We start from the raw sequence: 68,994 nt of genomic DNA, 5'->3' as shown, positions 1-68,994 counted from the left end.
AAGCTAAAATATGAATCTAAAACTTATAAAAATCATGAGATATCACTGAGCGCAAGCTGAGGCTGAGACGAGGACACGAGCTGGGCCTGAGAGCGTCAGACGCAAACGGGGAACGCCTAGGGTTAGGGTTCGTCGGGTTCGTCGGATGGTGAGCGCCTCTCGCAAACGGGCTGAGGCTGAACGTCTGATCGGGATCGAGAGCGGAGGCTGAGACGGACGTAAGACGCGATCGAGTTTAGGGTTCTACGCGATCTGAGTTGGAGCGGGACGCGTCTTCTTTCTATCGGGTTCGCGGGCGTCTGTTTTGGAACGCGAGCTGGCTGTGATGTCGAATGTGAAGCTGAGGACGTTCGGGATGAAAGCTGAGGACGTAAGAGATTGTCTGAGCTAAGATTGTATCAGGCTGAGACGGCAAAGCTTGCTGGAACGCAAGCAAGAACAATTTAGGGTTCTTCGGGATTAGGGTTCCACAAGACCAAGACGGCGCTGCATATTGTTTCTGCGAGTGTGGGCGCGTCTGAGATCGGATCGACAAACGGTTTGCGCTGATGGATTCGTCTCGTCAAGCGCTTTAATTTCATATGTGGCTCGTCATCTGGTTCCTCGGGGGTTTGAGAGATAGATCGATTTTAAGTTGCGCCTGATTTAGAGTTTATTTGTGACGGATTTTAGGTTAGGTTTTGTCTCAGGGTTTTGGAGTCTATTGTACTGATAACGTGTTGTAATTAGAGAGTTTTGAGACTGAATATTTCTATGTTATTATTAATGATCAAGAGGGTTCCTTTATATAAGGATTACAAGATGAAGATAAATGAAAAGTATCCAAAACCTAAACTCAGTAGGATTAGGAAAACTACTAATACATAATAATGAAAAGATTACATCTATTAGAAAAAAGAAAAGGTTTCTTTTTCTCCAAGCTTTGTGGCTGTCTCTTTCCTAAAGTCGTCTCTCTCTCTCCTCTCTCTAGGGCTTCGGCCGTCTCTCCATCTTCTAGGTATTGGGCTGGTCTTGGACCGGGCCTGGTTAATGGCAATCCACCCATGATTTATAACAACTATTACGTTATTTGATTATAACATAAGTGAATATTTATAATCTAATATTGGCACATACATATTTTTAAAAATGTTACTCCTATACAAGGTGTTCTTTTAGTACGGTGAGTAGACGAGACCACTACATTTTAGTTATATAACCCTCTATTCCAAACTTACGAGATGAACATGAATCTATATTGTCAGATGCCAAATCTCAGCAAAAATACACTTCGATCATCTATCTTTTTTTTTTTGAAAAAACACTTCGATTATCTATCATCTGACATGTCTCTTATCAAAGACATTTTTGGCAAAACGCATTAATTCTTTTTAAAGATTAAAGCTTTTAGATGCATGTTGTGTTGTCACAGTTCATTTTCAGCCTAATTTTATTCATTGAACAGCCAAGCAAATGGGCTAGCCAAATGAGAACCAAACCTACCAATATTTACTACTTTCTTAAGTCTTAAGTCTTATGTAAAATATCTAGGGCAATCTAAAATGTTATGGAAAGATATGTATATGTTATATGTAATACTAGGTAATAACCCGCGCCTTGCGCAAAATGTGATTATTAGTTTCGTTATTTTTTAATAAAGAGACATTAATCTATTTAATCTAGATATCTGTTCGGTTTTAGGTTGTTTTTTAGTTTTTAATCTCCTAAAATATAACTATCATTTTAAATCAATATTTATTTGGTTTGTTCGGTTAAAATGTTTGATGTTTTTTTTTTCTCTGTGATGATCAAAAATTACTATTATTTGTTTCTTTCATGTTATGAATCTTAGATAGTCGTGATGTCGAACCAATGGTTTCATATTATAGTTTCTGAACGAATAATAGTTAAAAAAAGAAAAGAAAATTATTAAGACAAATCATTTTACTACAATTTGGTCGATAGTGAAAGAAGTATAAAGAAAAAGAATATTTTAACTTCCAACAAAATTAGATATTTCAGTGGTGGTAAATACTTAGTTATAAGGTGCTCACGTCAATGTGCACATGTATGTGTATGTAAGAGTATATAAAGATGATTGATAAATATATAAAGATACTGTTAATTAAATATTAAATCACATTTTTTAAAAAATAATACATGAAAAATAAAATTCTTTAAATGACATTATTTAAAACAAAAATATTGTAAAATTTATATAAACTATAATATATAACTTATATATAATTCTTTAAATATGTGTATATATATATGCATATAACAAATCAAATTGGATATATGTTCCTATAAATATTGATATTTGTGATTTCCTTTTTTTTTACGGATATTGCATTTTAGTATTTGATTTGCTTCGTAAAATAACGGATATCCAGATTTTTTGGTTCGAATCAAAACGGATAACGAATCGAATCAAAATTTATGAATAATTTGTTCAGCTCTATTCGTAAACAGTAAAAATAACGTAAAGAAAAATCATGCATGTGAGTTTTATATTAGGTAAAGTACATAGTGTGAACATATTTATGTAGAGTTTTGCTGAGAAGCTCTCTACATGTAACATGTATCCATTTTAGTGTGAACGCATTTATTACAATGCTTCTATACGTTACATGTATCCAGTTTAGTGTGAACGCATTTATTACAATGTTTCTTCTTTAATATATAAGAGATATATTACCTGACAAAGCAAATAAGAGATAAGCTTTAAAAAAAAGTGTTGGGAGTAAGAAATATTTTTCAGCCATAAGATCCAATTTGATCTTCACTTTCTATTCAGAAGAAGCCATGTATATAAAGGGGGTCATGGGCAATGGCCTCATTTGTATCATGCAGAATGTGTAATTCTTGGCTTTCCTTCTTTAGAATAAATACAGAGATTTTATTTCCAAAACAAAACAAACTCTTTGGTCCTAAGAAAAAAAACACCAACTCTTCGGAATCCGTTTCTGCCATGAACGTCTCGGTTCTAACATTTTCTCCGCACCTTGAGAGAAGTTCATTGCCAATTCCTGATGACCTCGTTTTCGAGATATTCTCGAGGTTGCCGTCAAAGGCGATTGCGAGATGTTGTTGCATATCCAAGTTCTGGGCGTCTATGCTTCGCAGTCAAGATTTCACAGAGTTGTTTTTGACCAAATCTTTTGCTCACCCTCAGCTTCTATTCGTCTTCAAAGAGGACAGAGAGATTGTCTTTTTCTCGTCGCCTCAGCCTGAAAATCCAGAAGAGAACTCGTATGTTGTAGCCGCCAATCATCTTGCACGTTTCCCCGGAAGAGAATTTAGTTGCACCACTGGCTTCTTGTGTTATGGAGTTAACCTGATCCGGAATTGTGAGTTTGAAAAGGTGATATGTAACCCCAGCACGGGACAGGCCTTGACCTTGCCAAGATTAAACTCGAGGTTGAGGGTTGGAATGGACAGCTATCTTGGATATGACTCTATTGCGAAAGAATTTAAGCTATTGTCAATGAACAGCTCGCGTGTAACTGATCGTTGGATCTCTAAGGAGCACCAAGTTCTGACATTAGGAACCAAGAATTCGTCATGGAGGTTGGTCGAATGTTGCATACCACATTATACTTCTCGTAAGTGGTTATGCATCAGTGGTGTTCTATACTACGCAGCTTCAGTCAACAGTTCTTCCTTGAATTCTATGGTAGCTTGTTTTGATTTGAGGTCTGAGAAGTTCAGCTTTGTCAAGTTCATGGAAACTTTCAGTAGAACAATGCATCATTCGACAACCTTGGTAAACTACGATGGCAAACTAGGTTTGATTATGTCGAGGAGTTCTCGTCATGTTAGTCAAGCAAATAAAAGTCTTGAGCTGTGGGTTCTACGAGATGCTGCAAAACATGAGTGGTCCAAACATGTACATGTATTACCACCTTCGTGGAAGGATGTGGTTACAGAGACCATGCGCATTATTGGAATGGTTGGTACCAGTGAAATCGTCTTGTCCCCCAGCTTTCAATACGTGCCTACCTATATCATCTACTTCAATATCGAGAGCAAGAGGATCAGAAAAGTTGGAATCCAAGGACTGGAAGCGTTTCTGGGCAAAAGATCCTACACGTATCTCAACTATGTCGAGAATGTGAAGTTTATTTAAGCATTTTAGTGAGGAAAATGTAGTTTTCATCTAGTGTTTTTTTTTTAACGTCTTAGAGCAACATTATCAATGCTGATTCTTAACAAACATCTTAGAAGTATTTATTAATATTTTAAGTCTAAGAAGTTTTCTAAGATACTTAAGTAAAATACAACATTTTCAATGGATCTTTTAGGAGGTTCTTAGGTGTAAATTTTTTTTTTATTAATAAGTAGTAATTAAGATATATCCATTTATATTTAATACATTAAAAAGAAAAATATTTTATTTCATTAAATTAAAATTTCAAACATTTTATTACATTCCATACATAAATAAAAATCATAAATAAAAGCAAACACAAATTTTATTCAATTCATAGAAACTTAAAAATCATTGGTTATTTGGAAGATGTCCAAATTTAGCCCAAATATTTTCAATCAAATCGAATTTTAATTGTTCATGGGCTTGTCTGTTACGAACGCTCGATCGACGATCCATTGCAGTGCCGATATTTGAATTCGGAGTAACGGTGAATGTATCCTCTTCCTCGCTTTCTTGAAATTCTCTCACGTTATACTGAGTGTGTGTTGAGCCACGCACTTATAAGAACCTCGTCATCAGCTGGAGTCCATTGCCTTCTCTCCTTAGAGGCAACAGCTGGGTTTTCACGTTGAGCTGGAGGTTCTGGTGCTTGTGAACTAAATGCAGGTATCTCCGATCCTCCTCCAAAGTTTTGACTGGGAGGAAAACTTCCATACTGGAAGTTTTGACTATGGAGAAGGTAGCTATAACTAGGGGACTCACTATATGGATTCAAAGGATTCCTTGAATCCATACCGAGCAAAATGAGAGGATTTAAAAAACAGAAAGAGAAAGAAGAGAGAAATTACAGAGAAAGAGATTACTATGACAGCGTGGATAGGTACTACAGGTTATATAAAGATAAAAGAGGGAAAGAGATCATAAAGAGCTTTAAAGTTAGACCTAACCATCAACTACTATGGTCTAATCAATAGTTAATACAACATTTAAAAACAATTTTCATTCGGTTAGAAACAAAATACAATCAAGTTACAATAAGCTAACATTAAATTTATATAATAGTTACAGACTGGTTACAATTACCTAACAATAAAAACAGTCAAGTTAGAATGAGCTAAAACAAAAAATTTCCAAAAATTTGCACACTGCTGAATTCAATGATGAAGACAATGTAATTTAAACAACATATTATGCCAGCTATTACCCAATACAGTTCAGAAACATTCAGAAACTCTATACAACCTATACAAGTCGCCAATGAATTTACAATCAGACACACATCAGTTCACAAAAAAAATTCAGAGATATTCAGAAACTCTATATAACCTATACAAGTCGCCAATGAATTTACAATCAGACACACATCAGTTCACAAAAAATTTCAGAAACATTAAGAAACTCTATACAACCTATACAACTCGCCAACCAATCCATCACAACCTATACAGACAAACATTCAGAAACTGTATACAACTCGAACTATACAATTTCAGAAACATAAAGAAACTCTATACAGACGAACTATACAACCAAACATTCTGAAACAAACCAATCAATTTGAAAAACACAATCAATTCGAACAAACCTATCAATTCGAACAAACCTATCAATTAGAACTAACCAATCCATTCGAACAAACCTAGCAAATCGATTCCTCTAATTCGCAAACCTTAACATAGAGACAGAGGATTAAACGATATAGAAGACAAACCTGCTATCTTTTCGATTTTGAAGACGACGGCGAGATCCTTCTGGAATCGGTGAGAATAGACGATGGCGGCCGAAAACTACCGGAGAGAGAGAGAGAATTGTCAGACGATGCAAACCCATATCAAATACCACGCATGCAAAAGGAAATCGAACCAAAAAAAATTAGATCCACAAATCTAACCGATTATCGAAAAAAATAAGGCCAGACAAGGAAGACGAACCTGCTGGAGAATCGATGCCGCGGTTGCGCCTTCGATTGAACGGTGAATCCGTGTGGTTCGCGACGCTGCTTCAATGCTCTTGTAATCGCCTTCAACGGAGAGAGAGAGAGAAAGAGAGAAGAGGGAGACGCAGAGAATGAATCGAGACGGAATCACCACTTCCCTCTACCGCTTCGTACGCCCTATCACAACGAGACACGTGACACAAGCAACACCGATGAAAACTTCTTGCGTAAAAATCGCTTCCTCTAATTAACCTATTTTTTCATTTAATTTTGGGCCAACAGTATCGGTAAGAAACGGGTTAAGAAGCCCGATAATGTTGCTCTTAGTTTGAACAACCCATCTCTTGTCGAAGATTACACACGGGGACTATATAAAATATTATTTTCATATAACACAGAATATCTATGAGATTTATCTTTTATCTTTTTTTTAAATATGTTTTTTTTGTCTTTTTTGACTAAAATTCTTAAATGCTTATATTAGATTTATATGTCTTTTGACAAAAAAACATATTTTAATAAAAAGACAATTCTCATAGATATTCTGTTGTTATATGAAAATAATATTTTATATAGTATTTTATAAATATGTTTTTATTTTTAATAATTTTATTATATTAATTTACAATCAATGAGCTAATAGAACATATAAATCTAATATAACTAATATAAAATTTGTTTTTACTTATACAATAAATTATATAAAATTTTATTAAGGGTATCATTGACTTTAACCGCTCTAACTTTTAACATGATAGCTCGTATATGAAAAATCACTCCGTAAATAATATTATATAGGTTTTTTGCCCGCACATAGGGGCATAATTTCCGTACAAATAATTATTAGTTTGTAACTTATTAATTCAAACACTAACATAATAAGTTATTATTTATGTTTTCAAAATTTTTAAATCAAATATCAAATTATTTATATATGACAAAATTTTTTAATCAAAATATATATGCTTATTATTGGTTTAGATTTTAAAAAAATTCACATATTAGAAATAATTTTAGAAAATATCTTTATACAAATATTTTTGCTTGATTAATATTTAATTATAAATGGTTTTATATCTTACCTTTTTAAATTTTATAATAGAAAATGTTATTTCCAGATAACAATACAATACATATAAGAATCATCTTATTTTTTTAAGATATGTTTTTATTTTTGACACTTTTTAAAATAATATATATATATATATAGACAACTAAAATAAACAGAAACTAAATTTATAAATTTATATATAAAAATATTATGATAAACATGGACATAAATCCAATATAATGTAAAATAAAATTTATTTTCTAAAATTTAAATTTAATGAAATCTAAAATATAAAAGTTTGATAAGCCAAACAAAAAAAGTAATTCTAAAAATATTATACTATATACAAAATAAAACGTTATTTTATATGTTTTCTACTAGAAAAAATATCAGAGGCATTTAGGCAAAACCGAATAAAACATTGGCCTTAGTCTCTAAAATATTTCGTAGACTTTTTGCATAATGTCTCCATATTATGAAAAATTTATAAAAATTTTAGAAAAAAAAGATTTATAATCTTCAAATTCTTAGATCCAACTCTGTTTACGTGAAACTTTATGAAAATGGTTAGGACTTTGTAATTTGAGATTGTAAAAGAATCATAGCTTTTTAGTTAGCAGTTGTTTATGTTATTCAATCAACTATTTACTGGTTATTATAGGCTCCCCTGGAGGAAATGGTTGTTAAAGTATAAGTTTTAGCCTTTAGTCTCTTCATGAGTAAGTCACAAAGGGACTTGTGTTAGTGCAGCTCGGCGGTGGTTGCTGGTACGGTGGAATGCTGTAAGTGATCCAGCACTGAATCCGTGCTCGGCGGTGGTACCGTAGCTCTTTTTTTTTTTATCTTGTCTTTATCAATAAATTGGGTAGAATAAAAAACAATCAACGTTTTTAATAAAATTCAGGCCAGACTCATCATTTTAAATATTTTTTTTTTGAGCAACATAAATTGATTCACTAAATAAAAACAGGAGAGAGCTTTAGAGACCCAATCCGGATGGGTTCATACATAAACATGCCTTGGCCAAGGAATCTGCAGATCCATTGTGGCTTCTTGAAACAAAAGAAAATGAGACAGAAAGGAAATCGGAAGAAACGAACGAATCGACATCGGATAAAATACCGTAGAGCTCTATCGATTCGAATTGATGGCTTTGATAAGCCCTTGAGAATCTGAGCGAAGCCAGATGCGTTTGTAGGATTGAGCCGATGCATGCCGGAGCGCTTTTCTAATCGCCAGTGCCTCCGCCATGAGAGGAGAAGCAACCGCGCTTTGAAGGGAGGAGCCTCGAGACAACTCAATTGAGTCAGAGGTGGAGTAGATCCAGGCGAGACCCGCAACTTCTTGCTATTTGTTCCACGCGGTATGGCACACGATAGTATCGGTCGTCGGAGCTGGGAGGGATGGGTTTAGTGTTGATGGTTTAGGTATGATCCTTGAGCACTTTCCCATTCCTTACAAGATACTATTGCTCTATTGACAATTTGTTGTTGTGTCAGGGTTTTGGATTCGAAGATCAGTTGATTCCTGCTCAGCCAGAGACCCCAACAGATCCAGGGGAGGATGTTGGAGGTGATACCCACTGGTAGTAGGTTGACTTGGCGGGAGGAGGTTTGAAGTTGTTGTGTCAGGGTTTTGGATTCGAAGATCAGTTAAATATTGTGTAAACCCACAAAAGGCCCATATATTAATACTGCACTCTTTATATCTTCCCTTGGGGATAGTTCGAAACCCTAACTGCAATTTACGATTGTTCTAAAGGATCGGAAGAGAGAGTAACAAAGATCTTGGAGTAACGCATATATCTCAAGTTCTCAACCAACGATGATCCAGGAGCCTAAAACAATTTCTCCTCCTCCTATTGATGTTGCAAATACAGACACTCCCTCAAAGTTATTATCACAGGTTATATTTTTTGTTATTGATATATATCAACAGTATTTTAAGCCCCCCTCCTTGCTTTTTCTTCAGAATGTAGCCCCTCAACGTGTGTATGCTAATATTTTGATGGAAGACGAAAAAGTGGCAACTTTAGGCTTGCCTGATCAGCTCCCGTCACCTCAAGGACTGTTCCAGTCAACTCTGTCCCCGTTCTTTTCTATTAGCCAGGTACAGTTATCATTATATGAATATCGATCAAAGTTATTATATATATATGTCTGGTTCATACAGTTTCACTGTTATGATGATGGTCAGCAGCTGTCAGCAGCGCTTCCCAACATTGGAGATCATGTGGTTATCAATCAGAAATTAAGCGGATTTGCTACGCACTTTCCATTTCAGAGGTTTGTAACCAACTGGTGCAAATCTTTATGTTTCTAGCGCATTTAAGGTATTTTCTTCGACATTCTAAACTTTAATCCATTGTCAGAGTGGCATCACTTGCCATGGATAGAGCGATCAAAGAGATTGTGTCTGGTATTGTTCAGAGAAGTGTTTGCATTGCTTGCCAAACAACAAAAGAGCTTGTGCTGAAGGTTGGCCAATCTGAACTTGTCTACCCTTTTTTTTTTGCATCTCTTTTTCTTTGTATATTTTGTTGCATCTCTTTTTTTCTTTAAGTAGAGAGAATCTACAAGTTTTGATCCTGTATGTCTATCGTACATACATGTTTCGTCTTTGACTCCAGGATTATGCCTTGGAACCAGATGAGGCACGTATATATAGTGCAGCTCACATGATGGTAGCGAGTTTAGCTGGGAATTTTGCTCATGTGACGTGCAAGGTTTTTTTCCTGCTCGAAGCTCGAAGGCTTGGCTTCTTAATATTTTTTGTTTACATTCTTGCTATTGTATTCATCCTTTCTTGCTTTTTTTTATGCATTTATATGCAGGAACCCCTGCGCACGTCAATATCAGGTCATCTGCGGAATTCGCTCCAGGGTCTGAATATTAAAAATGAAGCTCTTGAACAAATTGTGCAAGTTGTGACTAATGACAACCTTGATATGGGTTGTGCCGCCATTGAGCAGGCGGCTACAGGGAAGGTTTGTGCTAAAAAAAATTATATCAAAATTTATGTTCCAGCTTTTAAGTTAATAAATTTAGAAATAACCAGAATAGATTTAGAGTGGATTGCAAGCACTTTGCTTGACGAGACCACCCTTTTTGCCCTTTTGTATAATTGAGCCACACGTATAATGTTCAGTGATATAAATATATCCATGTCCCTGCAGGCACTACAAACTATCGACGCGGACATTGCCCAGCAATTGTTGTTACGGAGAGATGGGGCTGGATCCTCCCTATCGCAGAATTCTGTCAGTTTTATACCAGAGTCCCTCCGCCGCAAACCGGGACAGCTGTCCCTGTCTCTACAGCGAGTTTATGAGGTGCTGTTTTTCTGACAGATAATAACCATTTGTATTTTTTTTGTGTTCGTATAACTAAGCGACGATACGTGTGCATTTTTCAGGAATTTTTTCAACTTCCTTGGCAAAAGCAGTCAACCCACACTTCACACGGTTTATCTGGTGAGGTTGGGCTTGGTAGTGGTTATGGTCCAGTATGAGGAAAAAGTGCTTCGGACTCTTTGTCTGGTGCTGAAATTGCTCCGATTGATATGGTCTCCCCGGCATCAGATCTTTCTGTGGAGGGTTTTGAATTCCAGTTTCACTTTTAAGGTGCTTTAGGTGATGATTGTTTTGTTAGATTTTAGGTTTTATTTTTTGGTATTGTTTTTTGGTTTTTGATTTTGCATTAGATTTTGGTTTTTTGAAAAATTTATTGGTGGTTTTACATTTTTGTTTTTAGTTTCTGATTTTTGCTTTTAAAAATAATAAAATTTAAAATATTATGAATAGTAAAATATCTATTATTAAAAAAAAACTATCATCAAGCATACATAAACTTATTAAAAATTATTTTAAAACAAAAAATAAAAATGTAAAATAAAAATTATCTTGAATCCCATAAAAATGCAGAAATTTGATCTCGAATGCCTTCCATATAGTGCACATGAGTGTTATTATGTTTTTTGTTTTCATTTGAATCAGAGTCTTTAGTTGGTACATTATCAGTTGAATAGTTCAAATCAATATTAACATCTCGTAAATTTGATAGTCCGATAAAATTATGTAGATTGAAACTGCAAACAACTTTCCTTTCCACACACCAAAAAGTCCTTTCCTTAAAACCTTCCATTTTCCTTCATTTCCACAGACCAAAAGTCCTTTCAATAACATATCGTAGCGAAGAATGTCGTTTTGTTAAACATTTCTTTATAACTACTGGACGGGCTAGCTCTATCGTATTGGCTAGGACCTCTATACAGAGTAAAAAATCCAGGTCGAAGAGGATAACCAGAATCTCCTAAATAATACTTTCCAAAAGGTGCAGTTGGAAATTGATGAGGCCCCTCCATTACTAGTGCTAAAATTTTTGCATCATGAGCTGATCCCGGTCCCGGAATACCTATATATGCATATGTAAACAACATGTTCATATTGCATATAGCTAAAACATTCATACTCGTGTCATTGGGCTCGTTCATAAAGATTTTTTCGTTTCATGTAGGCTTCTTTTATATTGTTATCATAACTAAAGGCAAGTCCCCGCGCAAGCGCGGTTGTGTACGTTGTTGTTGCATTGTCTCTAACTCTGTAAGAGAAACCGATGTTTGTGAAGTTATTGTGAAGTTGTTTTGCCGAGATTTGGTAAAAAGGATGTTTTATGCGTGTTTTGAACTGCGAGGTTCATTGTCTTATTGTTGTGGATGTTTGGTTTGGGGAAGAGCAGTTGAAATGGATAGTTTTTTTGGTGGTATTTATTTGGGATAAATTTGCATAATCCCAAGTCCCAACGATGGATTTTGTTTTGTTTTCTATGTTAATAGTCTTTAGTTAAGAGTTGAGTTTTTTTTTTTTTTTGTCTAGTTAATTATGCTATTACAAATTATGAGAAACATTACATAGACGATATTACAGTCGACAATTCTACCTGCATTTTGAGGATTCACGCCAGACTGCATCACCCTGAGTTGTCCTATGAGATCCATTCCTGACGGTATTCCTTGCGCCATGCTGAAGATCTCTTGTAAGCATTTTCTCTAATTTTTTGCATAATTCGCCTTTTCCGGTAATTGAAACCCAGACCTCTTCCTGTAGAAATTGCGTTGTCTGGGGTTCGAACCCCAGACCTGGGTGTAGAAGCCTTTAAACCTTGACCACTAGGCCACGGTGCTTCCACAAAAGGAAAAGTTGTTATATTGTCAAAGAAGGTAAAACGCAGAGCTGAGCGTCGAACTTATGATCTGTAGGGCAAGAGGTTAAGTTGGCATCCACTACACCAAGGTGAAATGTTCTAGTTAAGGGTTGAGTTTATAATTGGATACAGTTCGTTTAAAGTTTTGCTGGAAAATGTAATATTTGAAGTTCATTGCAGAGTATTATATTGTACTAGTAAGAATGAAATTGGGCCCATATCTTATATATTAGAGAAAATTACTAGAATGTATAAGAAAAGTTGGTTTATTACTAGAATGTTATACATCTTTTAAAAATTACTAGAGTGTTTGGGTACCCCTAGTAAATGACAATAAGGGCATTTGGTTAGTTTTTTTAATTGAAATTAGTTTTAAACATTAAATCCACATCACTAATTAAGTATCCACATCAGTGATAGAGAACAATCAATCATCTCTTTAATTACTTAACGTTGAAAAAAAAAACACAACAACACAACACAACTTCATCGAAGAACTAAAGGAACCCTAACCGTCTCTTCCCTAAAATCGTCATCGACATTGTGTTTACTCTGTCTTCCTCGAACTAACTCTCTCTTTGGTCTTCTCCGATATCGTCTTCCCTGAAATCGTCGTCTCCAATCGTTTTTACGAAATATTTTTTGCTGTAATCGCCCAAAATCATCTTCTCTGCTACGTTTTTCGAGTTTGTGTGGCTGAGTTTTAATTTATGTTGTGGCTGAGTTATTTTTCTTTCACGGCTGGTTTATATATGCAGTTTGGTTTATATATGCAGTTGTGGCTGAGTTACTTTCCGCCAATCTTCGAAAACCTAGCTATAAGAAGTGTGCATTCCGAGGAGAAAAGACAAATACATTCCAAAAAACACCCAGATCGACAATTGTGGGATATATTTAATTAAGTTTGTTTGTGATTTCATACCCATATTTGGATAATCTAATTTTTTTCAGATCTGAGTGAAAGAGAAAATTGAACCAAAAAAAAATGAAGGAGATGAAAAGAAGTGACGGATTCAGCAGAGACGACACAGAGAAATTCATTGAAGCTTGGATACATGGATGAATATCGGAATGGTGCACAAAACCTGTATTTTTGGGTTTCTATGTAAAAAACATAACTCACCCATGTATTGTGTGTTTGATTTATGCTATGTTTACACTACTCAGCAGTGTCGTTTATATATCTCAGCAGTGTCGTTTATATATCTCAGCCGTGTCATTTACATAACTCAGCCATACCTCAAACATACCCTAAAATAAAAAAAAAGTTTAGATAACTCAGCTGTATCGTTTATATAAATCAGCAATACCTCAAACATACCCTAAAATCGGAAAACGGAATTCAAGTACTTTAAGAAGTTATATTGAATATCATCTTATCAATATCAAGTGAATATAAATCAACTGAATGTGTATAGTTTCTTAAACTTCAAGTTGAGACTTTAACTTGATCTTGAGAAATATGTTCTCTTACTAGGGGTGGGCACTTTACCCGATATCCGAAGTGGCACCCGAATCCGATCGGAAAAACCCGAACCGAAATCCGAACAAAGTTCCTCTCCAACCAGTCGAGTTACTACGTTCCTTGGTTCACTTCAGTAAATTCATTAACACCGTATTTGATTCCATCTTGTTTTTCTGTGCTAGTTACTATCTGAAAGGGATATTAAATGAATGTCATTTATTTCTCTAGCTATTTTCTTACGAAGCTTTGTTATAGCGTCTATAACAGCCTCTGGTTTAGGTGGACAACCCGACAAATAGACATCTACAGGAATTAGCTTATCAACCCCTCGAACAGTACTATCCGGCATATAGACATCTACAGGAATTAGCTTATCAACCCCTCGAACAGTACTATAAGAATCGGTACTGAACATCCCCCCGTAATTGTACACGCTCCCATAGCAATAACATAAAGGATCTACCGCTGGATAGATACCTTTAGCAGCTAATCCTCTTGATAGTACGGTAGTCGCATCTAAATGTGCAAATGTGGTGGCAGGAGCAGGGTCAGTCAAATCGAAGTAGCAGAATATCCGAACGGGTATTGAATTAGGAGAGATTGGATATCCGAACCCGAACGGGTAATATCCGAACCCGAATGGATATCCGAAAATAACCGAACATATGTATAATTAACCTTATATTTCTAATTTACATCTCTCATTTTATATAAAATATTTATATTGATACTACACATATTTTAAGTTCATATGATATACATACAATTACGGAAAAAATGATTTGCAACTCACTTAAAAATGCATGTCAAATTTTTTATTTCAAGAATTAACAAACTAATACATCCAAACTTTTTTAAAAATAACCAAATTAATGTCTTTTTAGTTTCAAAATGTTATGTTCAGATCTATTGACCATTCAATCTATTAAAAATAAAAAAAATTAGTTAAGTTAAAGTTATATTTTTAAATACAAGAAATTTTAGAAATGAAAATTGAACTTTGTTTCTTCAAAATCTAAATATCCGAACCCGATCTGAAATAAACGAACCCGAACAAAAAATATCCGAACCCGGCCCAAAGTGCAGAAATACCCAAACGGGTTGTACACCTCTATACCTCTATACCCGAAAATCCGAAATACCCAACCCGAACCCGAACGGATACCCAAACGCCCACCCCTATCTCTTACAATCACTTATACAATTCTGACTTACAAGACTCTAACTTTAATCTTTTCTTAAATATAAACCTCAAATCATAAACTATAGAATTATAAAGTTATAAAATTTAAAGTTTATCATTGAACATCAAATCCAATATTTTTATTATTATTTAAAGTTTAAAGTTTAGCTTTAAAATTTACGTTTATAGTTTAGAGTTAAACTCAAATTTTAATCATTTAAAAATAATAATATTTAATTTCAAGTTCAATTTTAAATTTTTATTTAAACCCGTAACTACATTTTTAAAATTTAAACAATTTTTTAAAAAATTTGAAAAGGACAAAAATTACAAATTATATTGTTTTTTTCATGACCATTGATTGATTTTAGTCTAAGGGTTCAATATTTTCAATATAAAATTATTATATTTTATAATGTTTTAAAATTTAAACTACGATTATTAAATATAAAATTATAAAGTTATATATTTTCAAAACATTCTTTTAAACCATATCTATTTCGAACCTTTAACCCTAAACTCTGAACCACATACTTTGACCTATACCATAAAACATTAAATTTCAAACTTTTAAAAAAAATTAATTTATAACTATATTATTTTTTTAAATTAATTTATAACTATATTATTTTTTTAAAAACTATAAAATTAATTTAAAACTATATTATTTTTTTTTATTTAAAAATATAATCTTAAATCATAAATCGAAACCCAAAACACTATATACCAAACCCTAAACTCACTCATTTATATACCCTAAACTTTAAACTTCATATTTAAACCATACATCAAAAAATCAACATATAATCATAAAATCCAAGTTTTAAAATTTTAAGGTGTATCAAAAATACACTTTAATATAAAAAATAATTTTAACCATCAAAATAAAAACATTAATCATTGATTGTTTTAATCTAAGGGCTACAAATCCATCTAGTGGTTATCTTCTAACTTATTTCTCTTTAGTTAAATTTTTTATTACAAGGATTACAATTCTTGACTATTGATTAGTTTTGATCTAATGGTTTTAAAATGTATTTTTTCTTCACTTTCTCTCTTCTATTTGACGTCTCATTCTCCTCTTCTCTTTCCTTCGGGAGTTCTTTACAGTTCTAGATCTTTTTCATCTCTCTCACTTTCTGTCTTGTAAACAAGAGAGATTCATAAATTATCATTCATTTCTTATGCCTTAATATATTTGGTTTGTAAATCTAAGAAGTGAAAGAAGAAGAAACGTCAAAGAAGAAAAAAAGATTGTCGGAGAAAAAGAAAAAGTGTCGAAAAAGACTGGTTTTCGCCGTCGTCACGGATATTGAGCTCGTCGCCATCTATACTTGCCGACGTCGTCCTTTTTTCTGTTTCTCAGATCCATTTTTGTCGGTCTCCATCTTCACCGTAGTCGCCACTACCACCGCTTGTCACCACACTGGTCACCTCTCTCTCTTTCAATCTCTCTCACTCTTTTTCTGTGTTTTGAATTTGTTCTTGTTACTAGAAGGTGGATAAGGCAGATGAGCTTGATGGTGGAGGAGATAACAAAACCGTTGTGTGGCTTGAAGACGTCGGAGCTCTCGTGGTAACGAGACTGCGGTGGCCGTAACGTATGCATAACTCAGCTGTAAGTGTGCATAATTCAGCCGTAACGTATCTGAATGGTATAAGCCAGTTGTAATGTTCCTATAACTCAGCCATTAAGTGTAATATGTTTTGCGACGTTTCGTATTTTGGGCGGAAAAAAAATATTTTGGACGGGAAAAAAAATCATTCCTTCAACTCTGAACACAATATTAAAACTTTAATATTTTCTTAAATTTAAACCTCAAACCCTAAATTATAGAACTATAAAGTTATAAAAATTATAAAGTTTATCTTTTGAACACAATATTAAAACTTTAATCTTTTCTTAAATTTGAACCTCAACCCCAAAACTAAACTATAAAGTTATAAAATTATAAACTCAGTCGTAACGCATGCATAACTCAGCCGTAATTTGATTATAACTTACCCGTAACGTATGCATAACTCAGTTGTAAAGTATGCATAACTCAGCCATAACGTATTTGAATGGTATAAGCCAGCCGTCCTATAACTCAGCCGTCAAGTGTAATTTGTTTCGTGACGTTTCGTATTTTGGGCGGGAAAAAAATATTTTGGGCAGGAACAAACTCATTCCTTCAACTCTGAACACAATATTAAAACTTTAATATTTTCTTAAATTTGAACCTCAAACCTTAAACTATTGAACTATAAATTTATAAAAATTATAAAGTTAATCATTTGAAAAAAATATTAAAACTTTAATCTTTTCTTAAATTTGAACTTCAAACTCTAAAACTATAAAGTTATAAAAATTAAACTCAGTCGTAACATATGCATAACTCAGCCATAACGTAAGGATAATTCAGCCATAACGTATGTGTTGGAGACTTAATGTATGAACTAAAGTTATCATATTCATATGACGCACCATCTGAGTCATCAAACATATAAACTCAGCTTTCAAATTCATCTTCTTCTTCGTCTTCTCTCATTTTCTTATTTTTTTTGTTCAACTCTCTTCTTTTCTTACAATTTACGGGACTTAGCTTTTTCATCTCTCTCTTTGAGTCTTTTTCTTATGCAAGCCGACAAATCCAATGAGAGAGAGAGCATCATGATATAGGACCGCCATACATGAAACTGGAGGAGAGGAAGCTTCTTCTTTAACCGATCATCATCGAAAACGACGACGACTGTAGTAGACCTGTCTCAGATTTTCAATTTTAAAAAATCTATGTTTTCAGACCCAGTTGCGGAAACAATAATTACCAGAACCATAAGATCTCAGAGAAAGATAAATAATAAGTTGAAGAAGATAGATAAAGAAGATGAAGAATGAAGAATAACATAGACCCTTATTTTATTGTTGTAACATTAGTGATTACATGACAAATCCGAATTGATGACATGATGGATGACATGGAAACTCGGTTAGTCAGCCGCCAAACGAATATATAACTCAGTCTAAATAAATCAGCTCTCATGTACAATGTAAGTCAGCCGAAACGTGGATACTATTTCAGTAATTAATAATTCGCTAATAAATCAGCTGTAATTAGGATGAAAAATCTTAAGTCAGCCATATCGTCAAATAAATCAGCCGTCAAACAAATGATATTCTAGTAATTAATCTTTCGCTAATAAGTCAGCCGTAAATAAGTTGAGTTTACTATTAATCCATCCAATGACGGCTGATTAAATATAACTCAGCTGTAACAACATCTCATAAGTCGGCCGTAAATTCAATAACTCAGCCATTCAATGTTCATTAACTCAGCCGTGGAAACATAACTCAGCCGTGTCTTAACTACAACTCAACCAAATTTTACAAAAATCAAACCGCCGATGTATAAGTCAGCAGTAACTTGTGTACGTAAGTAAGCCGTTATCCCATAAATCAGCCAGATTTATGTAAATCAGCCGTAACTAATAGGTGATTTATGTTTTTAAGTAAGCCATTTTCTCTTAACTCAGCCGTGTTGTTTAATTCAGCCGCAACGTAGCAATAAATCAGCCGTAACGACGTATATATCTCTTTACGGCCGACTTAATGAAAACACAGAACCGAATTCCTACGTGGCGCCGAGTTTTTCATTACGTGGCATTAAAAAGTAATGGCATTCTTGTAAATACGTTTTTTCTCATAACATAAAAAAAGGCACGCTTGGTATTTAAAAAATGCCAGTAATAAAAAAAGATATGTATGGTTTTAGTCAATTGTCCTAAAATATTACTCCCTCCGTTTCTAAATGTAAGTAGTTTTAGCAAAAAGAGTTTTTTTTTTTTTTTTTTGTCGACAACATTACAGACTCATATTGACTCTGTAAACCACACCGAGAGATATTGATCCATGTGAATGACGAAAGACGTTCTAGCAAAAAGAGTTTGTTTCACAATATAAGTAGTTTACATATTTCAATGCATCTTTTTCATTTATTGGATATTGTGTGACCAATGAAATAATGTTAGGTTTTTAATAATTGGTTGAATTAATTGGTTAAATAATATATTCTCTTAAATAACAATTTTCTAAATATTCGTGCTTTTAAGAAAAACTACTTACAATTATAAACGGAGGGAGTATATATTTTTCCCTATATATTATAACAGAAGTCACAACCTTGATTCATGTGTGATTTTTTTTTAAAAATGGACTCAATGAACATATTCCTAAAAAGTCATGTTACATTTAGTCTCTAATATTATCATGTAAATTTTGGGTCCACCAGAAATTTTTATTAGGCTATCAATAGTTGGATTTAAAAAATAGATGATCCATTAGATTTATAGATAGTATAAATTAAATAGATATAATTTAATGTTATAATACTATACCTCCATATGTTAAATATTTAAATATTTATCGATGTAAACTTTTAAAATTATAAAGATTTTTTTTAAATAACAAAAATCATATTATCTAACAATGATTAATTTTTACTACCTTAAACCAATGAAAACAAATTTTAAACTATATAGTTATTTTAAAAATTAAACAAAAACTAAATGTTTAATTATTTACTCGATAATATAAATCTATGAAGCGAAAAGTTTAATTTTTTAAAAAATTTCTAAATTTGTGAAATGTTACAATATTTTTGAATATGACAATAAAACAATATTTTACTAATCTTTATTTATATAGTTACGTTTTTAATAATGAAATAATAATCCGAAAATATATATATACAAAAAGATACAAATACATGTGAAAGTTTGAAACAATCTATTCAATGAAAAAATATACCGTAAACTTATTATGTTTTAAAAATTGATAGACACATATATTATAATATATTATACTATTAAAGCATGATCCTATTGTCTTTTTTACCTTAACCTGTCATTTCTTTACTTACATTGCATGTTTCATTAAGGGCAATCAAGTAATATTAATAACACATCTATACTATTAAAGCATGATTTTATTGTCTTTTTTACCTTAACCTGCCATTTATTTTACTAACATTGGATGTTTTATTAAGGGCAATCAAGTAATATTAATAACACATCTATATTGGATCATTTTTTTCGGATCCAGCCCACTGTCCATATCAGATCTCTCTTGGGCCATTTGGGCCGATTAAGAAATCAGATCCAATTCTCACATTTTTTTTTTCCTTTGGGCCATTGAGTCCAAGTTCAAATATTTTTTTTTCAACCATTCTTAATTACTTTTCTTTTCTTTTCTTAATACTCCCTCTTTTTCAAAATACATGAAGTTTTAGTATTATGCACAACTATTAAGAAACTTATTTTTTATATTAAAATTATTATTAAAATACAAATTAAAAATTATTAAACCAATCACAAAACAAACTAAAAAATATCATTGGTTACACGGTTTTCGATAAAGTTAAAAAGTGTATTGATATATGAAAACATCATCTATTTTGAAACATCAAAAACTCCCCAAAACATCATCTATTTAGAAACAGAGGGAGTATAATTTAAGCATTTATAAAAAAAATTGAAATTTTTCATTGAAAAGTATAAATCTTTATTAAAAGTATATATATAATTTTTTTATTAAAAGTATTAACCACATAATAAAATTAATTATCAGAGTTATACCAACTTAATTCATTAAAAAAAATAAAGTTTAATTTTTAAACATAAATAGTCATTTAAAATGAAACACGATAGAAAAAGATAAAAAGTTTAAGTCTTTTATAAAATAAAACACAAATATATGAAATATGACATTTACTAATATTTGTCAATTGAAAAAAATAATAATAATAAACTCGCACTTTGAAAACGCGACTCAAAATCTAGTATATATTATAATATATACAAATTTAGAATTGAAAAACAAAATATTTATATAAAAATAAATGAAAACAAAAACCCGCACGGTTGAGATGTAGTTATTATTCTTAATATGGAAGGATTCGTCAACGCTGCCATTATTATTTATAAATAAAGTTACTCATCTCCAGAGGAAGTTTGTAGAAAATGCAAGACGCTACCAAAGTTCAAAATGAAAAAAAAAACATAGGAAAATAACAATAATAAAAGATATGAAAGCTAAGTGGGCGTTGACAGTTTGTATAAATAAATCCATTGGCTAAGTTAATAAGATTAGATAAACTATTGCACTACTTAAGTTTCTTCCAAACTTGACATGTTAATACCTAATCATGAGGAAAATGTTCTGCCCGACCACTATCAAAAACTAAAGAGGCTAACTCAAAGAACTTGCAGAATAGATGATTATTACCAAGAAATAGAGATGTTGATGATTAGAGCATACAACTCGGAGGTTTGAACCGTGAAGTCCAAGACTGACTAGGGTGAAATGCAACAGTATGTGGTGAATCACAAATTTTGTATGTAGGGTGAATTTTAAAGAAAATAAAATTTATTTATTTGCGGTATTTGTTTTTGAATTGTAATTTTTACATCACAATTTATTGAATGCTAAAATATTTGAACTAAGTTTGGTTTACGTAAAAATCCCTAAATTAAAAGTTTACAAGCAACATAGACAACACAGACGTATAATCAAATAGATTAAATAAAATCAGTTAAAAAAATTCACATTAATATATATAGTATATGGATTTTACCCAAAATAAACTTAATTAAAAAGTTTTAGCATTAAAATTGATTTGAGTTTAAATACTCAAAATATTAATATATTAACTGTGATTAATTATTTAATTAAATTTTATTTTATTATTTGGATATAAGTTTGAACCGTTTGTATGGAATACATTGCTAAATAAGTTTTCTAGTGTTTGTTACAAAGAAAAATAACCGTTAGAACTAAGAAAACATGAAGGTAAATTTAAGAATAAAAATAACGTTTACTTTAATCATGCAGACTCGGTTTTTTGTAGTATAAGAACAGATAGAAAGTCTATACAGAAGCTACCTTTCTTTTCTCTTTTCGTTACTACTCTTCCGTCTTTCTAAACCGAACGATACGAACTCAGCCATGACATCACGGCGCAATACACGATCGATGACGTCACTTCATCGAAACTCATTGCCGGTACCTGACGACTTGGCTATGGAGATATTCACGAGGCTGCCGTCGAAGGCGATAGCGAGATGTCGTTGCACATGCAAGCTCTGGTTCTCCATGCTTCGCCGTCAAGATTTCACAGAGCTGTTCTTGACCAAATCTTGCGCTCGCCCCCAGCTCCTTTTCGTCAGGGAAGATTACAGCGTCAGAGAGTTTGTCTTCATCACGTCGCCTCAGCCTGAAAATCCCGAAGAGAACTCGTACGTTGTAGCCGCCAATCATCTTGCGCGTTTCCCACGTTCCAATGGATTCTACGGCTGTACCAACGGCTTCTTCTGTTATGGAGCTGACCGGTTCTTTAAGGGGCTGAAAAAGCCAGTGCGTGTTCCGGTGATATGTAACCCTAGCACGGGACAGTCCTTGACCATGCCTAGGTTGAATTCGAAAAAGAAGTATGGAGTGGAAAGCTATCTTGGATATGATCCCATTGCGAAAGAGTTCAAGGTGTTGTCGATGAATAAGTCGCGTGTTAGTGAAGGTTGGATCTCAGTGGAGCCCCAAGTTCTGACATTAGGAACCAAGAAACTGTCATGGAGGTTGGTCGAGTGTTGCATCCCACATTTGCCTTCTTGTAAGTGGATATGTTTCAGCGGTGTTCTCTACTACGCAGCTAGAGCAGTCGGATCTTTAGTGGAATCTATGGTCGTTTGTTTTGATTTGAGGTCTGAGAAGTTCAGCTCTGTCAAGTTCGGTAAAGCAATGCCTGGTTCAACAACTCTGGTAAACTACAACGGCAAGTTAGGTTTGCTTATGTCTGGAGATTCTTATGCTGTTACTCGATCAAGTACAAGTTTTGAGCTGTGGGTTCTGCTTGACGCTGCACAACACGAGTGGTCCAATCATGTCTACGTATTACCACCTTCGTGGGAGGATGTGGTTTCAGAGACCATGTACATTGCTGGAATGGTTGGTACAAATGAAATCGTCTTCTCCCCGAGCTACCAAAGAGTGCCTTACTATGTCATCTACTTCAACGTGGAGAGAAAGACGATCACCAAAGTTGGAATCCAAGGACTGGAAGCGTTTCAGGGTACGAGTTTCAAAACCTATCTTAACTATATTGAGAATGTGAAGCTTCTTTAAGCAATTTTATAAGTGAGAGACAAGTGTAGTTTTCATTTTGTGTGCTTCGTTTTCTTCTAGCATCTTAGTTTTAAAATAGAGAAGTTTATAACGTGATTTTCAGTGTTGTGATAGAGAGAGTAAGAGTAAATGAGCAGAATGTTGCTAGTTTGTCCGGACCCTTGTAGATGATATGATAAATCACAAGTTGTACATTTGACGTCTTGTGCCGTTTTTGATTGTATCAAGCAGAATCTGAGTTACATTCTTCGAGTGTTTATCACAAGTCAAAACTCTGTATAGAGATCATCGAGAAAAGGTACAAATTAAGAAGTTGAAGGAAGAGCTATAGATGATGATTCAACTCTTAAGAAGCTTGATCCAAACTTAGATGTTCATTCTTGTTATCTAACTCTTCCAAGTAAACGTTCAAATAACTATGATTGAAAGTATAATGAATTCACTTTTAACCATTTTGCTGAAAGCACCTGAACAGAATATGATTATGGTTTCATGTACATGCACACATATTATTTTTTGACCAAAGGAATACATTTACATATATTAAGGCTATAATTTAATGCTATTTTTTTTAACAGAAGTCAAAACAAATTTTAAAAGTAAACTAGCTGCATCAAAAAAAAAACAGAGGTATGATGGAATATTAGGTTAGGACTTATCCGGAAAACGGAGGTAGGCTTAGCGGAAAGTTTGAACACATTTATCTAGAACCGAAGAACCAAACTGAACTAAAAAATAAGGTTTGGTCAGATTCAGATCCTATCAACTCTATAGAAGAGCTTACATCTCTAGAATTGAAAAATCGATACCGAATCGGAATCAAACCGAGAACTAAATGAGAACTCGAATTTCTATAATATAGTTTATATATTTATAAACATTAAATATATTTTATTTTAAAATAAATTAATATTTTAAAATACTATGTATAAACCAAATTATCCTAAAAATCGAATCACCGAATATTTTTCATTTGAAATATTTAAGTGAAATCGTTGGTACAAATGAAATCGTCTTCTCCCCGAGCTACCAAAGAGTGCCTTACTATGTCATCTACTACAATGTCAAGAGCATGACGATCAGAAAAGTTGGAATCCAAGGACTGGAAGCGTTTGAGGGTGAGAGGATAAACACCTATCTCAACTATGTTGAGAATGTGGAGCTTCTTTAAGCATTTCAAGTGAGATTAAGTGTAGTATTCATTTGGAGTGTGTTTCTTAGTAAAAAATGTAGAAGATTCAACAAGGGTACGACAGACAATCTTCTTGTTACAAAATGCTGTAATAGAGAGAGCACAAGTTTTCTTAAGCTAGCCAGAGAATGATGTTTGTCCACACCCTTGTAGATGATATGATAAATCACAAGTTGTACATCTAATTTTTTGAGCCGCTTTGATTACATCGATAGAATCTTGAGTTACATTCTTCGAATGTCTTTATCATAAGTCAAACTTCCTCATATAGAATCAAGAAAAGGTACAATTGAAAATATATAATTTTAAAAATGTTTCATATATTTTTATTTTTTAAAAAATTTCGCGGGTTGACTCAAATTCTATCGATCCGCACACCCCCGACTCAAATTCCCAGCCCTACTTGTGTGAGTGATGATCGGCGGTGGTACCTGGTAAGGTGGAATGTTGTAAGTCATCCACCACTGAATCGTGTCATAACTCCTTCCAGAATAAATAGCAAATAGCAAATAGCAAATCAAAGTTTTTGGTAAAAAAGAAAAAAAAGCAAATTAACGTTTTTAATAAAACTCAGGTCAGACCCTATCGTTAAACCCATCATTTTAAGTAAAGTCTAAACCCAGACAAGGCCCATATATTAATAATAGAGAAAAAGACAAAAATAGCACTAAATCAAGTTTATGTTCCAAACTAGCACTCAAGGTCAAAAGTCACAAAAATAGCACTTAATGTTTTATCAAAAGTCACAAACTTAGGGTTTAGAGTTAAAAGGTGGGATTTAGGATTTAGTGTTTAAGGTTTAGGGTTTAGAGTTTAGGGTTTAAGGTTTAGATTTTAGGGTTTGGAGTTTAGAGTTTAGGGTTTAGGGTTTAAAGTTGAGAAATGAAGTTTTGGGGATAAGATTTCAAATTTTGAAAAATAAAAAAATTAAATTTTTTAAAGGATAAACTTAAAAATATGTTATTTTTGGTCATTTTAGTTTTTGAGTGCTGGTTTAGAGATTTGCCCTTAATAATACTGCAGTCTCTTTTATCTTCCCCGACAGATGATTTTGGGGATAGTTCTAAACCCTAACTGCGATTTACGATTTACGATTGTTCTTACCTAGTGACAGTGAATTCGAGGTAAGATTTGCCTCATGTTCGTTCTTCTGCAATTTGTAAAATCGACTTTGATGAAGATTGTTGTTTTATTCTTTTCATCTCGATCGTTCATCTGGTGAAGATTAGTTTCTGGATGCAATCGAACTTTTGTTCTAAAACTGTATTTGAAGTTTAGTTTCTCTTTGTTCTTGACAGAGCGAAACTTCACTCCGCCATGAAGGGTGGTCTAACCATTTCCAGGCGCGTTACGCGATCGACGACAAGACTTGATAGAAACTCATTGACGCTTCCTGTTGAGGTCGTTATAGAGATATTCTTGAGGTTGCCGTTGAATTCTATAGCGAGATGCCGTTGCGTATGCAAGCTCTGGTCCTCCGTGCTCCGCAGTCAAGGTTTCACAGACTCCTTCTTGACCAAATCTTGCTCTCGCCCTCAGCTTCTTTTCGCCTGCTCTGACTACCGCCGCGAGATTCACTTCCTCTCGTCGCCTCAGCCTGAAAATCCGGAAGACAACTCGCATGTTGTAGCCGCCAATCACCTCGCGCGTTTCCCAACTTCCTATAGCTTATTTGGTTGTACCAATGGCTTCTTCTGTTATGGAGCTAACCAGGGCAAGAACAAACCAGTGCTTGTCACGGTGGTGTGCAACCCCAGCACAGGACAGTCCTTGACCTTACCAAGATTGAACTCAAAAGAGAGGTATAGAGTGGAAAGCTATCTTGGATACGACCCCGTTGCGAAAGAGTTCAAGGTATTGTCTGTGTGTGACGGTAAGGAGTTCCATGTTCTGACATTAGGAACCAAGAAACTGTCGTGGAGGGTGGTCGAATGTTGCATACCTCATTACTCTTCTCGTAAGTGGATATGCATCAGTGGAGTTTTGTACTATATAGCTACAGAACCTAGGTCTTCTTCAGGGGAATCTATGGTAGTTTGTTTTGATTTGGGGACTGAGAAGTTCAGCTCTGTGAATCTCTTGCGATTGAAACGAGCACTGCCTCAGTCGACAACCCTGGTGAACTACAATGACAGATTAGGTTTGCTTATGTCGTCGGAAGATACTTGTTATGTTTTTCGATCGTGTAAACGTTTTAAGCTGTGGGTTCTTCGAGATGCTACAGAACATGAGTGGTCCAAGCATGTATTCATATTACCACCACTGTGGAAGGATGTAGTTGTGGATAGAATGTGTATTGCTGGAATTGCTGGTGTAAATGAAATCGTTTTGGCCCCATGGTTCCAGTACGTGCCTTCCTATGTTATCTACTACAATGTGGAGAGCAAGACGATCAGAGAAGTCGAAATCCAAGGAATGGAGGCGCTTCAGGGTAGGAGATTAAACACCTATCTCAACTATGTTGAGAATGTGAAGCTTCTTTAAGCATTTCAAGTGAGATCAAGTGTAGTATTCATTTGGAGTGTGATTCTTTTTCTTTTCTCTAGCGTCTTAGTTTAAAAATCTACCTCTTGTAAAAGACTCAACAAGGGTATGATAGACAATCTTCTTGGTAAATAGTAAATCCAAGGAATGGAGGCGTTTCAGGGTAAGAGGCTAAACACCTATCTCAACTATGTTGAGAATGTGAAGTTTCTTTAAGCATTTCAAGCGTAGTTTTCATTTTGTTTGTTTCTTTTGTTTTTCTAGCATCTTAGTTTGAAAATCAAACTCTTGTATAAGATTCATCAAGGGGATGATAGACAATCTTCTTGTTACAAATGCTGTAAATGGTTAAATATTAATCCAAAACTGAGAAATTTTTGAATGTCATCTTTCAGTGCTGTGATAGAGAGAGTATGATTTTCTAGATCCAGGAAATGAGAAGAATTAGACATGGACATTGGGGTGCCGATGGGATTTCGGTTTTGTCTAATCGGGTTTTGGTTTTTTGGGTTTATCAAAATTAGTCTCATTCGGGTTATATGAAAGTTCGATTTGGGACGGGTTCGGGTTGGGATTTGTAAATCTTCGAAGAACTGGTACAACTTGATGTATTTTTGGATTCAGGTCCCAATTAGTTCTTCGGTTTAAAAATACATGATTTGTATCTATTTGTAACCAAAACATAAGTAAAATCGGCTATTTGGCTTTATAATACTCGATTTATACCTATTTTGTAACTAAAACATAAGTAAAATCGATTCAAAAATAAGAAAGGAACATCCAACGTGATCATTCAAAATCAAACGAAATATAAATATATAAAATGAGAAACATTATTCATCGAAAACAAAATTAAAATCTAAAAATCTTCAAGTTTCAACTCCACCTTCGACCATCAATCTTCATGTAATAAATAATTATTTTAGATGTTCAATAATATCTTATTTTATTTCAGATACATATTAGGAATTGAGATCATGTTTGATACAAACTTTTTTTTTTTAGATTTTGAATTTTTCGGGTTCTATCAGATATTTCTATTTAGGTTTGGGTTCGGTTCGGATAATACCAATAATCTGAAATACTATAAAACAAGCCCACAAAAGGCCCATATATTATTACAGCACCCTCTTTTAGCTTCCCCGACAAATGGTTTTGGGGATACTTACGATTGTTCTTACTGCAAATCCAGTCCAAAAATTCAACCTAGAGACAGTGAATTCGAGGTAAGAAATGCTGAAAACATTAATGTTCGTTCTTCTGCAATTTGTAAAATCGACACTGATGAAGTTTGTTGTTTCGCTCTTTTCATCTTGATCGTTCATCTGGTGAATCTGACATTTCGATTTAGTTTCATGTCTTTCTCTTTCTTCTTCACAGAGAGAAACTTCACACTCGTTAGGTGAACAAAACATACTCAAGTATCACGCTATGAAGCGGCAGAAGGGTGGTCTAACGATTTCTAGGCGCGTTACGCGATCGACGACCACGCTTGATCGAAACTCACTGACGCTTCCTGTGGAGGTTGTTACAGAGATACTCTCGAGGTTGCCGTTGAAGTCTATAGCGACATGTCGTTGCGTATGCAAGCTCTGGTCCTCCGTGCTTCGCAGTCAAGATTTCACAGACTCCTTCTTGACCAAATCTTGCGCTCGCCCTCGGCTTCTTTTCGCCTGCCATGATCACCGCCGCGAGATTCACTTCCTATTGTCATCTCAGCTTAATCATCCGAAACACAACTCGTATGTTGTAGCCACCAATCATATTACACGTTCCCCAGGTTACTATAAACTATTTGGTTGTACCAACGGCTTCTTCTGTTATGGAGCTAAGCAAGGCAGGAACAAACCAGTGCTTGTCACGGTGATATGCAACCCCAGCACAGGACAGTCCTTGACCTTACCAAGATTGAACTCAAAAGAGAAGTATAGAGTGGAAAGCTATCTTGGATATGACCCCATTGCGAAACAGTTCAAGGTATTGTCTCTATGTGATGATGGTAAGGAGCACCGTGTTCTGACATTAGGAACCAAGAAACAGTCATGGAGGTTGGTCGAATGTTGCATCCCACACTGTTCTTCAGGCAAGTGGATATGCATCAGTGGGGTTTTGTACTATATAGCTACAGAATCTGGGTCTTCTTCACGGGAATCTATGGTAGTTTGTTTTGATTTGAGCCGGTCTGAGAAGTTCAGCTCTGTGAAGCTCTTGGGAGATTTCAGTAAAGCACTGCCTCATTCAGCAACTATGATAAACTACAATGGCAGATTAGGTTTGCTTACGTCGTCGGAACATTCTTGGTATGTTAGTCGATCATGTAAAAGTTTTAAGCTGTGGGTTCTTCGAGATGCTGCAAAACATGAGTGGTCCAAGCGTGTATACGTATTACCACCTCTGTGGAAGGATGTAGTTGTCGGAGACATGTACATCGCTGGAATGGTTGGTACAAATGAAATCGTCTTCACCCCGAGCTACCAAAGAGTGCCTTACTATGTCATCTACTACAATGTCAAGAGCAAGATGATCAGAAAAGTTGGTATCCACGGAATGGAAGCGTTTGAGGGTGAGAGGATAAACACCTATCTCAACTATGTTGAGAATGTGGAGCTTCTTTAAGCATTTCAAGTGAGATTAAGTGTAGTATTCATTTGGAATGTGTTTCTTAGTAAAAAATGTAGAAGATTCAACAAGGGTACGACAGACAGTCTTCTTGTTACAAATTGCTGTAATAGAGAGAGCACAAGTTTTCATAAGCTTGCCAGAGAATGATGTTTGTCCAGACCCTTGTAGATGATATGATAAATCACAAGTTGTATATCTATTTCTTGTGCTGTTTTGGTTTGTGTTGAGTAGAATCTTGAGTTACATTCTTTGAGTGTCTTATCCATACGTCAAAACTTTGTAAGAGATCATCGAGAGAAGGTACAAAATTAAGAAGTTGAAGGAAGAGCTAGAGATGATGATGATGATGATTCAACTATTAAGAAGCTTGATCCAAACTGAGATGTTTATTCTTGTTATCTAGCTCTTTCAACTAAACGTTTAAAGCACCTTGTCAAATAAGGTATAGTTGAGTAGTCACAAAGGAAAAAAATAGATATTTTTAGGTAAACATAAGATGACCAAACAAGGAGAGTACTCTGGTTAAATGGTAAATTATCTCAAAAGAGTCAAAGAAATCTTGGAAGACCGGCTGCAAGATGATCCCAACTGTTTAATTGTTTGTACCTGATCATGAAGAAAATGTTCATACCCGAGCACTATCACCGTAGACTTAATCAAAAACTAAAGAGGCTGACGCAAGAACTTGCATAATAGGTGATTATTACCAAGAAATAGAGATGTTGTTGATTAGAGCATACAACTCGGAGGTTTGAACCGTGAGGTCCAAGACAGACCAGCTTGAAATGCAACCGTAAGTGAATCACAAATTTATAATAAGCATGTAATTTAGAAAAAAAAACTAAAATGTATTGTATGTAGGGTTAATTTTAAAGCAAATACAATTTATTTATTTGCGTTATTTGTTTGGAGTGCTAATTTTGAAAATTTTAAATGTAATGTTTACATCATATTTTATTGAATTTAAGGAATTTTAATACTATAAAATCTTTGAAAAAGTTTGGTTTATGTAAAAATCTTTAAACTAAAAATTTACAGGATTTGTTTTACGTAGACGTATAATCTAATCAATTAAATAAAATCAACTAAAAGTTTTCACGTTAAATATATAGTATATGAGAATTTTACCCAAATCAAACTTAATTGAAAGTTTAAGCATTAAAAATGATTTGAGTTTAAATACTCAAAAATATCAATATATTAACTGTGATTAATTATTTAATTAAATTTTACTACTTAGAAATAAGTTTGAACCGTTTGTATGAAAGACATTGCAAACAAGTTTTCTAGTTTTTGTTACAAAGAAAAATAACCGTTAGAACTGAGAAAACATGAAGATAAATTTAAGAATAAAAATAACCTTTACTTTCATCATGGACACTCTCTTTTTTAGGTATAAGAACAGCGAGAAACTTTATACCGAAAGCCCCTTTCTCTATTTCTTCGTAACTCTTCCGTCTTTCTAAAACGAACGATACGAACTCAGCCATGACATCACGGCGCGCTACACGATCGATGGCGTCACTTCATGGGAACTCATTGCCGGTTCCTGACGAGCTCGCTATGGAGATATTCTCGAGGCTGCCGTCGAAGGCGATGGCGAGATGTCGCTGCGCATGCAAGCTCTGGTCCTCCATGCTTCGCCGTCAAGATTTCACAGAGCTTTTCTTGACCAAATCTTGTGCTCGCCCTCAGCTCCTTTTCGCCTGCGAAGATCGCAGCGTCAGTAAGTATATCTTCATCTCGTCGCCTCAGCCTGAAAATCCGGAAGAGAACTCGTATGTTGTCGCCTCCGATCACCTTGCGTGTTTCCCACGTTCCTATGAGTTATTTGGTTGTACGAATGGCTTCTTGTGTTATGGAGCTAAGCCGATCTTGGAGGGGAGGATAAATCCAGCGTATGTCCCGGTGATATGTAACCCTAGCACGGGACAGTCTTTGATCTTACCAACATTGAAGTCGAGGATGAGGTTTGGAATCGAAAGCTATCTTGGATATGAGCCCATTGCGAAAGAGTTCAAGGCGTTGTCAATGGAAAGCTCGTATGTAAGTGGTCACTCTGTGAGGCACCAAGTTCTGACATTAGGAACCAAGAAACTGACATGGAGGTTGGTCGAGTGTTGCGTGCCACATTCTTCTTCTCGTAAGTGGATATGCATCAGAGGTGTTCTTTACTACACAGCGGCAGCAAACAGTTCGTCCGTGAAGTCTATGGTCGTTTGTTTTGACTTGAGGTCTGAGAAGTTCTGCTCTGTCATGTTCAGTAAAGCAATGCCTCGTTCAACAACTCTGGTAAACTACGATGGGAAACTAGGTTTGCTTATGTCTGGAGATTCTCATGATGACGTTACTCGAGCAACTACAAGTTTTGAGCTGTGGGTTCTGCTTGACGCTGGAAAACACGAGTGGAGCAATCATGTCTACGTATTACCACCTTCGTGGGAGGATGTAGTTTCCAGAAACATGCGCATTGCTGGAATGGTTGGTGTAAATGAAATCGTCTTGGCCCCCTGGTTCCAAAGAGTGCCTTCCTATGTCATCTACTTCAACGTGGAGAGAAAGACGATCACAAAAGTTGGAATCCAAGGACCAGAAGCGTTTATGGGTAAGATGTTCTACACCTATCTCAACCATGTTGAGAATGTGAAGCTTCTTTAAGTAAGAGATGAGTAGTTCGAAAATCCACCTCTTGTGGAAGTTTCAACAAGTGGTTGATAGATAATCTTCTTGTTACAAACTCTTTAAAAATGTATATACTAATCCAAAATAGAGAAGTTTAGAATGTGATCTTTCAGTGCTGTGATAGAGAGAGTAAGAGTAAATGAGCAGAATGTTACTAGTTTGCCCGGACCCTTGTAGAAGATATGATAAATCACAAGTTGTACATTTGACTTTTTGTGCCGTTTTGGATTGTATCAAGCAGAATGTGAGTTACATTCTTCGAGTGTTTATCACAAGCCAAAAATTTGCAAGAGAAAAGGTACAAAATTAAGAAGTTGAAGGAAGATCTATAGATAATGATGATGATTCAACTATTAAGAAGCTTGATCCAAACTTATATGTTTATTCTTGTTATATAACTCTTCCAAGTAAACGTTCAAATCACTATGATGGAGTTATGGAAAGCATAATGAATTTACTTGTAACCATTTTGCTGAAAGCAACGTAAAAGGAACAGAATATGATTATGGTTGCACGTTTAAGAAGCTTAAGAAGATTAGAAGACTTTTGAAAAACAAGGGCCGTTAGATGTATGCCCATGATAATGGTCCCCACGTCTGCTTTTGACAGTAGCTCAAACCAAAAGAAGAAACTTGAGTCGCACGTTTTTCTTCTATTCGAGAAGAAGAAGAAGATGATGACTTTCTGGCTGATGAGGTCTCCAAGTTTTATCTTTATCTCTTTAGGAATCCTGTCTTATAACAGCCTTTTTTTGTTCCGTGCCTTGACTTTTCCTCTTAAACAATTCGTTTCTTTGTAGGAAATTTTCCGTTTGTAGCTTATATTCCTCAGAGAACCTGAAGGTTGCTGAAATAGAGAGAAACATTATCACACTGTTGAACTGATTCTTGTCGTGGGTAAAGCTTTGTCTTTTTGTTCTTACTCTTTTACCTACCGGCTCTGTTTGGCTTCCTTGTTATCTTTGATGAAAGAGTTTTTCTTGTTCTACACGTCAAAACTGTAAACCTTACCTTGATTCATTTTTCTCTCTGGTTCTTGACTAGGTAAGATGATCAGTCACTGTTATTCTCATCCTCAATGCTGAAGAGACACTAGATTTAAAAAAAAAGAAAGAAAAGAGAGATGGTCCTATAGTTCAGACACAAACAATCTGAACTGTTAGTTTGATTGCCTTGTCTCCATGGGACTACGCATTGACAAATCCGTGGCTATAACGGTACTGATTGTAGCCACTCTGATGGTTCAAGTGAGATGCCAAAGGCCTCAAGTGATAAACCTCGGTGCTGTTTTCACTTTTGATTCCGTTATCGGAAGAGCTGCAAAAGTCGCTCTCGAGGCAGCTGTCTCTGATGTGAACGCTGACACAAGCCTTCTCCAAGAAACAGAGCTACGTCTTTTTGTGGAGGACTCTTCTTGCAATGTCTTTCATGGATCCTTCGCAGGTACCATGATTGTTCTTCTTCTTCAGAACACTTGTGCTCATCAGTTATGTTATGGCACATCAGTGCCGTTATGGGTTCAAACAGGGCCAGCTCAACAAGACGAGGGCCCTGGGACAATTTTTTTTTAGATCCAATAGTTAATAAATTTTAATAATATTGCTAAATTATTACTAAAAAAATATATAATTTTTAACAGATAACTAAAGTTATTAGTTTTGTTTATTAGTGTTTTAAATTTTTTAAATCTTAGATAATATTTTGCCTAAATTCAACACCGTAAATACTCATTTTGTTTCATAATATTTAATGTTATGACTAAAACACATAAATTAAGAAATTTACTTTTTCTTTTAAAGTTATCATTAAAAATATAAACTATAACCAATCATAAAAAGAACACTAAAATACCATTGGAACAATTTTCAATAAAATTAAAATGAGCATTAAAATGTCAAAACATCAAAAAAATTTGAAACATTAAAAACCTTCTAAAACATTATGTATTATGAAACGTACAAAGTATAAGAATCAAGCCCGACTCTGGCCTTGTGCTGAAGGTGCATTTGCACAAGATCCATTTCATATTTTGTTTTGGATCCTCATTAAAAATAAAAAATTTGTATGAACAAATGGGCCTAAATTTTTTTGTAGCACAGAGCTTAATTTATGTTTGAGACAGGCCTGATAAGAATGCAGGTGGGCCGTGGGTGGATGCATTGTTTGTCTTCCCCCTGAGCCAAACCTGGTTCGAAATGGGAATACTACACACAACATAATAAACCTCTTTCCTGGTTTTAAGTTCAAGTGGTTGTTAATTTGTTATATTGCAGCGTTTGAAGTGCTTGGGAAAGAAGTGGTGGCTATCATCGGTCCTATCTCATCGTCCATCGCTCATACATTATCAGACATTGCAAAAGGGCTCAAGTTCCCCCTCGTCTCATTCGCAGCAACTGATCCAACACTCTCCGCCCTCCAGTTCCCCTTCTTTCTCCGGACCACACCTGATGACGCCCACCAAATGTCCGCCCTTGTGGACCTCATCGATTTCCACGGATGGAAAGAGGTGATATCTGTTTACTCAGATGACGAGCTCGGAAGAAACGGAGTTTCTGCTCTTGATGATGAGCTTGACAAGAAAAGATTCAGGATCTCCTATAAAGTGCCGCTCTCGCTACACTCTGATGACAAATCCGCTACTGATGCTCTGAACAAATCCAAGTCCCTTGGTCCTAGAGTCTATATCCTTCATTTTGGTCCTGACCCTTTGCTCAGAATCTTTACCATAGCGCAGAAGCTGAAGATGATGACACGTGAGTACGTGTGGCTCGCCACAGACTGGCTCTCAGTTACCTTAGATTCCTCTTTGAGTGGGGAAGATACTTTTAAACGTCTTGAAGGAGTAGTGGGGCTTCGTCAATACATACCAGAATCCATAAAGATGCGCCAACTAAAGAGGAACAGGTCAATGAATGCCTACGCGTTCCATGCATATGATACGGTGTGGATGATTGCATACGGCATCGAGAAAATGCTGAATGAGGGAGTCAACATAACATTCTCTCACTCCAAGAAGTTAACTCACGCACAAGGACATAAACTTCACCTGGAGAAAGTCAAAATATTCAACAGAGGGGAGGTACTACTTGAGAAGCTTCTGAAGGTTAACTTCACCGGTTTGGCCGGTCAAGTTCGGTTTGGTTCTTCTGGTCGAAATGTCACTGGCTGTGACTACGAAATCATCAATGTGGACAGAACAGGCGTTCACACTGTGGGTTTCTGGTCGAAAAATGGTGGTTTTTCAGTTGGTAACATAACATGGCCTGGTGGTGGCAGTGAAAAGCCACGTGGATGGGTTATTGATTCCGCAAATCCACTGAAGATTGTTGTCCCTAAAAGAGTTAGTTTTGTCGAGTTTGTGACTGAAGACAGGAACACTAGTACCCATCATATCAAAGGCTTATGTATTGACATCTTCATTGAAGCATTGAAGTTACTCCCTTACAATGTTCCTTACAAGTTTGAGTCATTTGGGGATGGCCATTCAAGTCCTAATTACAGCAAGATTATTCAAATGGTATCGGATGGCGTAAGTATCCACTTAATAAAAATGTACAAAAGCTTCAGAGATCATTGAACATTTTTTAGAGTAACTTTCAGGTATACGATGCAGCAGTTGGGGATATTACAATAGTCCCAACCCGGTCCAAACTAGTAGATTTCTCGCAGCCATATGCTTCCACAGGCCTTGTGGTGGTGATTCCAAACGTCTACGATGGGACTTGGATCTTTCTGAGACCCTTCACCACTCAGCTATGGTGCGTTGTTCTAGCTTCATTTCTCTGTATTGGCGTTGTCATTTGGATCCTCGAACATCGCGTCAATGAAGATTTCAGAGGGCCACCACGAAGACAAATCATCACGATGATCTTGTAAGTTCAGCTCGTAGCATTCACTGAATTAGATAGTTCATTCTTGGAGTTTTCTCTGACATTTCTGCTCTGTTTTTTTCTTGCAGTTTCAGCTTTTCCACTCTCTTTAAGAGAAATCGTAAGTAGCCGCAGTCTCATCATACACAAAAGTTGATAGTGTTACATTTTCGGATCTGTCTGATACATACTTGATTACCCCTGGGTATTTTGAATATTTTCGGGTATTTTGGGTTTCACGTAGTTTGGGCAGGGATCTAGAAGATCCAATTAGTGTGTTAGCTATCTTTGGTTTGGTTCGGATATTGATTCTAATATCCGGAAAATATAAAAAAAAATCAGTTCCCATTTGGTTCCGGTTCGGTTATTTCCGATAATTCACGTAAATTAGTTAGCTATTTTAGATAAAATATTGAGTAATTAGGATGGTTACGATAGACAATTCAGATTATTTTGGATTTTTTAGATACAAATATCTTAATATTTTGGATAATTTCGGATAGTTCAGATATTTTTAATAATTATTTTTTTAAAGCACTTTCGGATACTTATAATAAAATTTTAAATTATATATATATATTATTCAGTTAAGTTATATGTATAAATAATTAATATTTTTATATATTTGAGTATCCTTTTTGTTCTTGGTGTCCTGGTAACAGTTCCTTTATTTTTTTGCTAGGGCTATACTTGACTCTAGTTTTATTGCGTTCTGTCAACAGATGAAGATACGATAAGCAATCTAGCGAGACTAGTGATGATTTTTTGGCTCTTCCTATTGATGGTTCTAATCGCGAGCTACAAAGCGGAAGTCAGCTCAATCCTCACAGTTCAACAGCTTCCCTCTGCCATTACCGGCATCGACAGCTTGCGAGCAAGTGAGTTGCCTATCGGTTACCAGTCTGGGACGTTCACTTTCGAGTACTTAACCTACAGTCTTGGCATGGCTCGGTCTAGACTGGTCCCACTTGACTCGATTGAGGAGTATGAAAGGGCTCTAAAGCTAGGGCCAAACGCTTTGGGAGGCGTAGCTGCTATTGTTGACGAGCTCCCTTACATTGAACTGTTCTTAGCGGAACGGACTGGTTTCAAAATTGTCGGAGAGCCGTTTATGAACCGCGGTTGGGGATTTGTGAGTACCATTTTGCGTGTTTTGTCTTGTTAATGAGAAGAGTTTGAGGTTTTGTTTCTTGTTTCTTGTTTTTAACAGGCGTTTAAGAGAGATTCTCCACTGGCTATAGACATGTCAACAGCGATCTTGAATCTCACTGAGACGAGAAAGCAGAAAAGGATTCTGAAGAAATGGCTATGCAAGAAGAGCTGCGGAGAGAAGTCAGATTGGAACCAACCAGAGCCAAACCAGTTTCATCTCAAGAGCTTCGAAGGGTTGTACCTTTTCTGCGTTGCGATCACTGTCTCTGCGTTCTTGGTGTTTGTTCTCAGGATGATACGCCAGTTCGTGCGGTACAGAAGGAGTGAGAGGACAAGCTTGACGCCACGAGCTTCTTTGTCGTCTTCTCCTACGACGACGCGTTTATGGGGATTTATGTTGGGTTTCGTGGAGTTTGTGGATGAGAAAGAAGAGGCCACTAGGAGTGATGATGACTCTAACAACAACCCATCTCAAGTTGTGGAACTTCAAGGTGATTCTGAGGTACGATAAAGTTGATGAGTAGACTCCACTTTGTAGAAAGGCAAGTTGTATTGTAATTACATATGAGCTAACATGTAAGCAAGATCACAAAAAAAAAGATCAATGAAATAAAACACACATAAACACTGAAATAAAACACACAAAAAACATCAGCGAAACAAAAACACATAAACAAAATCATCAAGACCACAAAAAAAAAGATCAAAAGCCATCAGAGAAAGTTCAAAAAAACATATTTGAAACACAAATAGAGAAAATGAGTTGATAAGGTTCCAACAATAACAATGAAACAAAAACACAAATAACAATGGTCTTAGCAAAAGTTCACAAGGAAGTAAAATTCAACAGAAAAACCCAGCATGGCTTCTTCTCAGGTTCTTCTTGACTCTTCCCACTGATTGACTCCTCTGCATCCCCTTTAAAGAAATAAAGAAAGTCACGTTGCAGGCATCAATGGTTTTAAGTTTCTTTACTGAAATGAGTTCAGTGATGCACCTTTCAAACTGTCTGCTGACTAAAGTAAGCTCTGATCTTATGCGCGGTTTTTAAAATCAGATTTTCAGTGGTTGCAAGAGAGCTAAAAGACAGCCTAGCCGAAGGATCTTTTTCAGCCAGAACCTGAAAGGCAGCACTCACGAGTGACCCTCCTTCTCTTCCAGGCTGAGCCGTACCATCAGGAAGAATAGCAAAACCCATTGGAAGTAGTGACACATTGCCAGGGTCACCTCCCATGAGAACATTCTCTGTCAATGTTACATCAAGAGGTGCATAGATCACAAATGAAGCGGTTGGGTCAGTAGAGGTCTCTTGGATCATCATCATCTTTTTCTGGCTAGTGTTTGGGGTCTGTATAACCAGAAACACATTAGTCACATATCAAAGACCAAACAGAATCAAAAATAAACTAAACAGAGAGTAACTTTTATACCCGGAGTAAAGATACACAGTTCCTACTGTCTCTCCCATTTCCAATCTGTGACATCAACTGCAAATCTTCCCCTCCAGTTGTGATAACATCCCACTGCAGATAACATTTCAAAACATGTTATATATATCAAGAAAGAAATCAAAACAAAGAGAAGTTATTGTTCCAAAAAAGGTACTAACATTGGTTCGATTCTTGGCATCTCTAAGGAAGTCAAAGACAGTCTTAGGAGGAACCGGTAGCCAAAACGAAGTAGATGCATAGAGAATGACCCCTACAGGCCTTCCTGGATCATTCAAGCTCTTTCGAGTCATCGCTCTGACAGTACTTCCTGCATTACCAGACAATCTAAACCATATATCTCCATTTGAAGTAGCCACTCCAGTGAGGAAACTTCTTGTCATCCTCTCAGCTATCTTCAGAAGGCTCTGCTTTGCATTGTTCGTTATCACTGCACCATTCCACAAAAAAACTCAGAAAATGGTTAAGGAAAAAAGAGAGAAAGAGTTTATCACTTAGAAGCAATGTTTGTGATTAGGTAAGATCATAGGGAGTAGAAAATACTTATTTGACCATCTGGTTCTATGGATGGAACGTTTTGAGTCATGATGTAGGCTAAACGCTCGCACTGGCGCTCCAATGTTTCAACCCAACGTTCAGCACTTAAAGCTTGACCAGAGCTGATTAAGGACTTATACAAGGGGTGTACTTCTCTGTCATCTACCTCCACATGCTCAACCCAAGTAACCTTTTTCAAAACCAAAATGATAACCATTTAAATTTGTTTACACACAAAACTAACTCTGCGGATTTCAACTGAGCCGAACAAAAAATTTCGGTTTTCAGTTTGGTTATGGTTTTGAGGTTGATTTAGTTTAAATCTTTTGAAAATACTTCAGTTTTTGGTTCAGTTTTAAGTTTGTTCGATTTTTTCTTAAAAATGAATTATCCAAAATTAACCAAAATAACCTAATTAAACTACCCGGAAAATATATAACCGAAATAACCAATATTAATATCCATTTAAAAAAAAATAAACTTAAATTTAACCGAGACAAAAAATTTGGTTTATTTTCGGTAAAATACTAAAATTTTGAAAACTAAAATTTACCAAAACCAAAATTTTTGGTTTAATTTGGTGAGATTGTGGCGAACCGGACTAACCGGTTTCGAAAAATATCTGACCCGAATAAACCAAAAGAAACAAAAAAACCGCATGGCTACACAAAACCATAACAAGACAATTAACCACAAAGTCTAGTAGTACCTTGCAGAATCCATTTTCAATTTGTTGAATCAGACATCCAGAGGGCCGTCTCCGACATTTAAGTTCAAGGTTTGGAAAGAGATGGTCGATGGAAACATCGACCACCGCCCATATACCGTCACCTTGCTGCTTACTGTAGCGGACGAAGTAGCATTCTCGGGTTGAGACTACTGGCGAAAGAACTTGGTATTCAGCAGTCATCTGTGTAGTGATAACAACAATAGTATTAGTTATGTTGATAGTATTTTTCTTATTTTAGAACTCTTCTTGAACTTGTACATATATTATATTGGAAAAAAATTGAAAGATCTACCAGATGGAACGCTCCGTCAAAGTTTCCTTGGACTCCAGTCAAGATAGCGTCATGACTCATGGCTCTAGCAACCATTCTAGCAAACATGTTCGACCAAAGATTCTGTGAAAATACACGTTAGTTAATAACAACACCTTGTAGACACTATTAATGTATGTATGTTGTTGACAAGGGAACATTTAATTAACTTACCACATCCATTAGACTTTGAACAATGTCTAGATGGTTCATGAACGCGATTGAGGTTGCCTTGGATGCCTCGATTCTAAGCCCATTCAGTATAGGCCCGAGTCCGTTCCGAACTATTCTTGTGTATTCATTCAAGTTTAAAGCTAAGCTCGTGCCATTAGCTCCTATGTTCCACAGCGGTTCATCCAGTCGAGCCATCGCCATTAGCTCCTCCATGGCTAACTCTGCTAACTCTATGATCAACGGCTTATCGACATCTTTCACTCTAAGTGCTGACCCCGGGAGGTTTCCGATACTTCCATATACTTCTCTTCTATTAGATGCTATCTCTTCCGAAGGTCGAGCTGGAACAGGAGGAGTAAGGGTATAGTTCATTACAGGCTTGCCTGTACACTTGGGCATCACCAAAGATAATTGACGGATCTAGCACCCCAAAAGACAAAAAAAAAAGTTGAAAATTAGATTTGAGTTGATTTTTATATGTATGAACTAATTACATAGCCTACTGATATGCTGTATGAATTGATTTTTAAATGTATGAACTTTCAAATCTATATATTGGCAACCAAAAAAATTGTATAAGAATCTATGAATTTCACCATGTTGATTTCAGTGGTACGTTGTGAAATGGTTATGAGACTAATCATATGTTAGTCTCCGGTGTATGCCTAGCATTTTAGGTTAAAAATACATTATAAAAAGGTGCATGGCTCACTTATTCATCTTCTAGTACACACAGTCCGTACGTACCTCTTCAGCTAACTTAGTATTTTCGAGGAGAAGATGATGTTCCTCGAAAGACATTTCACCAATTGCGGTTTTACCTCCACACCTATGACATATGGCCTTAGCAATAGATGCTCGACATTGGTGGTTTTCGGCTCTAAGCCTATCGTTCTCTGCCCGAAGTTGTGAGTTCTCATGGCGTTCTTGATGATTCTACCAAAAAAAGACCAAGCCGAGTGGTTATATATATATTTAGAATGGATGAGTAACAAAGACAACGAAGTTTTTGGTTTTTAAGTGAGTTAAGAATTAATTTAGTAAAAGAAGTAATTATGAATATTGATTGCGTTCGGGCAACCCTCACACCACCGTATAAGCGCGATTTATGTCACATTTGTGTGGCGCGCGCAATTAGACATTTAATTTGAAAAACCTTATGCATAATACATGTGTTGCATTTATATTCTCTCGCATTATGTCAACACTACATATGTATAGATAACCATCAATATATATTTATATACCATGAATCAGAACCAACTATAATTTTTGTCAAAATATTAAATATGTGATAACTGATGATACATTTTTTGACATACATATACCTTTATTTGGGTGCGTTTGTTCTGGAACCAGAATTTGATCTGATGATGGTCTAATCCCAGCTGACGGCTAAGCTCTTTCCTTTGCGTGTCATCTGGATGAGGACACTCTTTGAAGAAACTATTCAACAAAGAAACAAGACAAAAATGAAAGTTAAAGTTTTGTAGTTATATACAATAAGACAAAAATGAAAGTTAAGGAATAATTACTTTTCCATTTCCTGGATTTGATGTTTGGTGTGACGATGATAACGTTTTCTCTTACTAGGACGTGCTGGATCTTGATGATCGCTTCCATCTTCTTGATTCTCACTTGTATTAGCACTGTCTATTTCCTCATCCCCCAAAACAATACCACCATTCATGTCATTGTTGGTGGTGGTGGTGTTGTTTCCGTTGTTGTTGTTGTCACCGTCTCCAATATTGTTGTTCATCTCCACTGGTACCATGTTGGGCTGAGACATTTTTGCTATTTTTTCTTTGGATAATCTGGAAGATCTTTAGAGTTTCAAAAACTATCAGTACTAGAGATTAAACTCAAATAAGATAAATGATAATTTTAACTCATAATATCCAGAAATTAGGGTTTACTAGAAAAGTTAATTTCGTTTCCCTTAGTATCTAGACAACACTCTTGCCCACATACACTGAATTCGTTACAAGAAAAAGTTAGCTTCTCCAAGTCAACTACTTTTATTTCTCTCCTTTTTCTTCTTCTTAAAGATCTTATAAATAAAAGAGTAATATAAGAAATTCAGGATGACGGTATTTGTAACGAAAGGACCTACCAATTGAAATTAAGGACACAAAAACGCATAACACCGCAACCAGCATATTAACAAAGAATCAACATAAATTGACTTTCATAGACAAACAAATGAAACCAAATATATACTGAAAAAAAATTAAGATTATAAAAGGGATAAATCTTCTTAGAGACTGATTGAAAATAGTAGTATCAAGCCGATCAAAAGAATACTGAACATGTTTTGTTTTTACAGTAAATTTATTTTGAAGGTTCCTCAGTTTACAGAGATATAAATTGAAAAAGGAGAACATCTAAATAAAATAAAGAGAAAGAGAAAGGGAAAAGAATACAAAAGATAAGTGGTGGATTCTTTTCTCAAACAGTTAATGTAGGCAGCCAAATTAATAATGGTGTAGTTTAGAGTCTTTAGACCCTTTCCTAATCGATATAAATATTCTATTAATCTAGATTGATAATTAATTTATTTTATAAAATTTTAAATTATGGAAAAAAATCTTAATACAGATGTGACATCATACAATTAATTATTTATAGTTCAATTATATCAATAATAAAAACATTTTGTAAAAGTAAATCACTTATTAATTAATTTCAAAGATTATATTAATAGCGCGTGAAATTTGAAATGCTGGAAAAACAACATAGCACCAAATTTGAAATACTGAAAAAAACATTTTGTTCTTTTGTTTTGAAAATATGATTTACTTTTTTCAATAAATATATATAATTAATTACTAAGACCGGTACTAACATATGCTTTAATTATATATGTATATAATATCATATATTTATCTTATATCAATTACAATATAATAGAAACTATAGATTATTCGTAAACAAATCTAAACCTTCAGTCCAATCTGATTAGAAGCATACAAATTTTGAACAGAGTATTTTTTTTTTAATTAATCATGTATATATATTATGGATTAATTGGACGACCACTGAAAAAGATCTAACTATAACTATGTAAGAATTTAAAGAAATTGTATAATATTTAAAAATTTTCCGAATATATTTTTCATTAATTGTTTATGTATATGTAGTCAGATCTTTCCCGGTGGAGATCTAACTATGTAAGATACATAAATAATTTTACACACATACATAGTGTATATAAACGTCATGCATGAGAACATAAATTGAAAAGGATAAGTAAGACTATGAGAATCCAACGATACCTTTATGGTTCCTTTGTTAGCTTCGTTTCTCACTCCAGCTTTGTCTAATCACTCCCTTTCTATAAACGAGAAAAAAATACAAATCTATAAACAAATATGATACGGTCCAGATAGCAGTATAAATAAGAATCATGTCATCATTTGATGTATCATTTATGTATATGGACATGAAAGATAATTAAATAAGTTATTGATGATTAGGTACTTTGCCATAAAATGAATGGTTCAATAAATTTAACCAATGATTAATGAGAAAGTTAATGAATATGAATGGTTCAATAAATTTAACCATGCTTAATGAGAAGGTTAATGAATATTACAAATGTACGTTGTCGATGAAGAATAGGCAATGAGTTTGGTCGGAAAACCCGTTGGTGGTTTTACGATGCGGTTTAGAGGCGTACGTTCAAAGGAGAGAGTTAATAAAAGTGTTGGAGAGAGGATTAGTGAGTGTGCTATTGAATTTAATGGTGATATATATATTGTGAGAGGCAGAGACGCACTCTTAGTCTATTACACGCTCGACGAAAAGAAAACAGAAGAAAAGAGAGAGAGAAAGAGAAAGTATGACTTTTTCACTGTTTCTATCCTTGGCACAATATAGTAGACAACTAAATTTAGTTTCTTACCATTCGAAGAAAAATGTTATTAAGATAGTCTTCTTTACATTTTAATGTGTAATCTATTTTTGTTATTTAAACTTTTCATTTTAAGAAATAAAAAATTCATAAATCATTTATGGTAGGACCTAGGACTATGCATATATCTGTAAGAAAAAATCACATTATTTAAATTTGTTTCAAAATCTAAATTTTTTTTACCTAAAATACACAATCAATCTTATTTATAATACTAATACAAGAGATAAACTTTTCTCAAATGATTCTTTCAATAATATATACATTTTCTTAAATTTTAAATTACTTTTGCGATAGTTTGGTCTCAGATTAACTTACATATTCAAGATTGGTTCATTTATATATGTTACATATATATGTTATCATATATCTTGTTAATAACAAATTAAAATTTGGGTCAATGGTGGAATTTGTTTTATTAGTATTGACTGGACCATCATTTATTAATTAAATCAATAAAAATGATCGGAATAAGAAACAAAATGGAAAATATAAAACGATATTCTTACTAGTTTGATCGATTACAAAAATCTTATAAAAAAGTTATAGTCAATAAAAGAATACGAAATTATTTGATTGATTACCAATTTGATCATTTATTCAAAAAATAAAATGATCGGAATAAGAAACAAGATGGAAAATCTAAAACTGTATTCGTACTAATTTGATCGATCACAAATATATTTTTAAGTCAATAAAAGAAAAAAAATGTAACATTTATTCTTAAATTTTAAATTACTTTTGCGATTGTTTGGTCTCAGGTTAACTTACATATTCAAGATTGGTTCATTTATATATGTTACATATATATGTTATCATATATTTTGTTAATAACAAATTAAAATTTGGGTCAATGGTGGAAATTTTTTTTATTAGTATTGACTGGACCATAATTTATTAATTAAAAGAATAAAAATGATTGAAATAAGAAACAAAATGGAAAATATAAAACGATATTCTTACTAATTTGATCGATTACAAAAATCTTATCAAAAAGTTATAGTCAATAAAAGAATAGGGAATTATTTGATTGATTACCAATTTGATCATTTATTCAAAATATAAAATGATCGGAATAAGAAACAAGATGGAAAATCTAAATCGGTATTCTTACTAATTTGATCGATCTCAAATATCTTTTTTAAGTCAATAAAAGAAAAAAAATGTAATATTTATTTTGGAAACCTCGTCAAATATCATTACAAGTAGTCTTTAGTCAAATATTTTATTACCAAGTTACTAAATCAAATGAATTTGACCAGAATAATAATCATGTTTTAAAAAAAATAATGAAAATTATTGATTAACTAAATATACAATAAAATTTTAAGCGCTAGTGCCTAGTGTGTAAGAGGTTTAGTTTGTTTGCAGAAATTAGGTTTATATAATTAGCCGGCCCTGGCATCAAGCAAATGAAGCAATTGCTTGCGGCCATTTATTTTATGAATAAGATCCGGCCACATAATCAAAATATTCCCTTCTTCATAATCAAAATGCTCACTAAACTTGCCTTCTTCAGCTCATGGGTTCGACCATCAGTGGTTACAGATCCGACCACATATTGTTTTTTTGCTTCCGGTCTTAAATATTCTAGGACCGACTCTGTGTATAAACCATATTGTAAGTTAGTTTACTCCGAATTCAACATCCAGTTACAATATATTTGGGTTGTTTAAATATATGGTCGGAAAAAATTTCATTTACTTCAAATTGAATATCTGTTTTTTTACTAAAATCCTTACAAAAAGTTCTAAATCCCCAAAATCTCGAATCTGGCTCGAGTGTCAATATATTACTTATATGCTAAAATTGTTTCGAAGCCACGAAATAACTATGGATGTGAATGGCAATTGTTGTAGATGCTTTTCACATCCATAATTATATTTACAGTCCTAAATCTACACCAATCTTGATTTGTATTTTTTTAAAGCTCACAACAATTTTTTTTTAAATCCACAACATTTCTTTAAACTCATGTCTTTATAATTGTTCTACCGAGACAAATACCTATAACTCAAATTTAAAAACTTTTAAAAGTTAAAAATCTAGAGCCAAAGCAAAAAAAAAAATTACAGCAATATTTCTACAGCAAAAAATGAAATTACAGCTCTTACTAGTCAAACTCTATATCAAGCTCTTACCAATCAAATCTTATATCAAGCCGAGTCCAAGCCCATTTTGTGATTTAGATGAAACAATTATAGAGCTGAGCATAAAATCATTTTGTGAAACGCAACAAAACAACTATATATAGAGTCGAGTCTAAGCCCATTGTCTGATACACCCGGAACAATAATTTTTTTGGAGCACCTACGGCATTCAACTAGGCAGTACCCCTCAATTGATAACACCAAAATTGTTTCTTATAGTCTTCATTCTGTCTTTTAATTAAGGTCCAATTTCTATAATACCTACAAAAGAAAATTTGAAACTATTATATATATAAATCTATAAAATAAATTATATTTAACCTGATTTATGTTAATTTATATCATTTGAAGTCAATATATATTAGAAACTAACATAATTGCTGCATGCCTCTCTCCAAAGGTGACTGAAAGCTTATTAACCATTAGGAGTATGGTGAGCACGGATTGAATATCTGGATCTTTAAAGGTATTCATGATCCGATTTATTTGGTCAGAACAATCAATTATCCGATTCGATTCGATCCGTAACCAACCGGATATCCGAAAAATTTAAGATTTTTAATTGGATATCCACACGATCTGTACAAATAAAATTATTTTAATTTCAAAATAATATAAAATAATAATATTTTTTTACAAAAATAAAAAATAATTATTTACTTTTTAAAATTCTAATAAATATATAATAAATTTAATAATTAAAAATATTGTAAAAATTATATAAATTATAATATTTATATAAATTATATATAGAATCATTTAAATATATGCATATATATGTAACAAATCAGATCGGATATACGTTCATAAAAATATTAGTATTTGTGATTTGTTTCATTTTTATGAATACTGTATATTAGTATTTGATTTGTTTCTCTGAGTTATGGATGTGATATATTTCCTTAGATCCTTTTTTCCAAATTTGTACATTTTTCCTCTACAAAATATGATATATTTCCTTTATTTGAAAATATGATATATCTCACTTTTATATAATATTTTATTGCACTTTAATTTTCTTTTACATGTTTGCCCTTTTATCTCATTTATATGTTTTCTGCATTTATATTCCAGGCCGATTAGTCCAGTCACCAAGTCAAACAACAATTAGCAGATAATTATTGGGTTAAGGCAGAAGACCAGGCTCCGCCCAATCTAGATTATAGCCTAAAGCAAACACAAATTTGGTCACTCCCTGTGATTCGAACCGAAAGTCCTTAACTCAGTTAAGAAGCACACAACCACTAAGATACATGCATGTTTTGGGGTTTTTTATGCCCATAAATATATAGTCTAATTTGGCGCCTAAAGCAGAGCAGGTGCTTATTAGGTTAGGGTCAGTGGTACTGCAGAAGACTCAAGATTCTTCGGAAAAATGAACCGTTATCAATTGAGGGGGCCCCGGGTGATAACCATCACGAGTACAAACCTCACGAGGATAGTGATCTAAATGTCTTGCAAATGAAATTTAGAATAGCTAGATGATTAGTGAAGTGAATAGTGGAGTGTCACAACTGTCGGCTATATGTTATAGGATTGGGCTAATTGGTTACACTTGCATCATTATTTGTTTTTAGTTTGCCATAATCAGTTGATTTGCCAATGATCCAATGTTTTCACCTTATTAACCTTTTTAGTTACTTTAATTGTGTAGCCTTAATCCCCTATATATTAAAAGAGGAACATTACAACTTTTTAAGTAGCCACGTGTCATCACCACAATCATTTTTTAGAATCTTTAGAAAAATAGGTTGGTCAATCTAAGTATATAATAAGATTTTTATTAAACTAACCATAAATTAATTATTAATGTTTTCAATTATTTTCTTAAATAAAAACTACGAAATTTTCTAATGTGGTTAAAATATAAATGACAATTAATGCATTTAAATAATAAAAATTTGATACAAATTAGTGTATCCTCTATCATTTCTGTTTAACTTTAAATTATTAAAATATAAATTAAAAAATAAAATTAACCACATAATTAAAATTTATATTTTTTGGTATATATTATATTTAATTTTTTTTTTAAAGTCTCACATAAAAATTTGTTTGATCCATGGTTTAAGTTTTTTTATGACAAAAAAATGATTACAAAATTATATAAATAGAAAGTGTCATTTAATAAATATCGAGATTAATATATATATATATATATATATATCTTTTAAATTAAATTATATACCATAGAAAATACATAAACATTTTAATTTTGAAATTTGCTTTAAACAATTTTTTTTGATAAAAACTTTGAACAAATACTGACAACTTAATATTTAAATTTAAAAATTTGTATTGAATGTTTTTAAAAATTATAAATTACTAAAACATCACACAATGAAAATTGTGTTATCAGTTATTTAATTTTTTGTTATAAAAAGATACAAATCATCAAAAAACAAATGAGTAGTACGCATCATTTAACATATATCAATATTAAAAATATACTATATATCTTTTTTTTTGTCATCAATTACAGACTCATACTGACTCTGTGAACCACACCGGGAGATCCTGATCCATGTGAACGACGAAAGACGGTTGTTTCCTGACAATGCGTGCTAGACTATCCGCCTTTGAGTTTTGCGTCCTTGGTACATAGATGATCTCTGATCTAATGAAACTTTCTCTCAGGGTCTTGATATCTTCCAAATAATTTGCAAATGCTGGTCATTCTTCTGGTTCTGAAACCATCTTCACCAATTGAGAACAATCCGTTGCAAACGTAACGTGAAATTGACGTAAGTTTTTCATGCATTCCATTGCCCATAATAGAGTTTCTATCTCCGCATGCAGAGGAGTGAGACAAGTCCGGACATTCCTCGCCCCCAACAGCCCATTAAAACCTTCTAAAGTACTGAGCCAACCTTGTCCTGAGAAAGTATCATTCTCCTTCCAAGAGCCATCTGTGAAGCACCATCTTCCTGGGATCGATGGAAGGGTTGTAGGCTCGACCGGTAATACTATCATGTTTTCCTTTAGTACTTGTGTTTCAGCTTAGAAGGTTGACTCTGTTTCTGCCATTTTTTATAATTGAAAAGTCATTTATTTTCCTTCCTTTCCAGATATACCATGGTATCCACACAAACTGATGATCCTCCATCTGCGGAAAGACTCGCCAAAAGAAATGATCCACATTTGTGAAAAGAGAGCTTGTGGGGAAAATTGCTGGGTTTGATGGTATCTTAGAGAAAGTCCAAACCTGAAGTGCTGGAGGACTTTCAAAAAACACATGGCTGATCGATTCCTCATCCGCTCCACATCGTGCACAACATATATCCCCTTGTATCCCTTGCACTTTCAGATTCTTATTTACTGCTATACACCCTGTCACTAATTGCCATAGAAAATGTTTCATTTTTGGGGGGAACCGTATTTTCCAACAGAACGCCTTCAATTGCATCAACTGTAGGTCCAAACATTAAAGGTGGTATTTTCCTATCTGGGTAGACCCGTTCAATACTATATATCTATGTCTATATTTTTTAAATGTAATTATATACAATATAAAATAGAAAAGTAATTGCTTAGATTAATAAAATTTATTTATATATTCACACTAATTTAATTATATACGTAATAGTTACTAACTTCTTATATATCCAATATATATATATATTATTTTACAATAAAAAAATATATAATACATAAAATCTTAACCTAGTATTTATTGTTTTGTTAGTCTTTTTCATTGCTTATCGTGTTGTCTTGCTTTGTGTTATTTTATGTTTTAGCTTTAGTTCAACTAGTAAATTCATAACAAGTTTATTAATGTGAAAGGTGCCGTGCATCATTAAAGTAATGAACTAGATAAGTAACTCCTAAATGCAATTGGGTTGTGGACCGTATAAGACAAAATTTTTAAGGATTGTTTACCTTTCTGTTTTTTTTTGAATGAGTCTGTTTGTTGAAAAGATTAATGAATACTTTATGTACCCTTTATTTTTACGTATTATTATTTGTTTAATATTTTTTACATATTATGAAACAAATTAATAAATATATATTGAATAATTTACACAAATACATAAATTAAAGAAATCACTATGGTTTATTTACAATCATTTTGTGGTGAATACATTTAAACAATTATTTTCTCTATTTTGTATTGTATGGATTAAATTTAAATAATATTAACATATATATATAGTATGATTTTATGATCATTTTTTATTTTTTTAAAAAAATTAAACAATTAATAACAAAAAAAATAGCGTGGGACTTTTAATATTTTAATAATTTATAATATTTCTTGAAAATTCAATGCAAATTTTGAAATTAAAATATTATGTTCTCAATTTAAAATTTTTAAACCATTGATTACAAAATTTTCAGCATGAGGCTTTTAACAGTTTTCATAATTTATATTCGTTTTTAAAATTTAAAATATAACATATACGAAAAAATCTAATTTATATGGTTAAAATTATTTTTTAATTTATTTTAATAATATAGCATTAAACAAAAATAATTGAGGATATGTAAATTGCTATCAAATCTTTATTATTAAAATCATTAATTGTCAAAATATATATTCTATTCACTTTTGGTAACTCCGTAGTTTTTATTTAAGGAAAGAAATAAAAATATTAATTGTAGATTGTTAATAAATTTATGGTTAGTTTAATAAAAAATATATAATATATGTTTAGTGGACTAACATATTTTTTCTAGAGATGTTAAGAACTAAGAAGAATAACTAAAATGTTGTAATGCCTCTCTTTTAATATATACTAGATTTTGATTTGCGCGCCTACACGGGTGTATTTTAAAAAAAACAAGATCTTTTCTCCGCACTACGCGCGGATATATATTTAAATTTGTTACATTTATCATTTTTATTTGTATGTGAATTTTTGTATATTAAATTATATATAACTAATATTTAATTTTTTTTTATATATTTTTAGTTTGAAGTAAGTATTTCTATTTTTAACACAATTAACTAATAAAATATGAAGAATCAAGTCTGAGATTTTAAAGTTATGTAAAAAAAGTATAATTATGTACAGAACATAAATTATCTTAGTTTAAAAGATCGGAATCTCATCTCGAATAAATTCACGAAAAGAAAAAGTACTCCAATAACCTACTTAAAATATAAAACCCCCTTTTCAAAAAAAAAAGCGTACTTAATAATATTTTTTTACGTGTAATAGTTGAAAACTGACAATTGAATATTGATCTAGAATATTATTTTAATATATTCAATGGTAAAATATTAATTGTAATAAACAAATTTTAAATTTTGTAATATTATATGAATTAGAAGTCTTTAAAATCTAAAATCTATTTTATTAACATAATATATTTTTTATTCCTTTATTATTTTGACGTTACAAAATATTGATTTAGTTTTATTTGTATATTAATTTTTTAATAATTTAGTTTCTTTTTTAATAATTTAGTTTCTTTTTTAATAATTTAGTTTCTTTTTAAGTAATTTTAAATATATCCAAATATGATGTCTCATTTTTATGTGTTTCCGTTGAGCATATTTAATTTATAGTTTGTATATTTAATATGTAATAAATGTGTTGTCATTTCAATTTTATTACTACTAACATGATTTTTTAGTGATCAGTGTTAATGTATTTTTAACGTTATGTATTATATTTTATCGTATATTTTCCATATTAAGCTTCTATTTCTTTCACAGAATTGATATATATATATATATATGTCATAAAAATTACCATCAAATTAGTTTTACTTATTTATTATTTTTTTTTTAATGAAAATACACTTTTTAAATAATTTAATTTAAAGTAAAATTATATATTAATTTGATGTATTCTAACAATTTGATTGATTTAATTAATTTGCTTTGGTGGATAGCTTAAAAAGTTTTCATATGAATCAGGGAAAGCAAGCTTATGGTGTTATATTATATTTATTTGTATATATATAATCTATATATAATGCTAGTGTAATAAAGAAAAAACATTATTTTTTTTGTAACTTCAAAAAGATACATTATTACAATTTGAAATTAATCAAAATTGAATAAAATGGTAATTAAATATTTGTAAATCTAATTGTTTTTTTATCTTGTTTAGTTGGATTCTCATGAAAAGAAATCGATAGGTTAAACAAATGTTTCAAAATTTGTTGTGTTATTGTTTTGTATATAAATTACAAAATTTATTGAATTGATATATTTAATTATTGCATCCTTAAATAATATTTTATTAAGACATTAGAGAACTTTGTTTTGAGTTGTTTCGTCAAATATAAAAAACCACATAATTTTAATTCTATCAATTAATATATATAGGTGCTTGAAATATGTAATTTGTTTTCTCACATATATTGATTTGTGATCTGAAATAGGGTAATAGAGCCAAAAATATATGTGCTGTTGAAGAATACAATAATGAAAAGAAGTTTGTTGATGAAAACTTGGAAAATCTATACGGAGGAAACAGGTTACACCCGGATCATTCATTGACCGTAATCGAGTAATCAAACTCTTCGTAGTGATGCATATAAAGTTGTGCAGATATATAACTTAAAAGTAACAAATAAGTATTAAGGGTTCTATGCTGAACTATTCTAATCAGTACTGAGATTTAGCTATGGATTATTTCCGATTGAACATTGCAGAGAAAAGGCAGAGATGTCTTATTTACCTGCAAGTGACATGGCTTTGTTCTTCTTCTTAACAACAACACCAAGAATTTGATATCGAGTTATTTGTATATACCAAAACGATTCTTCAGAAACTTCTCAATGGTTATAAATGTGTTTATCTTACAAACTACCATGAATTCAGCTCAATACGTTTTATACTCAACATAATGATGGAAAGAAAAGAATAAAAATAGAAAGCAAACAGAAGGATCATCTCATACCAAACAACATTTTCATTTAGACAATGACTTCATACCAAAAACATAAATATCATTGAGATTACAACCTGTGGAAGACGATTCAGACACAATTTACTTGACAAAAAGATCATATGCTAGTCACATTCATGAAGAGTGATGCACTTTACAAAAAAAAATTACTTGGCTATTACACTAAGTCAGCCTTCTACGTCCCCTTGGACCACTTGTGTCACTTGCTACTCCATAGATGGGGAGACCTCTTCCAATAGGTTCTTCATCTCCTGGTAACAGAGGAACTTCTTTTTGAAGCACCAAGAGCTGATAAATGAGATTTGGAAATATCAAGCTTGTCTCCAAGTCTGTTATGCAGGTCAAGTCGATCACTTGGTCATACACAAGATGACCAAAGCTGATTTGTTTGCGATTGGCAACAGCATATAGAAGGCGGAGCCGGTTTTTGATCATTAAATCAGAATCAGGACCTAGAAGCCAATTAAGCTCACACACACGGTACAGAGCTTGGAAGGGACTGATCAGAGCATTGAGATTGAATCCCGTCCATCCAGAGCAATGGCCTCCAGTGAGATGCGAGATTGCCTGCTTCAGTACAACTTCTTTCCACTGAAAAGAGTGTTCGACAGGCGGTGTCATCATCAATTGGTTGATCACCGAAGGGGAGAAACGGAACACACATCCTCGAACAAGAACCCCCTCATCGTTGAAGGGTTTGTTTGAGATAAACTCTCTCACAACCCTAGGACAGAATGGATGCACATGCATCACAGTGTAAGACCATCCAATGCTATCGATAATCCTAAACACATCGTCTAAAAGACAATCCTTAGGATCTAAAGAACCCTGAACTACGAAGCCTCGGAGACAAAGAAAGCGATACCCGATAGCGGCTTCCCTGTTATGATGACGGCGAGAATAACCTCCGATTGTCAGTAAGATTTCGGAGAATAACCGTCGACTTCCCTGGAGACGATCTTCGAACGATTTTAATGGGACTCGAGACCGGAAGTGATAGTGATCCCCGAATGAGTAATCGACCTCGCCGAACCTCCGACGTCTTGATCGAGCAGAAGAGGAACGACTTTGATCATTCATGGCGGATGAGATTTGATGAGAAGGCATTTGAGAGATAGAAGAGGAAGAGTCGAGTTTCCCTCGTTAAAAGGAAGAAGAAAGAATTAAATCTTTCTGAACTGTCGTGATTGACAAATACCCGTGTCTTCCGGCTGCTGATTATCTATATGTTTTTAGTCTAGTGATGTAGTAGCCCTCGTATATGCTCCTTGTCCAGGGTTTGAAACCTCACACCAACATATTTTTATTTTTCGGCAAATTTCCATTTTGGCTCCTAGAAATAGTTAAGGTACTTATTCGTTTAGTGTTGTAGTTTTTAATAGTATAGATACTTTTTAATAAAACATATATTTTATAGTGATTATCTTTTTGATCAAATGTTTCAAAGAAATTAATTTCAAACATTTTAAAGTGATCATCTAATATCACATTTTCAAAACACATGGTAAATTAAGAAAAAAAATACAAATTAATATTTACCTAGTTCTCATTGTTTAAAAAAATGATCTGTTTGAATTTCTTGGGGCAACTACCTTATGAATAGGTATCGATCAATGAAGTTTTGAAATATTTCGCAATTGGTTTGATATTAACCAAGTGATGTAGTTTAAAAAAAAGTAGTGTACTTAATAGGTTAATGTTGTAGTTTTAATTTCTAATGAGCAAAAGAAAAACAGAACATGAGAAAAAATGCTGTAGATAAAAGTTTTATAAATCTTTGATTCATAGAAAGCGACATATTTTCAAAAAAACCATCAAAGCCTAGTTGATCAATCATGAGTGATTACTAACTTTGTTCCTCTGATTAAAGCTTTGTATAAGATCAATAGTGGTATCACAGTAAAAGCGGGTAGCAGGTGTTGAGGTGAGTATCAGCTTTCCTGTAGTCATATAAGAATATGTCGGAGTGAATTTCTATGCATTTTATTGATTAAACGACGTTTAAAACAACCATATAGTATTGATAGATATTACCTTTGCACACTCTGGGATTGATGCTTGTAATGATTACGACTTCGTATTTCATGTATGTCCTGCAATGTAAGTCTGTAAACAGAGCAGATGTATTGTCCATTAGTGTCAAGCGAACCTTTTTTGACCTGTATGTAACGTGTGAGTGTAAATAAGTGGGCCTCACTCAAAATATTATATAAAGGGGTGGGTTTAATGTAATTTTGGTATTTGTTTAGCTGTAGGCAAATTACGACCTTTGTTGTTGCCATCGAATTTTTGATATTGGTACCTTGAATCAATATTATTTGTCCAACCACATCTGCGATAATGTTTGTATTGAAAGTCAAGTTCTACTTATTAATAAATAAACAAAATAAAGTTGATGTTTACCTGGTAAGTAGTTTGTAGCAGTCGCTAGGTTGATCAATTGTTTGTAGAGGAGAGGATGGAATGTGCTAAGAGGCATCATCGGGATTTCTTCTTCTATTCGATCAATCTTTGTCGATGTGCTCATTTGAATAATGTATGGCTGAGTAGTGAGCTTGTACCATTGATTATTTTGTAAGAGGGAGAAATACTGAATTTGATATATCTCATTCTCTTTCAGGATCTGAGTTGTTTCTACTAGAAGTCTGCTATCAATCTTGCCTTCGTATGTCTCCCCCTATTTTCATTATGTTAATAATTTTAGTTGTTTCTTATGTTTTGTATGATAAATAATTAAGATACCACATACCTTGATGTCAATACAAAAGAATGAAGTACCAAGAGACTCGTTTTTATTTTTTTGATTAAAAATTTGCCACATACGACATATACGAACCAATTTTGGCGACATTGTCAACTCCTCGCTCTGCTGAAAAAAAAACACATTACTCGTATGGGGAATAATTTTTATAATATCAGTTCAACCAATTGGGTATTAAATGGTTCTAAAACAATTATCAAACAAATAAGAGTCATCAAACTCTAGGATACTAAATGGTTCTAATATTTTCCAGTAGATTCACATATATTAAAAATAGGAAAAACGGTTTGGTTTGAAACATCCTTAACGGTTTGGTATCATAGTACAATTTGGGAATGGACTTCTACATAACAGAAAACACATGATTCATATGTACTACGAAGAATGAGGTATACTTAAAGAATACAAATATTATATTAGCTGAGGAAGAAGAATAGCAGATTACCTATTTGATGAACAGGGGAGAATGGGAGAGAAGCTTTTGATTTGAAAGAGGAGGTGCTTGAGATGTCTGGGTAATAAATTAGATGGGGTGAGTATTGTTTCTTTCTAAACAAATGATTATATCGTAAACGTATTGTGGCAGATTTCCTAAAATGCAAGACGTGAATATCTTTATTAAGTGTGAGATCGGAAATTAGTTGTCTATTTTCATATATGTTTATGTTATAATAAAATATAACATAAGTTTTGTAGGAACTTTAATAATTTGAAAGCTGTAACATGTTCGAGTAAAACAGAAACGTTAATATTTTAGAAGACAATTTTTTTTTTGAAATTATATATGTGCATGCAGACGCAAATATATAATCCAAGCCTTCAAAGGTATCAATCAACTACTTCTCATCAACCAATTATATCCTTTACTCATATCAGTCAACACCTTCTTAATTAAGTAAAAGGAAGAAAACAAAGCATAGTCTTTACTAAACACCAAGGTTGTTCAAATGACACAAAAGCAAAGTCCAAAGACGAAAAAAAACAAAGCATAGTCTTTATTAAGACAAAGAAAAACAGTACTAAAAATTTATTAGCCACATTTGGCACGCTTGGTCTCTCCCGACTCAATCCCATCATAGCTCCTTTTCACAGTCCCATCTGCAGCTCCATCCCCTTCAACAGCAGGTTCCTCATCGACGTCTTCCTCTATGTTGCCTTCAAGTGCTGGAACTTCAAGAGGGAGAACTTTGGTGACAGTCAAAGCTTGGGTCTTACCATCCAGGTTGTGTTTTGATACCTTGATAACGAACGTGCGAGTCTGTCAAATGGTATCAGTCAGGGATCGTGGCACCGGGACTACATGATCATCTTCAACGCTTTCATTGGCCTAATACAAATTTAAACACTTGTAAGAACACATTCTAAACCTGAATGATGGATAGGTATGTAATTATCTCAAAGTAGCTCTCAACCAATTCCGAGGTTTTCTTCCCAGTCAACTCACGCCCAGCATCACCGAGAAGCACAAAGCTTGCGTGATCATTGTTGTCATAGACAGAGCTTCGTGAGATACCTGTGACAGAGGAACATTAATAATGGATGCTGAAAGTGTATCTGACACAAAAAAAACTATAAGTACAAATTTTACTCTGCAGCGCTAACAATCTCAGTCTTTCCACACTTCTTACACATAAGCGTGGTAGGCCCTTTGGTTTCTTTAGTCTTGCACCCACCACAAGAAATATAATACCATGCCGACCCATGCATAACATCATCAATAGTGGCTGTACACTCGAACCAAGCAACCTGCGAATTACATCAGGGAAGGTCGTAAATAACTAAAGGTAGCTCAACGTATGGATGAAAGAATGAAATATTGTACCTTTGCCCCTTCCTGCTTCATGTAAGAGATCAGTTCCCCTATAGTAGCCGTCTCAGCTTTGGTGACAATTTCAGCATTAACCCTATTGGCAACATCCGTGTTTAATTCAAACCTGAGAAAATGTTCGGAAACAAAATTAAAAAAAAAAAGTAAAACGTTCAGTGGATTGGAATAGACGTTCCAAATCAACAAATGAACACATACCAAGCAAGATATTCCCTGGTTGCTTGAAAATCCATATCAAAAAACACACGTGAGGATGATAGAGATGACAAAGATAAGGCACCTGCAATATAACCAATGTTCCATACCAAACAAAAACAAATTAAACAAATAACCAAGATATAAAAACTGTCTTATGTAACACCTAATGTGACTAAAACATGTTCCCCACGCAGCCTACTAACATCTATAAACCATAATCAAATCTAGGTAATATTAACCTCCAAAACGTTTTGGATTCACAGTTGTCACCAGAATAACAGTTGGAGGTTTTCCAAGCGCTTTAAACTTCTCACAGAAGTCTGCAGCGGCCTTGTCCCATATGTAGAGCTTCATGACAGGAACAATGCATCAAACCGAACACATGTGTTAAGCAAAACACGTATACGCATAGATCATAAACACTATAGAGAACTCACTCACGTGTCTGGACATGGACCAAAATTCTCCTTGAAGAAGCTATCTCGACTTCATCAAGCACAAGACTGTCACTCAAGGCCTGCTCATTCACCAGTTTCATGTGACCGACATAATCTGCAATAAGATAAAACAGTACTTATTACTAACATAACATAAACCTAAACAACTAAAGGAGACATAACATATTCCAAACCAATCAAGTGATAAACCATAAATTCCGAGAGAAGCTTACCGTAAAGATCTCCCCTGAGGTCACAGGCCGCTTCAAACTCCTCATAACCATAGAATCGGAACCGATCTTCAGGAAACGGAACCGGACTGTTCTCGAGAACGGAGAGCACAAAATTCCATGAGAAAGCAATGGTCACGTCTGGTTCAGCAACTCGGTACACAGTCTTGATCTTAGATCCATAAAAGTTATTAAGCCTGTTGATGGAACCAGGGACCATATGTGGCAAATAGGTCTCAATCCTGTTTGGTGGGATGAACCCTTGGATCACAGTACCCTGTTGATAACAAAAAAAACAAAAGCAACGATTGTTAGTATTTGATCGAACAAGCAAAACCAATAAAAAATCATAAATGTCGGAATAAACATGTCCGTCGATCAGAAGCAATTCAAGACCAAAAAGAACCTTCGTGAGTGCGTTCCGAGCCTCCCAAAAATGTATCAGACGAAACCTTAGCTCGCCTTCTTGTGGTTCGAACTTGACATCTTTGAAGAACAGTACTTCGTCAGAGGAGGAGACAACGGCTTTGCCGTTTGGTTTTTTGGACTTTGGATCGCCGGAGACAGCGATAGCGAGAGAGACCCCGTGTTGACCGGCGCGTTTGACCGGACCGGCGGAGGAGGCATCGGCTTTGCCGTTTGGTTTCTTGGACTTGGAATCGCCGGAGATAGCTGTAGCGAGAGAGTCTCTGGGTTGGCCGGCTCGTTTGACCGGCTCAGCGGAGGAGACAACGGCTTTGCCGTTTGGTTTCTTGGAGTTTGAATCGCCAGAGACAGGTGTAGCGAGAGAGACTCCGGTTTGGCCGACTCGTTTGACCGGCTCGGCGGAGGAGATCACGTATTTTCCGTTTGGTTTCTTCGCGGTAATATGGCCGGAAACAGGTGTTTGGCTGTTGGAATTCATGGTTTGAGATATTTGTGTGTGTAACTAATCTGGAGAAAATAAGAAGGTTATATAGAGATTGAAAGGGAGATAGCCGAAAGAACAAATTAATGAGTTCTCCAGAGGATTCATTGCACACTCATGAATACGGTGTCGATTGATCGATCCGTGGAAAAAGGGGAAACGGCGAAGAGAGGAATTGTTGAAGAGATTAATCGCCGGACCGTTTTAGGGTTGGTAAGCGAAGTGATGAGAGGAGGAAGAGTTAGGGCTACACACGAAGCTGGGCTTTGTTTTCTTTTGAACGGATCAATAAAAAAAGAGAAGCCCAAGATCAGCCCACGTTTGTTGGACGTGGACAAACGAACACACCCCATTGGTCAAATTTATCTGTCGACGTGGAGGGCCTCTCCGTTAAGAATATTCAACTTTTAGTTATTGTATGATATGACGCTATTTGTTTTTTATGCCACTATTTAGGGTTGGAAACAAAACTCGAATTCGAAGAACCGAAACGATCTCAATCCAAATAAGTAGTACCAAATTCGAACCGAAATTGATTAAATATCTGAATTATTCAAAATTTTGGTATTTTGAAAACTGAAACCTAATCCGATCTGAACCGAAGTATTTTGGGTATCCAAAATAGATTTATATACTTTTATATATTAATTATTTTTAGATTTAATATATATAAAAACATGCAGAATATATATAATACTTTTAATTTCGTTTAAATACTTGAAAATATATACAAATAATCAAACGTAAATATCTAAAATGGTTAAAATATACTCAAAACTCCAAAACTCCAAAAATACTTAAATAATTATTTATTCTCTATCAAATATTTAAACCAAACCAATTTATATGTTAAGTTAGGTACTTTGGCATATGTTATTTAAATTTATATGTAATATATTCTATTGTTTATATATTTTTTAAAAATTAAAGCATATAATAAATTTAATTTTTTTAAAAATAATTTAAATTGGTTATCCAAATCCGAACCGAATCCTCAAAGATCTGAACCGAACACGAGCATATAATAAATTTAATTTTTTTAAAAATAATTTAAATTGGTTATCCAAATCCGAACCGAATCCTCAAAGATCTGAACCGAACACGAAATCCCAAACAGACCCGAAAACGAACCCGAACGCCCACCCCTAATCACTGTTATATATTCTATATGTGTCATCATAGGTTACAAAAATATGTGTTATCATATAAGTAATCGTATAATAATATTTTATACGTACAATCATATAAATAATAACATATATTATATTTTTAAATTTCAATGTGAAATATAAAAATCATAATTTAAGTTGGTGTTTGAAATTGAGCTTTGTATTGTATTTTTCTTATGTATATTGAAAACATTTTTACAGTGGTTATTGAAAAATATGTAAGTAAAAATAAACATATGTATATTTTCGAATGAATTTTTGATATAAATCAATTTTAAATTATTATTTTGATTTGAATATGTATATCAAGTAACATAAGCCCATTATTTTTTAATATAATGTAATGAACTTATAATTTTTTTTAATAGCATAAACTCATTACTTTTTTTTCTAACTTACTGCTATCCATGGTTCCAAACATCATTATTTTTTTAACTGCTATCTATGTTATCAAACAAAAGTTTAAAGTATTTCTAATTTAATAAGATAAATATGTGATAATAATGCTATTACACTTGAATTTCTTTCCGTAAAATGTTTAAACACAAGGGGTGACTGGTAAATGCTTTCCACAAGCCATATTAATGTACAATCATGCTTTAGTAAAGAAGATATGTTAGTTTTGAAAATCAATTTTCAACCTTCTAATCTATATTATTAAAAGAGATGTATCCATTTGAAAATGCACTTACTTCATTAATTAAACTTCATATTTTTTTGTTTGTCTTTTTTCAGTTACGTTAATGAAATATCCTTAAATGAATTTAAATTAACTATTTTATTTCTTGTCTTTTTAGTTACATTAATGAAATATCCTTAAATAAATTTAAACTACCTATTTTATTGATTGTCTTTTTCAGTTACATTAATGAAATATCTTTAAATGAATTTGGACATAATGTCATTTAATCAACAAAAAAAAATCATAAGTTATCTTTACGTGCATAATTTTAATAATAGAGATTTTTCAAAACGTGCATCATTAAAATGTTATCTAAAACTTGCAGCACTAATATATAACATGCATCAATAAAACTAGATTTTAACCCACGTAATCGTACGGGTATTATTTTTCAATTGATTAAATTTAAAAATTATTATTTATTCAAAAAATATTTAAGAATAGATATGTTTTTTTAAAAATTATATGGTATTTGCTCCTATTGGTAGTATAAATTAAAAAAAAAATTAGCATAATATAACTCATTTGTCATTTGCTAAATTTATGGCTTTTATTTATAATTTTTATTATTTAATTATAATATTTTTATTTTATATTTGAAGGATGAATGAATATTTTTTTATAACAATATTTTTTGTATATATATATATATTTTTAAAAAAAAATAATTTAAATTGTTATTATCATTGAATATAATTATTTTTGACATAATTTTAGTTTTCGTTTACATCAAAACTAATCATATTTTAGGATAATTATAATTTAAAATGTTAATTTTCAAATTTTTCAAAAAACGTTTAAAAATATTTTCAAAGGTTTTGTTATAATTGTTTTTAAAAAATATTGAGTTGCATTTCAAATAAAAAGGTAAAGATATTTAAAAATATTCTAATTTAAATATGTACAATTTAATATACTTTTTAATATACTTTTTACGAGATGATTCAAATAAAAAATCACGCATGAAAGAAATCATGATTTCTGTTAACTGGGCGGGTCATTGTTTATATGATATCGCACATTCGTCAAAAATAGATAGTTTAAAATGCAAAAAAATATTTATTTAGTGAACATAATATGATCAAATATTACAAATAGATCATTTAATAAATTAAATAATCAAAAACCGAAAATTCATAACCGCGCTGGCGCGCGGATCAGAATCTAGTATTTATTCTTTCGAAAGTTTTTGAAATAATTCTACGTCAATAAAATTTGCAGCTGCAGCTAAAAGCCCCACTACGGCCGTTATCAATTAGGCCCATAATCTGAAGTAGAACGGAATCTATGAAAGTCATAAACCATAATGCAGTTACCTGATTAGTTTTTGTTAATTACTTCGCTAAACTTGTGGGGAGGGTTTTTTTTGTGGAAGAACCCTGCTTAGGCAAAATAAAAATATAAAATCTCGTTGCAAGATATCCGCAAGCAACTAATTACTTTCATGAAGCGAGATACTATTTACCAAAAAATCAAACAAAATATTCGATATTAGATATGAATTGAAAACAAGAATCGCATGCGTTGTGTTTGGTTAGTTCATATTTTCTCATACAACACAAGATCTTGATTCTTGAGACAATATGAGGGTAAGTGTGGAGATAATAACGGGGACATTTATAAATACGGAGGTGAGTGAGAATGCGACGGTGAAGGAATTAAAGGAGAAGATTGCGAAGGAGGTGCAATTATCGGTGAGGCGTTTGATACTTGTGGTCGGAAATGAAGAGGAGAGGAGAATGGTGATGGAGGATGAAGATGAAACGATGTTGATAGATTTAGGAGTAAGAGAAGATTCTCATATGTATTTGTTCTTTAAGCATCCTGACTTTGGTTACAAGGAAGAGAGTTCTCAAGGAAAAAAAGATGATGCTTCTATGGAGGAGACAGCAGAGAGTAAAAGAAGAAACGGAGAAGAAGATGAAGAGGCAGAGGCGGAAACAGACTGTGAAGATGAAGATACATCGATGAAGAATGGTGAAGAATATAATGTCAATGTAGATGATAGATAAAAAAGAGAGTCGAATGTAGATGAAACAAAGGATGATGATGAAGATGGAAAAGAGAAAGCAAGAGAGGGTGAAGAAGGGTAAAATGAAATGGATACAGTTTCTTGATTCTATTTCCTTAACCATTCCAATTTTTTTTTTTTTTCTAGTGATTATATTGTCATAATGTTTCTTGTTTGACAAGTAAACAGCTTAATGATTTGTTTAGTTTGTTTTGTTTAATCTTCTTCTTCCCAATATATAGATCAGCAAAAGCCTCTTTGTGAAAGAGAGGTGGCTTCTCAATTCTATTTGGTTAATCCGGTATATATTATTTGAGAATCATATACAATCTTATATTTTGTATTATTTACAATTTAATCTTGATGAGATACCAGCTAATTATAACTCTAAATTGCCTACATGGCAGCACTACAATGAAATTGAGGAGACATGGACCAACCTTTTATTTTATAGGAAATTTTTTTATCTCCACGTCCCCTATATATTAATTGAGGATCTTTTAAAAAGTATAACCTGAATTTTGTTAAAATTAAAAAAAAATGCATCCTATGTGACACTTGTGTATGCTTTCTAAATCATATTTCAAAGAATTCTAGAGTACATTATATAAACTATAGTCTAAAAATTATACTCTCTACCAAAATAATATTTCGCAGGCTATAGTTGGTCGCATATATCAAATCTTTATTATTTCGCAGACTTTCCTTAAATAAAACCTACGGAATTATCCAATGTGATTAAAATATATATATAGCAATTAATGATTTTAAACAATAAAGATTTGATAACAATCTGTATACTTTTTATCATTTTTGTTTTTTTTTATTATTAAAATAAATTACATAATTACATTAATCATATAATAAAAATCTAGTTTTTTTTTTGTATATTTTGTATTTTGAATTTTTTTTAAACGAGTATAAGTTACTAAAACTGTTAAAATCACATAAACTTTTATGATCAAGGTTTAAATTATTTTCTATATTTAAGATACAATGATTATAAGACGATATGAATAAATAATTTAATTTTAATAGGTTTTTATGTTAATATATATATATATATACATATATATATATATTTCATATCGTTTAAATTAAATTATAAATCGTATGAAAATGTGTACTTATATTTTGATATTTGCATTGAACATATATTGAAAAGTTAATATTTTAATTCCGAAATCTTTATTGTTTTCAAAATGATTATAAATTATTAAAATTATCCCACATTAAAAAAAAATCGTTGGTGTAAACTTTTGTTACACAAATATGCAAATAATCATAAAATCATATGAGTAGAAACTTCATTTAATAAATATTCATATTAAAAGTGTACTATATATATATATATTTTAATGTCATTTAAATTTAATTATATATCATATACGATAGATAAGATTGATTGTTTTGATTTATTTACCCTAAAATGATTGCGAATAAACAAGAGTGATAGTTTGATTTATATGCACACGCCAATTTATTACATAATAGTAACTGATTTCTTAGTTATTTAATATATATATATATATATATATATTTATTATTTTATTATTTCATAATATGCAAAAAAACGTAAAATAAATAATAAATATAAAATATTTATTCTGCAAAAGGTGCAGATTTTAACCTAAATATGTATCTCTTTAGTTATTTTAAATCATAAGCATTTTCTAAATCTCAGATCAAAACAAACAAATGAAATGAGAATAAACTTCAAAATCAATATTTATATCAAAAAATAATCAAAATGAAAAAGAGAAAAATATTGAAGATAGATAGGATTGGCACGTGAACGTAAACTTCTAATAACCATAATTAATTTTTAAATTACTAAATCATGGTATAAAACCAAGCTGACATAGTTTTATTGTAATCAAATAGACCCGAGATTTTTCGACCCAAACGTTAGGTTCCTATGCGGTAAGTGATTTTTTGACCAAAAAATTTATTAAAAATGGGATCAGCTCATCAGTAAACAAATTATGTAATTAACAAAAGTTTTAAAAAAAATTGTTTAAATACCAACATATTAATTCAATCAAGAATATAAATTTATTTTTCCATATAATATTCTTTAAATAATTTTTATATAAATTTATCCTCCGCAATACGCAGTTCTTATCCTAGTATAATATAATAACGACTAACAATATGTTTAGTACCACCTAACCAAAAACGATTACATGATCTTCCATTCACGATTTATTACGAACTCAGCCTACAACGATATGTATATGTATTGTTATTAAGTAATACAATTCGATCACACCGGTTTGCCTCACGTAATTTAGCAATTTGATCAGGTTTGATCCTTCTTATTAATTACCTAACATAGCTTATTGCTTCCTCGAATATTATTATTAACTGTTTGCGTATCATTTGTGCACTTATTTACATTATAACAACACTATAAGAATAAATTGTTCAACCATATGAGCTACTGCAGTTAAAGATAAGAACACATTTGATATCATGTTTGTACGACATGTTAATGTCTCATTAACCATATGAGCTTAGCTATCACAGAGTAAAGATAAGTCTGTTTTAAATCCGTGTAAGCAGTGCCGGTCCGGACTCACGTGGCGCCTAAAGCGCACACGGAAATGGTTGTCCTTTACCTTAATGTAATCACAATAATAAAAATATTACAAAAACTTATTTAAAAAATTATAAACATCAATACATTATTTATAAAAATATTATTGCTTTTTGTCAATTTTTTTATTAATTTGTAATAACAAAATATTTTGGTCAATTTGTATTATTATATTATCAACAATCTATTTAATAATTTTTATGAGTTTGACTATCTCAAAAACCATTTTTGTAGTTACAATTGAAATCATAATTGTTAGTAGTACATGATTAAAAAACTGTATTTGAGTACAAGCTATCCATAATTTTTTAAAAATTCCAATATCTCAACCTCTTTTGTAGTTTCCTTACCAACATTCTTTTTAGCTTTTTTTTGTCGTCAATTCTTTTTAGCTAATGAAATTCCATAAAATAAAACCTCTATGTGGGTTATAATAAAGAACAATAATTTTGATTTATAAAGTTTTATAATTTTTTACAGAATTCCAGAGAACATAACTAACTTCTAATAGTTTTATATTTGTATTCAAAACAATAGATAATACAAAATTATGCAAATAAATAAGAAGAAATAGAGAAGAAGAAGGATTACATAGAAAATGGGGAGCACATCAATGTCAGCAACGATCAATCAATAAATGAGGACATAGCTACTTCAAAATAAAAAAAGGTTGAGAAAAATTAAAACCTAAATCTTTGTTAAAGCATAATACATTGCTAACAATTAGGTTTTCTATTTAATATCTATATTATAGATCACTTGATATAATAGAAGAAACTTAAATGGTTAAAAAAGAAAAATAATTCGTTTTAAAAGTGATGTAGTGGAGGTTCAAACTTACCACTTTAAAGTAGGCCTGACACTTTTATCCGAGATCTGGATTCGATCCGAGATTCGATCCGGATCCGATCCGAAAATCCAAATATCCGGAGGGGTCGAATCCGGATCCGAATAGTAAAATGTTGGATCCGTCAAAGCCGGATCCGGATCCGGATATCTTAATTTTTAAGTCCGGATATCCGGATCCGTAAGTTTTATTAATAAATATTTCAAAAATAGTAATATCTATATATAAAAATTAATTTTATTTAATATATTTTCATTTATAGTAATATTTATATATAAAAATTAAATTTATTTAATATGTTTTTATTTTTATAATAGTATATATAAATTTTATGTAAATTTTGTAACATTATGCATAAAAAATTAAAAAAATTATATATTTTTTTATTTTTAAATTATTGTTAATATTTTATATATATATATATATATATTAATATTATTTTTTATTTATTTTAAAGATCCAAATCCGGATCCGGATATCCGCCGGATATTACAATTTTTAGGAGGATATCCGACATCCGGATATCCGAGAACCCCGGATCCGGATAAAGATAGTAAAATTATGGATCCGCCGGATAAGGATCCGGATCCAGATACCTTAAAATTACTCGGATAACCGATCCGTCTCAGACCTACTTTAAAGACCACAAAATAAGTCTTCAAACCACTATACTGGATTTAGTTATTATTTGGTGCTCCTAAAATACATATATCTTTTGGTGCCTAAAGCCCTTGTTTCATGGGCTGGGCCGGCCTTGCGTGTAAGAATGCGTGATATATTGATATCTTATCCAATGGACTTAGCTTGAGCCATATCATGTGCAACTGTTCATACAAAAATGATTTTTAATAGTTGTTCCAAGAAGTAATGATCATTTTAATGTGGATTTTATGCATAAAAAATGATCTAACCAACATTTTTGGAAGAGTATATCGATATAAATTAGCTTGGTAGAGTTGGTCTAACCCTTGAACATATATACCGTAGTATGTTAAAAATGGATAGACCGGGTTTTGAGAGTAGTTATCTAGCCGATGTTAACCTGTTTGTAACATATCTGTATTCGATTTAATTACTCTAAAGAGTTATATAATATATGGTTTTAAATAGCATATATATTACCCTAAGTTTTCCTACACAAGTCTATTTACTTAATCGTATTGATATTAATCCTTCAAAAAAACAAGGGATGTAGATCATGAGTTACCTTACATATATCATGTTTGCGCTTATATGATACTAGGATAAGACATGCCCCTTGCGCAGGGTGAGTTTATTTGTATATATTATCGATAGTTTTTTTTATATATTTGATCATTTTATTTATATATAAAAAATATTTTTTGTTGTTATTATATAATTTTTTTCCGATGCATCGGATCAATTTTTATTAAAAATAATGAAACAAAACTATAATTAATACATCCTGGGTAGATCGAATTGGACATTAAACAAATTAGGCCATAAAAATCTTATTTTTTCCATCGAACACATTCTTGAAAAAAAGTGAACAGTTTTCACAATTGAATTATTTTGACTTTTATCTTCCATATGGTTTTGAAAGCTTTCAAATCAACCATCGAATTGATACATGTCATTTTAATATTTTTAATCGTATACTTAAGAAAAACTTACATTTTTGTAATTTAAAGTCGTTTTAAAAAATTCAAAATATAACATATAAGAAAAAATCTAACATATAAGAAAAATATAACATATAAAGTGTCCTCATTTTCGTATTTTAAAGTCGTTTAAAAAAAATATATATAACATATAAGGTTTTCTCATTTTTGTAATTTAAAGTCATTTTTAAAAAATCAAAATATAACATATAAGAAAAAACCTAATTTTTTTTATCATATGGTTAATGAGATTGTTTATTTTTTTAATAATATAAAATTAAACAAAATGAAGAAGGATGCAAAAATTGTTATCAAATATTTATTATTTATCATAATCATTAATTGTCATATATATGTAAATAATATTAGGTAATTTTGTAGCTTTTATTTAGGGAAAAAATATACACTTCTTATATTTTAGGTTAATATAATGTTCTCTAGTGGACATTAAA

General features: G+C 32.8%; 9 protein-coding genes across 13 annotated transcripts; 8 read left to right on the top strand and 1 right to left on the bottom strand.

The window, feature by feature from the left end:
- Positions 1-2,950: 2,950 nt before the first annotated feature.
- On the top strand, positions 2,951-4,115 carry LOC106341499 (F-box protein DOR-like). The gene has a single exon (XM_013780260.1). It carries the CDS (start codon positions 2,951-2,953, stop codon positions 4,106-4,108), a length of 1,158 nt encoding a protein of 385 aa, XP_013635714.1. The 3' UTR covers positions 4,109-4,115.
- A 4,003-nt stretch (positions 4,116-8,118) lies between these two features.
- On the top strand, positions 8,119-10,910 carry LOC106340306 (CCR4-NOT transcription complex subunit 1-like). 2 transcript variants are annotated; one of them, XM_013779188.1, is made up of 10 exons: positions 8,119-8,546; positions 8,619-8,770; positions 8,881-9,024; positions 9,091-9,228; positions 9,319-9,404; positions 9,491-9,596; positions 9,749-9,844; positions 9,953-10,105; positions 10,295-10,450; positions 10,534-10,910. In XM_013779188.1, the coding sequence occupies exons 3-10, from the start codon at positions 8,944-8,946 to the stop codon at positions 10,627-10,629; spliced, it is 912 nt and encodes a 303-aa protein (XP_013634642.1). In that variant the 5' UTR covers positions 8,119-8,546; positions 8,619-8,770; positions 8,881-8,943; the 3' UTR covers positions 10,630-10,910. The 2 variants fall into 2 exon arrangements, with proteins under 2 accessions (XP_013634642.1, XP_013634641.1); XM_013779187.1 differs by having other exon boundaries at positions 8,619-8,782.
- Positions 10,911-21,935: 11,025 nt separating this feature from the next.
- LOC106341263 (F-box protein DOR-like) lies at positions 21,936-23,124 on the top strand. The gene has a single exon (XM_013780069.1). It carries the CDS (start codon positions 21,951-21,953, stop codon positions 23,121-23,123), a length of 1,173 nt encoding a protein of 390 aa, XP_013635523.1. The 5' UTR covers positions 21,936-21,950; the 3' UTR covers position 23,124.
- Positions 23,125-25,344: 2,220 nt separating this feature from the next.
- LOC106339414 (F-box protein DOR-like) lies at positions 25,345-27,131 on the top strand. 2 transcript variants are annotated; one of them, XM_013778217.1, is made up of 3 exons: positions 25,345-25,439; positions 25,614-26,834; positions 26,905-27,108. In XM_013778217.1, the coding sequence occupies exon 2, from the start codon at positions 25,633-25,635 to the stop codon at positions 26,797-26,799; it is 1,167 nt and encodes a 388-aa protein (XP_013633671.1). In that variant the 5' UTR covers positions 25,345-25,439; positions 25,614-25,632; the 3' UTR covers positions 26,800-26,834; positions 26,905-27,108. The 2 variants fall into 2 exon arrangements, with proteins under 2 accessions (XP_013633671.1, XP_013633670.1); XM_013778216.1 differs by having other exon boundaries at positions 25,614-27,131.
- Positions 27,132-27,987: 856 nt separating this feature from the next.
- LOC106340659 (putative F-box protein At2g19630) lies at positions 27,988-29,624 on the top strand. Its single transcript, XM_013779502.1, has 2 exons — positions 27,988-28,025; positions 28,180-29,624. The coding sequence occupies exon 2, from the start codon at positions 28,231-28,233 to the stop codon at positions 29,413-29,415; it is 1,185 nt and encodes a 394-aa protein (XP_013634956.1). The 5' UTR covers positions 27,988-28,025; positions 28,180-28,230; the 3' UTR covers positions 29,416-29,624.
- Positions 29,625-30,909: 1,285 nt separating this feature from the next.
- On the top strand, positions 30,910-32,178 carry LOC106341140 (putative F-box protein At2g19630). Its single transcript, XM_013779960.1, has one exon. It carries the CDS (start codon positions 30,910-30,912, stop codon positions 32,077-32,079), a length of 1,170 nt encoding a protein of 389 aa, XP_013635414.1. The 3' UTR covers positions 32,080-32,178.
- An 864-nt stretch (positions 32,179-33,042) lies between these two features.
- On the top strand, positions 33,043-37,745 carry LOC106336923 (glutamate receptor 3.7-like). Of its 3 annotated transcripts, none has more exons than XM_013775903.1 (6): positions 33,043-33,545; positions 34,376-35,619; positions 35,703-35,974; positions 36,061-36,092; positions 36,694-37,103; positions 37,182-37,745. In XM_013775903.1, exons 1-6 carry the CDS (start codon positions 33,284-33,286, stop codon positions 37,632-37,634), a joined length of 2,673 nt encoding a protein of 890 aa, XP_013631357.1. In that variant the 5' UTR covers positions 33,043-33,283; the 3' UTR covers positions 37,635-37,745. The 3 variants fall into 3 exon arrangements, with proteins under 3 accessions (XP_013631357.1, XP_013631355.1, XP_013631356.1); XM_013775901.1 differs by having other exon boundaries at positions 34,376-35,631; positions 35,691-35,974; XM_013775902.1 differs by having other exon boundaries at positions 33,045-33,545; positions 34,376-35,631.
- Positions 37,746-37,985: 240 nt separating this feature from the next.
- Positions 37,986-43,986, bottom strand: LOC106340575 (homeobox-leucine zipper protein HDG2-like). The gene is made up of 13 exons (XM_013779428.1): positions 43,918-43,986; positions 43,598-43,656; positions 41,858-42,145; positions 41,651-41,768; positions 41,070-41,258; positions 40,323-40,742; positions 40,131-40,232; positions 39,818-40,018; positions 39,115-39,298; positions 38,733-39,001; positions 38,554-38,646; positions 38,121-38,471; positions 37,986-38,041 (listed from the first exon to the last, which is right to left on the bottom strand). The coding sequence occupies exons 3-12, from the start codon at positions 42,109-42,111 to the stop codon at positions 38,124-38,126; spliced, it is 2,178 nt and encodes a 725-aa protein (XP_013634882.1). The 5' UTR covers positions 42,112-42,145; positions 43,598-43,656; positions 43,918-43,986; the 3' UTR covers positions 37,986-38,041; positions 38,121-38,123.
- A 19,060-nt stretch (positions 43,987-63,046) lies between these two features.
- Positions 63,047-63,475, top strand: LOC106339067. The gene has a single exon (XM_013777892.1). The coding sequence runs from the start codon at positions 63,047-63,049 to the stop codon at positions 63,473-63,475; it is 429 nt and encodes a 142-aa protein (XP_013633346.1).
- Positions 63,476-68,994: the final 5,519 nt, after the last annotated feature.

This window comes from Brassica oleracea, chromosome C4 (assembly GCF_000695525.1).
Source record: "Brassica oleracea var. oleracea cultivar TO1000 chromosome C4, BOL, whole genome shotgun sequence".
Taxonomy (NCBI): domain Eukaryota; kingdom Viridiplantae; phylum Streptophyta; class Magnoliopsida; order Brassicales; family Brassicaceae; genus Brassica; species Brassica oleracea.
This window is presented reverse-complemented; position numbering and strand designations above follow the sequence as displayed.

Excerpts from the sequence above, each read along its gene's own strand:
- LOC106339067 (XM_013777892.1), top strand. The coding sequence starts at position 63,047 with ATGAGGGTAAGTGTGGAGATAATAACGGGGACATTTATAAATACGGAG.
- LOC106341499 (XM_013780260.1), top strand. The coding sequence starts at position 2,951 with ATGAACGTCTCGGTTCTAACATTTTCTCCGCACCTTGAGAGAAGTTCA.
- LOC106340575 (XM_013779428.1), bottom strand. The coding sequence starts at position 42,111 with ATGTCTCAGCCCAACATGGTACCAGTGGAGATGAACAACAATATTGGA. Across the intron at positions 41,259-41,650 it reads ACAAACGCACCCAAATAAAG|AATCATCAAGAACGCCATGA; the intron begins GTATATGTATGT and ends TTTTTTTGGTAG. Across the intron at positions 38,472-38,553 it reads ACTGTGTATCTTTACTCCGG|ACCCCAAACACTAGCCAGAA; the intron begins GTATAAAAGTTA and ends CTGGTTATACAG.
- LOC106340306 (XM_013779188.1), top strand. The coding sequence starts at position 8,944 with ATGATCCAGGAGCCTAAAACAATTTCTCCTCCTCCTATTGATGTTGCA. Across the intron at positions 9,405-9,490 it reads ACGCACTTTCCATTTCAGAG|AGTGGCATCACTTGCCATGG; the intron begins GTTTGTAACCAA and ends ATCCATTGTCAG. Across the intron at positions 9,845-9,952 it reads TTGCTCATGTGACGTGCAAG|GAACCCCTGCGCACGTCAAT; the intron begins GTTTTTTTCCTG and ends ATTTATATGCAG.
- LOC106339414 (XM_013778216.1), top strand. The coding sequence starts at position 25,633 with ATGAAGGGTGGTCTAACCATTTCCAGGCGCGTTACGCGATCGACGACA.
- LOC106341140 (XM_013779960.1), top strand. The coding sequence starts at position 30,910 with ATGACATCACGGCGCGCTACACGATCGATGGCGTCACTTCATGGGAAC.
- LOC106341263 (XM_013780069.1), top strand. The coding sequence starts at position 21,951 with ATGACATCACGGCGCAATACACGATCGATGACGTCACTTCATCGAAAC.
- LOC106340659 (XM_013779502.1), top strand. The coding sequence starts at position 28,231 with ATGAAGCGGCAGAAGGGTGGTCTAACGATTTCTAGGCGCGTTACGCGA.
- LOC106336923 (XM_013775901.1), top strand. The coding sequence starts at position 33,284 with ATGGGACTACGCATTGACAAATCCGTGGCTATAACGGTACTGATTGTA. Across the intron at positions 35,632-35,690 it reads TTCAAATGGTATCGGATGGC|AGTAACTTTCAGGTATACGA; the intron begins GTAAGTATCCAC and ends AACATTTTTTAG. Across the intron at positions 35,975-36,060 it reads CAAATCATCACGATGATCTT|TTTCAGCTTTTCCACTCTCT; the intron begins GTAAGTTCAGCT and ends TTTTTCTTGCAG.